This window comes from Plecotus auritus (assembly GCF_963455305.1).
Source record: "Plecotus auritus genome assembly, chromosome: 13".
NCBI classification, from domain to species: domain Eukaryota; kingdom Metazoa; phylum Chordata; class Mammalia; order Chiroptera; family Vespertilionidae; genus Plecotus; species Plecotus auritus.
In genome coordinates this window covers 27,807,586-27,858,572 of record NC_137779.1, presented here as the reverse complement: position 1 = coordinate 27,858,572, position 50,987 = coordinate 27,807,586, and the positions used below count along the sequence as shown (strand labels likewise).

The 50,987-nt window shown below is 57.2% G+C and overlaps 3 protein-coding genes across 4 annotated transcripts; 2 read left to right on the top strand and 1 right to left on the bottom strand.

Annotated features, from left to right (window-relative positions):
- The first annotated feature begins 9,478 nt into the window (after window positions 1–9,478).
- Window positions 9,479–15,906, top strand: RNF215 (ring finger protein 215). Of its 2 annotated transcripts, none has more exons than XM_080649683.1 (9): window positions 9,479–9,854; window positions 10,119–10,262; window positions 10,766–10,837; window positions 10,918–11,003; window positions 11,422–11,578; window positions 14,372–14,491; window positions 14,565–14,708; window positions 14,922–15,024; window positions 15,111–15,906. In XM_080649683.1, exons 1-9 carry the CDS (start codon window positions 9,567–9,569, stop codon window positions 15,131–15,133), a joined length of 1,137 nt encoding a protein of 378 aa, XP_080505809.1. In that variant the 5' UTR covers window positions 9,479–9,566; the 3' UTR covers window positions 15,134–15,906. The 2 variants fall into 2 exon arrangements, with proteins under 2 accessions (XP_080505809.1, XP_080505810.1); XM_080649684.1 differs by having other exon boundaries at window positions 14,922–15,006; window positions 15,111–15,881.
- A 1,415-nt stretch (window positions 15,907–17,321) lies between these two features.
- On the bottom strand, window positions 17,322–32,024 carry CCDC157 (coiled-coil domain containing 157). The gene is made up of 11 exons (XM_080649671.1): window positions 31,880–32,024; window positions 26,309–26,567; window positions 24,207–24,378; window positions 22,560–23,205; window positions 21,746–21,823; window positions 21,226–21,416; window positions 19,952–20,128; window positions 19,636–19,804; window positions 18,554–18,693; window positions 17,734–17,822; window positions 17,322–17,647 (listed from the first exon to the last, which is right to left on the bottom strand). Exons 1-11 carry the CDS (start codon window positions 31,923–31,925, stop codon window positions 17,398–17,400), a joined length of 2,217 nt encoding a protein of 738 aa, XP_080505797.1. The 5' UTR covers window positions 31,926–32,024; the 3' UTR covers window positions 17,322–17,397.
- Window positions 32,025–32,097: 73 nt separating this feature from the next.
- SF3A1 (splicing factor 3a subunit 1) lies at window positions 32,098–50,323 on the top strand. The gene is made up of 16 exons (XM_080649661.1): window positions 32,098–32,285; window positions 34,403–34,524; window positions 38,784–38,991; window positions 40,128–40,385; window positions 41,319–41,393; window positions 42,636–42,786; window positions 43,354–43,547; window positions 44,407–44,524; window positions 44,801–44,986; window positions 45,647–45,768; window positions 45,870–46,115; window positions 46,644–46,851; window positions 47,354–47,508; window positions 48,748–48,849; window positions 48,943–49,014; window positions 49,818–50,323. Exons 1-16 carry the CDS (start codon window positions 32,223–32,225, stop codon window positions 49,917–49,919), a joined length of 2,382 nt encoding a protein of 793 aa, XP_080505787.1. The 5' UTR covers window positions 32,098–32,222; the 3' UTR covers window positions 49,920–50,323.
- The last annotated feature ends 664 nt before the right edge of the window (window positions 50,324–50,987 follow it).

Sequence of the window (50,987 nt, the reverse complement as noted above, 5' to 3'; positions counted from 1 at the left end):
TGCTAGACCATCAGGTCCCGGGGCATCGGGCCCCGTTCTACTCACCTCTGAACCCCCACAAGCCTGCTACCCCCAGCCGAGTATCTAGCACACATCTAGGCTGTTAAATAAATGTATGCTGGCCCGACTGCAAGTCCAGATCATCTGCCTCCACTGAGTGAATGGACATCGGCCTATGAACCAGCAGGTCACGGTTCAATTCCCGGTCAAGGGCACATGCCCGGGTTGCAGGCTCGATCCCCAGTGTGGGGCGTGCAGGAGGCAGCTGATCAATGATTCTCTCTCATCATTGCTGTTTCTATTTCTCTCTCCCTCTCCCTTCCTCTCTGAAATCCATAACATATATATATATAAAGGAATCATCAGCTTCTGGCTTAGGGCAGGGCCTGGCTGCCTTCCTTGCTGGATATGTGGCCGGGACCTGTACCTAAGACCCTTTCAGTGTCCCGCCTACTCAAAGGGAAAGAGAATAATGACCCATATGTGGTTTCAGCACTTCACAGGCCTTTTCAGATCTAGCTTTTCATTGAACCTCCCAGTTAGGAAGGTCAGGTGATTTATTGAGGAACCAGAGGGTGAGAGTGCATGAAGAGTTGGGAATCCACGTTCCAGGTTTCTGGGCCATAGGTTGCCAGGTGCCCGTGGGCCAGGGGATGGACTCACCTGGGGGCTGCCTGCAGAGGCTGCCCCGGAAGGAACGGGCAGGGAAAACATTCCACCCCCCCCCCCCGGCGGGAATCAGCTCCAACCTCCCCCCTTCACGCCCCCCTCCCAGGAGTCTGGAGTGACCCGTGATAAAGGCCCAAGTTACCCTTCCTCCTGTCTTCCCCCCCAGGCCCTATGGCTCCCTTCTCCTTCCTCCTCTGAAATCTATCTATCGCCCGCCCACTAGGGAGCAGCCAGTTAATCTGATCAGATAAATCCTGGAATAATCACCTGGTAAACTCCTCCGGGCTGGTTACTAAGAGAGGGAGTCCCTCTCCTCCAGCCTCACCTTTTCTTCATATATATATATTGATTACAGAGAGGAAGGGAGAGGGAGAGAGAGAAAAACATCAATGATGAAAGAGAATCATTAATCGGCTGCCTCCTGCACACCCCCAACTGGGGATTGAGCCCGCAACCCAGGCATGTGCCCTTGACCGGAATCGAACCAGGGATCTTTCAGTCCACAGGCTGACACTCTATCCACTGAGCCAAACCAGCCAGGCAGCCTCACCTTTTCTTCATCCCCCAGCAACTCGGCCTCCCTGCTAGGTATCGTGCTCCCCTGTTCAAGACTCTGCAAAGGATCCCCAGTTCCTTGATTTGCATTCAAGACCTACCCCCATCCCTTCCCAGCATCCCTTGTGGCCTCGACTGCCACTCGTTTCCCTTCACACACATTCATTTCAGTGAGAGGCGCGTCCTGCGGGCCCTCACCTGCTTCCTCCTGCTAGAGCCTCTCTGGCCCGCAAAGCCCTGATCCAGCGCCGTTTCCAGGAACCTCTCCCCGATCTACCCAACCCGGCGTGACCTCTGCCACCCAGTGGCCTGTGTCTCCTGACCTTGACACTGACACTGTGGGTTACAGTGGTGTCTAGTCAAGCAACCGCCTGGCCCAACAGGAAGAGCTCAGCCTCAGGGGTCCCGTGGGCCCGGGATGAGATCCAGGCCCCGCCAGGTGGCAGCTCTGGGATGGTTATGCTGTTCCCAGTGTACCTGGCCGGGCAAGGGGGCGTGAGCAGCTGAAAGCGGCTGCTGGAGCCCAGGCATCTCGGAGGAACAGAGGCTGAGGGTTCTAGCGGTGGGAGTCAGCGCCCTGGGGTTGGGATTCATCCGGGAAGCAGCTCCAGACACAGACAGGAGCACTGGACGGGGAGTCCAGAGCCTGGGTGCTCGGCCGAGTTCTTGAACGAATGCACTTCAGCGACCAATCCGTGATGTGCACGTGGGGCCTCCTCAGGGCTGTTTGCCCTTGACCTCTAGGCCTCGGACGCCTCTCCTCTACAACAAGGGCGTTGACCCGGAGATCAAAGGCTGCCCGGGGGCCCTGGCCTCCCATTCTGCGGTGTCAGCAGGAAAGGGCTGGTGTGGAGATTGGCAGGGGGAATGGCCGGTTGGAGGGAGCAGACTTTTAAACCCCTCTGCAAATATTTGTGGAACACTCTACCGCCACGAGGCCAGGACAGCCCGTGGGCCGGCAGGCGGCCGTGCAGGAAAGCCCTGCCTTGAACCTCCTGGCCTCCCTGCCTCCTCCCCGCCCTGCCGTGTGGGGCTGCCGGTGCCTCCAGTCCTTTCCCCACCAAGTGGGGGAGGAAGGAAGAAATCAGGACTACCTGGAACTGCACGGCAGGGCCTGGGAAGTAGGATGAGGAAGCGACGGGCTCCCTCCTGCCCCTGTTCCCGCCCCCTCTCCCTCAGGTGGCCCAGGCTCTGGCTCCTGACCAGACCTGGGACACAGAGCAGCTTTCATTCTCCTGCTCCTGCTTGTACCGTTTTGGCACCAGGCATGGGGACGCCTCCGAGGATGAAGCCAATAGGCCCTGCCCTCAAGGAGTTCCTGCTTACAGGGACTACAGGCCGGCAGCTCCTACACCAGGGGTGGGCAAACTTTTTGACTCGAGGGCCACAATGGGTTCTTAAACTGGACCGGAGGGCCGGAACAAAAGCATGGATGGAGTGTTTGTGTGAACTAATATAAATTCAAAGTAAACATCATTACATAAAAGGGTATGGTCTTTTTTTAAATTTTTTATTTCAATAGTTTTATTCATTTCAAACCTTTTAACAAGAAGAATGTAAACACTAATTATTATAATTTGAAACTTCAAAAAATGGAGGAATCATAGCACAATAACATACCTTAGATTGAAGATGGCAAAGGCAAAATAAAATTGCCTAACAAAGGAAAGGTACAAAAGCCTTTCAAATTAAACTTAAATATAATAAAATAATTTAAAACTAAAACAAATAGAAAAGAACAAAATGTGTAAACAGTAAATTAAACATTTTCTTTAGTGCAACTTCCAAATTATGCCCGGGACGTAGATGTAGATGGCAATATAGACTGGGTTGAAAGGTTTTTGGTCTTTAAAACATCCACTTCAGTGGGAACAGTGTTGTTGGTCTCCTTTTTAGCTAATGCTCTGATACTGTGCTCTCCAGGGGCGTGTCTCCGTACATCACCACGGTAACGTGTCTACGCATTCCCAGGGTGATGTCGGGGGACGTGTCCGTGGGCATTACAAGGAGCCTCTGGAAGATTGAGAGGTTGTTCCTTCTACTGAATGGGGATATAAATCCGCCCACTCAGAAGGAGGAGCTGCGGCCGTGTTTCCCGACGTTGCCATGTTAACACTGCTGCTGGTGAAGGAGCGGAGGGGAGAGCAAGAGAACCCTTCACGCTTTCGGCTCCGCGGGCCGGATAGAACAGCCGAATGGGCCGTAGTTTGCCCACAGCTGTCCTATACCCTCCCCCGCTGCCTCCCCCCCCCCCCCACAGTACAATGCAGACGGGAGGGGCGCCACCCAGTTAGAGGGTGGGGGCACCCCAGGTTCCCCCGAGAACTGACGGCTGAGCAGGAGTCAGCCAGATTAGAGGGGGCAGGAGGCCTTTTCAATCGTTTATTCATCCACCCATTCATTCAGCACATGTTTACCCGAGCACTGTGCTGATCTCGGAGTAAAAGATCACAGAGCTGGGGCAGGGAGCTGGGACTTGGTAAAGTCTACCCACTCTGCTGTACACCTGAAACCAATGCAAAATAATATGGACTGTAAACTGTCATGTCGCCCTGGCCGGGGACCTCAGCTGGTTAGAGCTCAGTCCCCATACACCAAGGTTGCAGGTTCGATCCCCGGTCAGGGCGCATACAGGAAGCAACGAATGAAGGCATCAATAAGTGGAACAACACATCGAGGTTTTTCTCTCTCTCCCTCTCTCTCTAGTCTCTAAATAAAAAAAATTAAAATATAGAAATAAAATAAAACTGCTCCCGTGGAACTTAGAGTATTGGGGGTGGGGAGCATGCCCAGATTGAGATTGGGCTGTGGGGGCCAGCTAAAGAATCAGGAGGCATCTAGAAGGATCTTTGAGTGGAGGAGAGGGGCTATCCCGAGATCCCTGAGCTGGGGACGCTCCAGAACTGGGCGGGGAACAGGGATGGTGGCAGGTCTTCCGTTTGGGGCCTCCTATTGAACGAGGGAGTCATTTGGGGCGAGATGTAATCCCTGCCTCTCTCCCAAGGCCCCTGTGAGATCGTGGCTGGGAAAGTGATGGGCCCCACCCGTGAGGGATTGTTAACGCTACCAGGTGTTGTTTCTGAGGACACAACAGAACCGCTTCCTCCTCACTTCCGCAGTCCACCTGGCTTTGTGGGGACACAAATCCTCTCCCCGCCCCGCTTCCCACGCCCGAACCCCCCCTCATTCAGTCCCTTCCCTTCCCAGATATCCTCTTCTAATCCCTAAGCCCTTTCTCACCCCTAAGCCCTTTCTCACCGGTCTCCATTGTCTCCTGGGGTCAAATCCCTTTAGAATGAGGTGGCCCAGTTACCTGTGAGCACAGAGGCTGGGGGCAGGGAGCTGGGACTTGCAAACTCCCCCAGGGGACGGGGGTGCTGGGTGGAAACGGGCGAAGGGGCTGAGAAGTACAGATTGGTGATTGCAAAGTAGTCATGGCAGGAAAGGACAGCACAGGAAATACAGTGGACAGTGTTGTAAGGGTTATGCCGTGTCAGGTGGGCATTAGAAATGTCAGCAGGGGCGGGGCGCGGAACACTTTGGAAAGTCTGATCCCGCTGCTGTACACCAGAAACCAAGGCAAAATAATATTGACTGTAAACTGTCATAGAAACAAAAGAAATATAAAAGAACTCCCCCCGAGGGTAAGGGAAGGGAGGGGAGGGGGGAGGGGCTGGAGCCCTGCCCCAGCTCTGACACCAGGTGGCTCAAGCCCTCCCTCAGGAAGAGTGGGGTCCTTTCTACCCCAACTCCCTGCGTTCAAGATAGAATCCAGATTTCTTTTTTTAAAAATATATTTTTTTATTGATTTCAGAGAGAGGAAGGGAGAGGGAGAGAAAGATAGAAACATCCATGATGAGAGAAAATCATGGATCAGCTGCCTCCTGCACGCCCCCCACTGAGGATCAAGTCCGCAATCTGGGCATGCGCCCTGACGGGGAATCAAACCGTTTCCTCCTGGTTCATAGCTGGATGCTCAACCACTGAGCCATGCCGGCCGGGCTAAGATTTCTTGAAGACAATTTGTTATATGTCCGGGTGAAGGGGTCTCAGGAGCCCCCGAGGTTCTGTAATATACCCCCCTATTACTCGCTCACGTCTCTGTAAAAACAGCAGAAACCAACGCCAGGCCCCAGTGTGGCCCCTTCCCCGTGGACTAGCCTGCCACCTGGTGGCCACTTAACTGCATGGGCCCCTGGCATCTCAGGAGGCCAAGGTTCAAGCTGGCACCTGCTCTCGATTTCCCTGCCCTCATCCTCCTGCCAGCACCACCATCCGTGGGCTCACCGAATGCCTTGTCTGCTTAACACAGCCGGGTACCACGCGGAAGGGCCCATCTCATGCCCAGGGAATCCACGGTCCTCTCTCACACCCCCTATTCCTGGTATCGAGTCTAAAACATTTCATCGCCCCTACCCTGTTCCCATTTGGGGTGACACACCCCATGCCTCGCACTTCCGTTAACAGTTTCATTTCTTTCTAGGTCCTCCATCGGGAGAGAGGGGGGCAAACAGTTCCAAACAGTTCCCGGCCTGGCCCAGAGCCTGGACTCCAAGACACAAGCCACTCGGAGTCACAGCATGTCTACGGAAAGGGCCCCTCCCCTAAATCTTTGAGGCTCCCACTTCACAGGTGGACACAGGCCAGGTAAAGGGAACTGGCTGGCCTAGAGGTACATGGTGAGGGTGGCAGCCCTGCCCCCCTGCCAGCTCCCCGCCAGGCCTCAGAGGCGAAGCAAGCTGAGAGGGACCCGGGACTCTGGCTGAGCATTCTGTCTGTCCATCTGGGAACCTGGGGGTCAGCACCAGGCCCGGGGCCCCCCCTCTTCTCTAGCTGGGATCCCTTCCTTCCCCCTGGGGTCCTCTAGGCTCCGCAGCCTCAGATGCTCTGCTCCCAAGCACTCATCTCCCTGCAGCCAATCTCTGGTGCTTTGCTGCCCTGTTCCTGAGCCTACACTCCCTCCAGCGGCAACTTCGGGCTCCTCCGCCAGCCCCCCACCCACCCCACCCCACCCTACCCCAAGCAGAAGGCCTGGGCTGGGCTACACCCTCCCACGTGGAAACTACATTCTCAAGAACTGGTCTCTTTCAGGATAACCCAGGTTGCCCTGCAGGGGGTAACCACAGGGTAAGAGCTCTGGTTACTCCCCAAGTTCACAAGGGCTCCCAGCCGCCGCTGATGGGGGGCTCGGATGTGTATGTTTGTGGGGAAACAGAAGCACATTCTAGGCTCGTGGGAACAGATGTTGGCAAGGATCTTCGTCTGGCTGTGTGTGTGTGTGTGTGTGTGTGTGTGTGTGTGTGTGTGTGTGTGTTGCGGGGGCGGGCAGTGAGGACCCCCTGCCTGGGTGGGTGGGTGGGGAGGTAGGGGACAAGTAGTGGGAGTAGGCAGATGGGGAAGCCACAGACTGGCTAATTACAGGGTGTGTCCTGGCAGCCAGCCTGGTCCTTGGGGCTGGCAGATGGGCTGGGACATTCACAGAGTCGGAGAAGCAAGACTCTCCGTGGACACCCAGGGGCCTCCAACTCCTGAGGAGTGATTTCCTACATCCCCACGGATGTGAGGACCTCACACAAAGAATAAAGGGTGACACAGGGCCCTCGCCGGCTTGGCTCAGTGGATAGAGCGTCAGCCTGCGGACTGAAGGGTCCCAAGTTCGATTCCAGTCAAGGGCACGTGCCCAGCTTGCCGGCTCGGTCCAGGAGGCAGCTGATCAATGAGTCTCTCTCTTCACCGATGTTTCTCGCTCTCTCTCCCTTCCTCTCTGAAATCAATAAGAAAAAAATATTTTTAAAGAAAGGTCCTTAGGATTTTGACAGGAATTGTGCTGAATCTGTACATCGCTTGGATAGTACTGCCGTTTTAACAAAACTAAATCTATCAATTCATTAAGAGGGGTGTCTTTCCACTTATTTAGGTCTTCCTTTGCTTATTTCAGCAACGTTCTGTAGTTTCCAGGGCACAAGTCTTTCACCTCCTTGTCTCCATCTCTTCCCAGGTATTTCAGTCTCTGGGATATTCCTGTAAGTGGAATTGCTGTCTGAATTTCCTTTTGGGTTGTTTATTGCTGTTGTATACGACACAACTGACTTTCTGTGCGTTAGTCTTGTAAGTCGTGGTGGTTTTGAGCTTGCATAGTGTGTCTTATTTTGAAACTGGCTTTTTTTTTGTGTGCTCAGCATTGCTACAATATCCATGGTGAGAAAGACAGATGCCATCTGATTTCACTTACATGTGGAATCCAAAAAAATAAAACACACCAAAATAAATGAACAAACAAAACAGAAACAAGCTCAGAGATACAGAGAGCAAACTGATGTTTGCCAGATGGGAGGCAGGTGGGGGGATGGGTGGAAAAGTTGAAAGAGATGAAGAAGTACAAATTGCCAGTTCTAAAAACAGTCCCGGGCCCTGGCCGGGTGCCTCAGTTGATCGGAGCATCATCCCATGCACCAAAAGGTTGCGGGTTTTGACGGACAGTTTTTCATTTTATTGTTAATGATTTTTTTTCAGTCTTTTCCTTTACAATCTGCTTCTCTGGATTAAGAAATCTCTCTTGACCTTAAAGTAATCAAGATATTCTCCTATGTTTCTTTCTAAAAATGTTTAAGACTTTTCATATCTAGGTCTCTAATCCACCTGAACTTGGTATCTTGTGTGTGATATGCAATAGGGGTCCAATTTCATGTCTTCTCTTATGGTTAACCCATTTTCTTAGCGCAGTTTATCAAATAGTCCATCATATTTCCTTTTTTCCCCTCCTCCCAATGTGTTGCTGCCTCTGACATACCCATGTTTATGCGTGTGGGTCTGGTTCTGGCTTCTGTTTGATGCCCCATTTTGTCTATTTTTTAAAAAATATTTTTAAATTGATTTCAGAGAGGAAGAGAGAGCAAGCGGGAGATAAACATCAATGATGAGATTGGCTGTGTCCTGCACGCCCCACACTGGGGATCAAGCCCACAACTCGGGCATGTGCCCTGATCGGGAATCAAAACGTGACCTCCTGGTTCATAGGTCGACGCTCAACCACTGAGCCATGCCAGCTGGAATCTGTCTTGGAATCACAATATCAGTCTTTTGTTGTTGTTACTCCTCACCTGAAGATACTTTTTCCATTGATTTTTAGGCAGAGTGGGAGGGGGTGGGAGAGAGAGAAACATCGATGTAAAAGACACATTGATTGCTTGCCCCAGCGTCAGAGATCAAGCTTGCATTAGGATTCAAACCTGGGACCCTTCAGTCCACGGGCCAATGCTCCAACCACTGAGCCAAACCAGCCGGGGCAATAATATCAGGTTGTCTTCTTCTCTCCATCTGCTTCTTCTGGAGCATCTTGAGAATTCAGCATTGGTGGTTATACCAACGTTCACCATGCAATTCCTTCGCTCTTCCTGTATGTTTGATATTTTTCATGATGGAATGTTAGGGAAAAGAGCTCAGCTGGCCTTTGGCCTTCTATCACCGTTCACGTTTTCAGACTGAGCCAGTTCTCAGCGGCTGCAACCCGTGGGGAAAAGGACGAGTGTCAGGACAGTCGGTGGAACGTTCACATTCAGTAGGCATCAGGAGTCACTTGTTGGGGAGAGACAGTGCTGGTCTTATGTCGCACCCACCTCACAGCCCAGGAAAGAGACTTCCTTGGGGACCCAGCCTCTCCACCCCATGGAGGCGCCTCCATCTAGCCAAGCATCCCCAGCCCCTCTCTCTGCCACTCCAGGACCTCAGTTCCCCCCACCCCAGCCTCCCGTGTCTGCCTCCCATGTCAATCTGGGGTTTTCCACCTCCTGGAGTTTGGTCTGGGGGAGAGATAGAAGCCCAGGGAAGAGAGGGATCCCATTTGACCCAGGCCACACGGTGGGACCATCAGGCCACTCCAGCCTCCAGGACCTAGACATCCCTCCTTCCTACCCTTCTCCACCCCTGATCAGTCTCCCTCGACCCCCTCAACACACACAGGTCACCCCTTCCAACCATCTCTCTTGCTTTCCTCTGTCCTAGCTTGGCTTCTTGACAATCCGACAGGCTGTGAGCGCCTCCTCTCTGCCCGCTTCTGTCGCGGTGACCTGGGCTCCGCTCTGCTTGCCTCCCAGGCCACCTGCGCCAGAGTTCTCCGCGTGGCCACCAGGGGGAGCCCGAACCGCCGAGAGGCCACCCCTCTCCCTGCGCCCCGCCCCGTCCGGCCTCGACCACGCCCCCTTCCGACACCACGCCCCGTCCGGCCTCGACCACGCCCCCTCCCGGCGCTCGCCCCGCCCCGGCCGGCCACGGCCTCGTCGCTCTGCTGCCCCAGCGACCAGGGCCCCCGGTGACCCGGTCTCAGCTGTTTGCTGGGTCCCACCATGGGCCCTGCCGCCCGCCCCGCGCTGAGGCCGCCGCCGCCACCCCCTCCGCCGCCGCCGCCGTCGCCGCTGCTGCTGCTGCTGCCCCTGCTGCCGCTCTGGCTGGGCCTGGCCGGGCCGGGCGCCGCGGCTGATGGCAGCGAACCCGCGGCCCGGGCGGGGCGGGGAGGGGCCAGCGCCGTGCGGGTGGACGTGCGGCTGCCGCGGCAGGACGCCCTGGTCCTGGAGGGCGTCAGGATCGGCCCCGAGGCCGACCCGGCGCCCCCGCTGCGCGGCCGCCTGCTACTGGTGAGCGCCGCCCAGCCACCTGGCCGGGCCTCGCGACGCGGACCCCGCACCCAGATCCGGCCTTCATCCTGAACAGCCCAGCGCCCCCTGGCAGCCCGGCGCCGCCTCCCCAGCCCTCCCAGGCCCCCAGCATTCTTGCTTCTAAAACCTGAGATCCAGATGCCTTCCCTTCCAAACTCGTTCCCAAACCCCGGCCTGGCATCCTCTGTGTCTGACCCTCCTAACTTCCTCTCCTCCCTCTGCCCATGGCCCGTTGCTCCACAGATGGACAACGTGGATGCTGAGAAGGAGGTGCCAGGGGGAGGCTGGATCGCAGTGGCCTATGTGGGCAAGGAGCAGGCGGCCCAGTTCCAGCAGGAGAGTCAGAGCAGCGGCCCACGGGCCTATCCCAAGGCGCTGGTCCAGCAGGTGCAGGGGATGTATGTGGGGGAGGGGGTGGGAGGAAGGGCCTTCAAGGCACTTGCTAGAGAGCCAGACTGCCAAGAGGGACCCTAAGGAGCTTCCAGAAAACCCCTAGGCCTGGGTGGGGCCAGGGACCCCGGTTTGGAAAATGGAATCTGTATAAACAGGTGTGGGGGGGGTCAGAGTCAGAGAGAGTCAGGACGCCCCCAGGCTCTGAGAATATCCAATGGGGAGTTCCTGAGGCCGGTGGAGGAGGGCAGGCCTGCCCTGCTGGGACCAGGGAGGGCACAGCATTGTCTGGGTCCCACAGAGCATGTGGGGGAAAGGCAGGAAGGATAAGGGTTTCTGCCCTTGACCTCAAGGAGCGTATAGCTGGTCCGCCCAGTGGAAAGGATGCCTCCTCCGGGGCTAGGAGCTGAGAATACCTGGCGACGGGCGTGGGCAGGGCGTCGCTGGGGCGTGGGCAGGGCATTGCGGGGGCGTGGGCCAGCCTGGTCTCTGTCCTGCAGATGCGGAGGGCGCTCTTCCTGGGGGCCTCTGCCCTGCTCCTCCTCATCTTGAACCACAACGTGGTCCGAGAGGTAAGCCGGAGGAGGCTTTGGGGCTCTCGGGCTGGGGTTGTGGGCGACCAAGACCATCTGACCTCCCTGTGCCCCTACAGCTAGACATATCCCAGCTTCTGCTCAGGCCCGTCATCGTCCTCCATTATTCTTCCAACGTCACCAAACTGCTGGAGGCCCTGCTGCAGTGAGTCGGGGTTTGAGCTCCAAATTGGGAGGCTGGGTGTTGAGGATCCCGGCTTGGCCATGGGCTCAGGGCGGGGGGTGGGGGGTGTCTTGAAACAGGGCCTTTCCTATTATCCTACGGCTGAGCTGGAAAATGGGCGAGGAGACCTGAAGGAGGTGCCAGGGCCTGCAGCGAGGAGGCCGCTCTGTGGGTGGAGGGCACTGGCTCTCGCAAGGAGGAAGCCAGGGATCTGATTGACAGGCTCCTCCCTGGGCTGGTGGGCCTCCCTGGCCTGGCTGGTATGAGAACTGGGAAAACCTATGGCTGGGGAAGCCTGGGGGCCGAAGCAAAAGGGCTGCAGAATGATAACTGGAGGGCAATGGCGGGGGGTCACCTCCTCAGAGCCCTCTGTCTAGCTCCTCGGCGGCTTCCCTCCCAGGAGGACCCAGGCCACAGCTGAGATCACGAGTGGAGCGTCCCTGTCGGCCAACATCGAGTGGAAGCTGACCCTGTGGACCACCTGCGGCCTCTCCAAGGATGGCTACGGCGGATGGCAGGACCTGGTGTGCCTGGGAGGTAGCCGGGCCCAGGAGCAGGTGCGTGCTGGGGAGGGGAGGCTCGGGCAGGACCACACACGGGCTGTGTCTCCTGGAGGCCGGGCTACGTCTGATTTTCTCTGGATTTCCCGGTGCTCCGCGTCGAGAGGGTTCAGAGGGATTCTGCTCGCAAGCGTTTCTCCGGTCCCTGTCTGTGCGGGGCAGGCCCCAGCCTCCTGGGATGCAGCCTCCAGCAGGCGTCTGAGGACGTGGGCCGTGCGAGGCGGCTTCAGGTCAGGCAGATGTAGGTTCAGGTCCTGGCTCTGAAATCTTAGCTGAGTGGCCGCAGGCTGCGTGTCTAACCTCTCTGGTCTCGTGTTCCTCGTTTGTGAACCAGGACGGCACGGGGCCACAGACTTGGCAGGGCACTGCGTGCGTGAAGCTCATGGTGGGCGCTGAGCCAATGGGCTGCGGCTGCTACTTGGAATATCTTCATTGTTACAAGGGCTTGCGTAGAGTCACCACGTAGCTTTTGAGACCCTAGGGCACTCGGGGCTCTATGCAAAGGGGTGTGGTGGGCACAGAGGCTGTGATGCCTGGGCGCTGCCCTGTTAGGTCTCAAAGACAAGCGGAAAAGGGGACTCTCACCCAGAGGCGGCCTTGGCAGCCCAGGCTAATTCACGTTTGAGCAACACGAAGAAGCATACCTCTGCGGAGGAAGCAGGCCCTGATGCGGGGGGATGGAAGGGCTTTCTGGAAGAGGAGGGAGCCCCCTGGGTCTCCCCTGGAGGGCAGCCTACACGGATCTCGGGGTGGGGGGTGGGGGGAGGCAGGTATTGGGGGGAAGGGGTGTTAGTGAAAGGCGGGAAGAAGTTTGGGCACAAAGGCTAGAGCTCAGAGAGGGGCAGGCTGGGAGCGGGTCCGAGGGGCCTGGAGGTGGGATAACAGCCTGCAGTTGGGTCTGGCTGGTACAGTGGGCACAGCTGAGCGGCCATGCTGCTGGCCAGGGCGGGCCGTGGAGGAGCTGGATGGCCGTGGAGCTGAGATGCCTGCAGGGCTGCTGGGCCGGCTCTCAGCCCCACCCCAGGGCCAGGCGCCTCCCTCCGGCCCCTGGGAGTCAGAGCTGCAGCACCTGTGTGTCAGACACCCCGCCTTCCCTCTTCACCTGGAGGGTCCCAAGATGCACTGAGCCTGGGCAGGCTGGGTGGTGGGCCTACCGCAGAGCTCCGGGCCAGCCACGCCCTCGGCCCACGGGCCTCCAGGTTCTGCCCCGAGAGCTTACCCTTTAACGGCCACTCAGCGAGTCCTGCCATGTGCCAGCCTAGCTCAGCGTGGCATGGGCACGGCCGCAGGGCAGCGCCAGCCCGACTCCCGGGGCCCCATCCGGGGAGGAGAAGGGCCAGAGGCTGTCTCTGCGGGGTGAGTGCTGAGCTGCTGTGGGCACGGGCCCTCCGGGCACGGGGAGGGCACCGAACTTCGCTGAGGCGTGTGGGGAGCTCCTTGGAGCAGGTGCCACCACCCACCACGAATGAGGGGATGACGGGGACACAGAAACCACGAATGAGGGGATGATGGGGACACAGAAACCGGCTGGACAGCGGGGAACTGGGACTCACAGGTGCCCTCGCAACGGCACCCCCAGTGCCTCTGCCCTGAGCAAGAGCAACGTCTTATGATATTGGCAGCACCAGTCTGTCCAGAGCGTGGCCTCTTGTAACCACAAACAATTCCTCGGCCCCTCTCCCCCCGAGGATGGTCGTTGAACTTCAGCATTAGCTGGGGAAGAACATGGTGGCAGAGAGCTACTGAGAGTGCAGAGCTTCTCAGTGACCCTGTTTATTATTAGTCACACACCCACAGGCCGTGAGACGGTCCCCATGTGGGCGAGGTGTGCCCGCTGGGAGCAGGCTGGGTCTGGCGTGCGATGTCGCCTCATTTCCTGAGCCCGCTGCGTAGTAGTCCGCCTGGCTGCCACACTGCATATAGTGGGCGTTCAGGGCGTGAAGTTCCCCCAGGAGCTCTGAGCACCCCCACCCCGGGAGCCGCTCAGAGACTCAGTGAGGCGCGTCATAGGGTTTCCTCCCTCCAAGGGGCAGCAGCAAGGAAGCACAGGTGCAGAGTGGGTGTGTGGAGAGCTGGGCAGGCGAGGCGAGGGGGGGCACCGGCCCAGCCCGGTGGTCAGGCAGAGCTTCCAGAGCAAGGGGCGTCCAAAGACAGTAGCCCAGGGAAGGGGCAAGGAGGGAGGGGTTCCCCGAGGGGAGCAGTGTATGGAAGGCACAAGAGGAGGAAAGGAGTGGGGGACACTCCAGAGGGAGGGGCTGGAGAGTTGAGGGCCCTGAGGCAGGCCGAGGGGTTTGGGTTTCTCATGGGGGAAGGGTGTCTAGGAGGGGCGTGGGGTGACCAGGTCTGCAGCTGTGGCTGTGGTGGGAAACGGGTGGGGGAGGCTGGAGCAGTAGAGGGGTGGGCTGGAGAGGAGGGACATGGGAACCCAAGGAGAGTGAGGCAGCAGCCCCTGGGGAGCCCGGACAGAGGTGGGTGGGTGATGGCGGCTAGAAAGCAGAGCAGCAGCGCAGGTTGGGGGTGGGGTGGGGAGTCCTGGCCAGGTAGACACTTGCACGAGTTGCCACAGCAACGGGTTAGCTGCTCAGGAGGGGCCTGGGCTGGGGACAAGGAGGGTCCCTCATGTGTAGGACGGAGCAGTCAGCTGGCAGACCCTGGGACGGAGGCATCAGGAGAGGGAGCCAGGAGCCAGGAGCCGGTGCTGAGGGACCTCACCTGCCTGGTCCTTGGGGTGGATTTACTGGGGGGAGAGGGCAGGGGCCCCGTGTCCCTGACACCCTGCTCCCTCCCCAGAAGCCCCTGCAGCAGCTGTGGAACGCCATCCTGCTGGTGGCCATGCTCCTGTGCACAGGCCTCGTGGTCCAGGCCCAGAGGCAGGCGTCCCGGCACAGCCAGCAGGAGCCCGGAGGCCAGGTGGGAGCCAGCCCAGGGCGTCCCGGGCCCCCAGCCCTCGGCCCTGCCCAACGGTGCGCGTCCTCCCCCCCAGGTGGACCTGCTCAAGCGCCGCGTGGTGCGCAGGCTGGCATCCCTCAAGACGCGGCGCTGCAGGCTGGGCAAGGCGGCGCAGGGCCCCCCGGAGCCTGGCGCGGAGACCTGCGCCGTGTGCTTGGACTACTTCTGCAACAAGCAGGTGAGGGCCCCGGCAGAGGCCAGCCATCGGCTGACCTGTGACTCCCCCACTCTACCCGAGACCTCGGAACCACCCCCACCAGCACCGTGGAAAGCAGAATGGGGGGTGGCAGGCCACTGGGGTTTCAGTTCCCCGGCCTGGGTGAGGACACGGGGCCAGGCACCCCCTGGAGGCCTGCAGCTGTGGCCTGAGCCCTTCCTGCCCTCCCCACAGTGGCTCCGGGTGCTGCCCTGCAAGCATGAGTTTCACCGGGACTGCGTGGACCCCTGGCTGATGCTCCAGCAGACCTGCCCGCTATGCAAGTTCAACGTCCTGGGTGAGCACCGCGGGTGGGGCCCTTGGCCGGCTCCACCTGGTCCCACCTGACGCAGCCCTCCCTGCTCTCTCCCCTCCTCCCTGCAGGGAACCGCTACTCAGAGGATTAGCTGCCCCAGCTGGCGCTCTGCACGGGGAGATGGGACCCCCCCGCACCTGCACTCTGGCCCTCGGCCTGGGCTCTTGGAACAGGACGGCGGGATGGGCAGGACAGGAAACCCTGAGGGTGCGAGGAAAGATGGGGCCTTCCCTGTGGAGCAAGGCACCCCACCACGTCCACAGCCCCCAGGCCGACGGGTGCCAGGCCCAGACCTGCTGGGAAGTGAGGAAGAGAGGCCCCTTTGGGGTCTCTGTGTACAATCCTGGGTGTCTGCCTTCTCTGCCGGCAGCCCCAAGGACCCGGGGCAGGGGCCTGGGGAGAGGTGGGGGCGGGGGGAGCTCTCTGCCTGCCCGTCAGGACACCCCGGGGCCAAGGCCGCAGTGGTCACTTTTGTGCTTATTTATTGGGGGGTGGGGCGGGGGAGGCGCTGTCTGGCCTCGGGGGCACCCTGGCCAGACCATCTTTCGGGACACGTCTTGGTCAAGGCTGGGATGTGAAACCCAGAGGCCTCCTGCCCGCGGGCCTTGGGCTAGGAGCCACGGGCTCACGGCCGTCCAGCGGGCCCCCTCCTGCCCGGGGAGACCAGGGGCCGCAGCAGCCATCCAGGCCTGTGCGCTCCGTAGCGGCGGGTCACTGCCCAGGACACTTGAAGCCCCCGGATAAATGTGGTGCATCTTCCACGGGCATCCATTTTTTTAGAAGACTTGGGGCAGGGGAGGTGGTTTAATATTAAAATAAACACGGATATATTTTAACGTAAGAAATAAAATGTGTGTGGATGTTATAAGATGAAAAAAACAAACCTTGGGGTCTACTGCCTGAGGGAGGTGGGTTGTAAGACAGCCTCATGGACACGCCTGCACAGTCCTGGAACTATGACATGAATGGCTTTGACTCCCGTGATGAAGTGTCCCCGAGAGGGAGACATCCGAGTGGGCTTCACCCGACCACGTGAGGAATTCTTTGCTGCTGACCTGGAGATGGAGGGGCCACGTGGCAAGGAGGGCTGGCGCCTCTGAGCCTGCGCAACCCAGCTGACAGCCATCGGCGTGGAACCAGACCTTGGCCGCGCAGCTGCAGGGCCAGCATTCTGCCAGGACCAGAGGAGCCTGGATGCTTCCCCGGAGCCGTCAGACGTAACGCAACCTGGCAGGTACTTTGATTTCAGCTTCGAAGACCCCGCCACACCGGCTGGGACTTGTGAACCACAGAGCTGGGAGCGGAGGATGCAGAGGGGCTGGCGGTGACAGTCCTTCCCCTGCACCTGGGCCTAGGCCTCCTGCCGCAGGGAGCCCCCAGCCTCCCTCAGGGACCCCGGGCTGTGCGGCAGCAGCTGGACAGGCCCTGGCCGTGCCAGTTCAGCTACACACGTGGCCCCTGGGGACCCTTCTCTGTAAACTGGGTGCTCCGCCTGCGGGCCTCCTCACCAGGGGAAAATGTCAGGAAGCTGGGAGCGCCCACCCTAAGTCTTCAGCAAGGTCTCAGGGCCTGTCCCTCACAGTCGTGGCTCAGGGCAGGCTGGAGGCCCCTGAGGAAACGGGACTGCAATGGGCTGGCCTGGCTGGTGGCACCAGTGCCGGGCAGCGAGGGTTAGGCCTGGGAGAGCCAGGGCTGGCTGGGTGCCCCGATCTCTGGCTGGGTGGGGCCCTGCCCTGCTTTCAGTGGCCTCCTGGAGATCCAATCTCCCGGATCCAGAGAAACCTTTGTGGCTTACATTTCCTGAAGGGACTCCTCAAAGAAAGGAGTCTTTAATGTCCTCAGAGTCAGGCTGGGAGGCCCCAAGTTCAGACCTGGGGCGGGGAAGGTGTCATTGCCCCCAGAGCAGGGACCCCAGCCTCAGACTCCTTTCTTACCTCACGTACCCACATCAGACCCATCTCCAGCTGCTCTCCACCCCTGCACACCCTTCCACTGACCCCGCCCTTTGCTGGGGTGTCACTGAGTCCCCTTTGGCCCTTGCTATGGGGATCAAACGACTGCCTGTCACCTGGCCCAAGTGCTAAGCAGCTAGGAGCTTCTTTCTGCCCTGGGTGTGCCCTCTTCTCCCACTGCCCGTCAGGAGCCCCCATTTACTGAGGTCCCACGGTGCGCCAGGCCTCTGCAGGCGATGATCTCAATGGCTGGGCCTCGGTGGTCCCTGCCCAGGACGGGGAAGGCAGGCTCTGCCCCTGGCTCAGACAGTGCTGTGAGGCCAGGTCGCTGTGGGTGATGGCCAGGCTTTATTACGTTGGGTGGGTTGCCAGCTACCTGTCCTTTAGCCCCACCCACTGCAGGCTACATGGGCGGCTCCCGGAGCTGGGGTGCAGGGCTGGCCGGCCCCCGGCTTGGCGACAGTCTCCTCCTTAGCCTGGCCAAGACCTGGATGGGGTTCTGGGCACAGTTGGTCGAGTAGGTCACATCCTCCAGGGAGGACTTGCTGGATCGGCCACAGGACTGCGGAGGTGGCGATGCCCGGCGCTGGCCCGGCAGGATCTTGCCCGCACTAGCTGCCCTGCTGCCAGGTGAGTGCCACCTGCCCAGAGGCCTGAGGAGGACCAGATGGCATGAGTCCCTGTGAGCAAGAGGGACCAGCCCGCCCGTCAGCCCCACCTCTGGCGAAGCCTCACTCACCCTGGGGACACTCTCTGGGCTGGGACGGGGGGTGCTGCTCCCTGGATTCCCTGGCTGGGACGGGCCCAGAGCTGGTCCTGCGGGATCAGCTGCAAAGAGAGCCAAGCTCAGAGAGACCCAGGCCCCCTCCTGTTCAGAGGGCGGCACAGCCAGCGGGCGAGGGAGGGCCCGGCCTGTGTCCACAGCCCTTCCTCTGAGGGGCAGGGCTTGGGGAGCCTCCAAGACCGCCTCGGCGGCAGGAAGGGTGGGAAGGTTTGCTTTCCAACGAGGCTCCTGAGTGCACTTGGAATCCTATATAATAAAACCGTAATATGCAAACCGACCAAATGGCGGAACTACAGGTCGCTGTGACGTGCACTGACCACCAGAGGACAGATGCTCAGCGCAGGAGCTGCCCCCGGGTGGTCAGTGCGCTCCCACAGGGGATCGCCTCAGCCAGAAGCCGGGCTCACGGATGGCAAGCACAGCAGCGGTGGCGGTGGCGGGAGCCTCTCCCGCCTCCACTGCAGGCAGGCGGTAAGGAGCGAGGGGTCCTGGACTGCGAAAGGGTGCAGCCCAGGCTGAGGGACCCCCCTTGCCTCCCCCCGCAGTGCACGAATCTCATGCACCAGGCCTCTAGTAAGAGTATGAAGGGCCAGAGGGGAGGACTTGGAGCTAGAAGGCACTGTGACATCTCCCATCTTAACACATGCGGGATGTTTCCCAGCAGTGGCCTAAAGCCGCCTGCGGTGTGGGGGCGCTCGACAGGTTCCCAGCGTGGGGCCAGGGCCTCTCCAAGCCCGCAAGAGCCAGCTCTCAGGTGAGGGCCCAGGCTCCCCACCTTGAGGCCCCCCTGCTGGGCCACCTCCCGAATTTTGGACAGCATGGACTGGAACCGCCCGTTCTCCTCCTGCAGGACCCGGATGCGGATGTCGTTGGCTTGCACCTGCCTCTCCATGTCGTCCATGACGTTGCCGGAGCCTGTAGGGACAGGTTACCTAGGACCTCACCCGCCAGGTCTGCCTCTGGTGCCCAGCAGGACAGGGCCTCGGAGGGCAGGCATGGTCGGTGGCCCAGCAGGCACAGGGGAGCTGGGCAGGGTCGTGCACGGGCCTCCCATCATCCTCCCTCTTGCGAGGCCTGGCCTCCACCGCGCCCCCCCCCCCCCCCCCCGCTCCTCTAGGAGACTACATTATAGAATCTGAGAGCTGGGTGAAGACCTAGCACATAGACAAGCCTGTTTCTGGAAGGCCAGAGAGACAATAAATTGCCCAAAGCAGCTGCTCTTGGGCATGAGCCAGGAATTCAGCAAGGATGCGCTTTCCCACCACTCGGGGAGTCATGCTTCCTTGGGGCCGAAATAACCGGGGCGAGCCCCTGCCCTCTTTGGTTCTGGATTTGTAGTGGCCGCTCCCTGCCTGGCAGGGCAGTGGAGAGGGCAACAGGGGGTCCAGCATGTAGCGATAGGTCAGCGCTCGGGATGATGACTTGTCGTGGCCAGTTAAACTGCATGGATCTTCCTGGGGCTCTGTGAATGGATTCACCCCTGGGGCTTAGAGGGAGGGCTGCAGGGGCTGGACCAGGACCCAGGTCCTCTGCTGAAACGGGTCCCTAGCACTCCTGGGCCATGGCGTCCGGGACCCTGGACAGTGGGGGCTGTGCCCCTGGAGCAGGCTGCATGGTGTGGTTTGGGAGATGCTCGGACGGGCCCAGGGATGTCGAGCGAGGACTGGCACGTGACACGTGGTGATGGGCAGTCTACACAGGCAGCCAGACTTGTGTTTGGATGCGGCTGTGTGACCCCGGGCAGTTACCTCACCTCTGGGCTTCATGTCCCTGTCTACACAAGCTGGGGAGTTGCAGACCCCGGGTCCGGCCGCCCTGGGTCCCAGCGTGCCCCGTGCACCATCCCCGGGCCCTTACTTTGGATCTGGGTCTCGGCAGGCCTGTGCAGGTCCGGGAAGGCCACCAGCAGCCGCTCCCGCTCCCTCAGCGCCTCGAGCTCCCGTTCCAGCCCCGAGATGGTCAGCTGCAGATCTGTCACCGCCTGCTCCAGGCCTTGCTTCTCCCCGTGCAGGCTCTGCAGCAGCTCCTGGGACAGAGGGAGGCTCAGACCGGACCCGAGGAACACTTCCTGGCTCCCCTGGGGACACCCGCCCCTTCTACTCCCTCAACATGGGACAGGCCTGCAGGCACCCAGCTACCTGGGGGCTCCTCCCACTCCCCTGCCCGTGCCCACCTGCTGGGCCTGGAGCTGGCACTGCCCCTGCTCCCTCTCGCTCTGCACGCTCTGCAGCTGCTTCTCCATGTGGGCCCGCTGGGCCTCGGCCTCAGCCAGACTGCCCTGGAGCTCCTCGCGCTCCTGGTCCAGGCTGTCCAGCTGCTGCAGCAGGGCTCGCTGCTTGGCCTGCAGGGACTGAGCCGGGATGGGCAGGCGGGGAGGCCGTGAGGCCCATGGGGCTCGGCCAAGCCATGTGGGACTAAGGAGACTACAGTGTCTGTGACCTCTGCCCCCAACCCTCCCTTTTGAACCGAGTCAGTCTGTGTGTGTGTGTGGGGGGGGGGGGGCTGTGCACACACGTGAGAGGCAAGGGGCAGAGGGAAGAGGGCAAGGGGTGACACATCCGCCCGGTCAGAGCCAGACCCCCAGTTTGCAGACCTAGAAAGCAGTTGGCTGACTATCGGCCTCCCCCCAGGAATTTTAGAAAATGTTTTCTTCTTTTCCTTAGATCTTCAGCCCATGTCACTTGGAACCCACATTTCCTGACACCCACTGAGTGCAAAGCAAAAAGAACCAGCCCCGGTCATTTCTGAGTCCTGGGTCAAGCTCTGGCTAACTGTGTGGCCTTGGTCAATTTCCTTCCTCTCACCGTGTCTCAGTTTCTTCCCCCATAAAATGGGGATGACGAGCACCTGCCACCTACTGTCGTGATGAGGAGGAAGAACGAGGGGGCTGCAGAGGCGGGCCCAGCGCCTGGCTCACAGAAGCCACCTGATGCGTGGCGACCGTGACTGTTCTTGCAGCCACTGAGAAAGGCACCCCAGTGGGGGCTCCTGCCAGACCCCATTGCCCAGGGCACAGCTGTATCCTGTGCTCCGGTTCAGCCTCTGTCCTCCCTATCCTTCCTGTTGCTGATGAATTAACCACCAGCAACTGGAGTACAGTGCAAAGGCCACCTCCTCCCAGAAGCCATCCTGGATTAGCACAGATGTGACTACCCGTCCCTGGATCCCCGCGGCACTTTTCCTGCCCCTCTCGGCCACCTGGCAGGAGAGCTGTGGTGGCACATCTGCTTGGCCTCCTTTGGCCGTGTCTGTCTCTGGGTCACCTTTCCCCCGGTGCCTGGCTCAGGGGAGGCTCAGGTCCCCCATAGAGGTGAGTCAACCCCAAACCTGGGGATGTGTGGGGGGAGCAGGCACCTTGCACAGGTAACCCCCACCCCCACCAGTGGAGCCCTCTCCCTGAAGCCTACAATGCAGGCACCCAGGGCGCTGGCGAAGCCCCCGCCTCACCTCCTGGCGGCTGACCATGCTGCCGACGCGGGCCTTCTCCTTGTCCAGCTCGGTGCTGGCCCAGCGAATCTGCTGGCTGGCCCCGTCCAGCCTCCCGGCCAGCAGCTGCACCTGCTCCTCCAGCTGCTGCACCTGCCTCTCGGCCTCCGCCCTGCGCCCGGCCTCCTCCTGCAGCTGCTGGGCCTTGGCCTCTGCAGGATTGAGCGGGCGCAGGAAAGGACAGGGCAGGGGAGCCCTGGGTGCGGGTCCCTGCACGGCCTGGGACCCAGGCTAGGACCGGGGGTGAATGTGTCACCGCACGGCCCTGGGGCTGTGTAACTGGCCACAACATGGTGCTCGAACCCCACCTGAGGTGGGTTCTGAAAACGGAAGTGGCACCCCAGTTCGGGTCATTACCCAGCAGTGTGGTCGCTCAGGCCCGTGCTATTCCCTTCACCTTTGCCCCAGGAGCCCAGGGGACAGAGATGGAGGGCGCTCGTGCTGTACCACCGAGCACGGGGCACATGTCAGGGTTCCTCACCCACGGCCTGTGCGGACTCCTGCTGCTGCTTCAGCTCCCCCTCCAGGGCGGCCACCTTCCTCTTGAGCTCGCTTGTTTCTATGCAGCCAAGAGAGAGTCCCCTCAGAGGTCCCTTCAGGAGGCCTGGCTGGTGGCCTGCATGCCCAGTGTCCCCTAGAGAGTGGTGGCAGCCATCGCCCTGTGGAGGCGCCACCTGGGCTGGAGGGGGAGCTCCGGGAGGTCCAGGAAGCCTGGTCCCCGTCCGCCCTGCTTCCTGCTGGCTGGCTGCCACGTCTCTCTACCTCCCTGGGCCTGTGTCCTCCACGGAGGCAACGCGAGGCTCAGAGAGACCAGGGATTTGCCCAACTCCCTCCGGCCTCACATTAGCGGGCACTGGCCGACATGCAGTGTCAATGGCTGCGTCTCTTTGCCTAATGGCTTTTGCCAAAGCCAGAGGCCACCCTGCTGGCTAGAGGTGCCAGGGAAGCCAACTCCCCAGGAGTCACCTTCAGCGACCAGCAGGAGCGGGTGGGTGAGTGCCCCGCGCCCTCGCCCCTCGGAGGGGACAGCTCTGGGGCGCGTGCTCTGCCCCGGCCCCGGTGGTCCCAGTGGGCTTACGCTCCAGTTGCCTGGGTGGCACTGGCCTTTCCGGCTGCCTTCCTGCCCTGCTCTATGGCTCACTCCCCAGCCAGGGTTCCTTCCACCCCAACTACTTGTCCAGCAGCCCCGGTGCAGGGTCTGCGACGGGAAGAGCCCACACTAAGGCTGCAGCAGAGCCCTCAGGGAGGGCTCCCCGGAGGAAGTGGCACGAGGGCCCAGCCTCTGGGGCACAGACCTGCGAGCAGTTGCTGCTTGTCGCGCTCCCACTGGGCCAGCTGCTGCTGGGCCACGTCCTCCTGCCGCCGCCGCTGCCCCTGCTCCTGCTGCAGCGCCTGCTCCAGCTGGCCCACCTGCTCCCTCAGTCCGCCCTTCTGCTCCTCAGCCTCCTCCAGCTGGGCCCGGAGGGGCCCGACCAGCTGCGTGAGGGCTCCCACATGCTTGCTGAGGCGGGCCAGGTCTCGGCTCTGTTCTGCCGCCCAGTGGCCCACAGTGGCAGCCGGCAGGGGCTTGAGCCCCATGGTGTTCTGCACCAGCTGCTGAAAGTGGCCCAAGGACGAGGGCAGGTTCTGGCTCTGACACAGGCCGATGACCGCCTTGCCCACCTCCCGCAGGCTGCCCTGCACGCTGGCGCACGCGTCGCAGGGCACCAGGGCCGTCTCCACCGTCTGCGAGTGGACGCTCCGGGTGCTCTCCGTGGTCCTGGCTGGAGAGTGCAGGGAGACGCGCACGGAGAGGCTGCCGGGTTCTTGGCAGGTCGGGGGCAGGCCTGGAATTGGGGAGGGGGGCTTGATGAACTTGGCGGTCACAAACTCAGGGCTCCTGGCGGGCTCGCCCTTGGCTGTGGGCTTGGAGATGGGGGTCTCCCCTTGGGTTGCCCTTTTCTGTGTTCAGGAAAAGAAAGGGAAAGCAGGTAAGGGGGGGTGACAGGCCTGGGAGGGGACCGCTTCCCTGGGGGTTTCTTTTTTTTTTTTTTTTTTTTTTTTTTTTTTTTAAATATATTTTATTGATTTTTTACAGAGAGGAAGAGAGAGGGATAGAGAGTCAGAAACATCGATGAGAGAGAAACATCGATCAGCTGCCTCCTGCACACCTCCCACTGGGGATGTGCCCGCAACCAAGTCACGTGCCCTTGACCGGAATCGAACCCGGGACCCCTCAGTCCACAGGCTGACGCTCTATCCACTGAGCCAAACCGGTTTTGGCCCCTGGGGGTTTCTGTGACAGTGTCGCCCGAGGCTCAAACCCTCAGCTGTTGCTGAACACCAACGTGAACGAAAGAGAACCTTTTTCTGTCTTTCCACTGCCGCGGTCCCTAAGCCCAGGCCTCCTCTTTGCTGCTCCCCACCCCCACCCCCAGCTCGAGGCAGTTCCCTCCAGGACACTGGGAGAGTGACAGTGACAGGCACGGGGCCGGGTGCTGGCTCTTTCTAGTTGACGTGACTACTCTCGTGCCACCACGGCCCCTCGGTTTCATTCCTCTCCCATCAGGGCGACAGTGGTCCTTCCCACTGGGTGGCTGTGAGGATGATAACCCTCCCTTAACAATGGGCTCATAAGAACACTGTCACCCAACAATGCCCCGAGAGGTGGAGATCGTCGTTACTCCCATTGTACAGGTGAACAAACTGAGGCTCAGAGGAGGCAGCGTTTGTCCAAAGTCCCGCAGGGTCAAGAGCAGAGCCCGGTAGCCCAGACGTGTCCCCGAGGCCTGTGCTGTAACACAAGGTCTTGACTGGGCGGCTCTGGAGTTGACACTCTGCCTCGGCAGGGTGGAGCCAGGAGTGCGCACGGGGCATATACGGTGTGCCAGGCCAGGAAGCGGGGGCGGGGTGGGCTGGTGTGAGAGTGACCACAGTTGGGGAATGGGGGGTAGCTGACCCACCTGGGGGAGCATCTGCTGGTAGAGCGTGCCCAGCTTTAGCAGGCTGTTCCAGAAGCGCCGTACCGTGAGCCCCACGGACATGCAGGGCCCCACAGCCCTCGCAGGGGGCACTGTCTGCTCCGAACTGAGGGTCTCCAAGTAGCTGGCACAGCTCTGAAGCAGCAGCAGGAGCCTGTGGGCAGGGACAGCGGGGTCAGCGCCGGTGCCAGTGCGCCCTCCTGCCATACAGTCGGCAGCCTCTGGCTCCGGGAACTGGCCCAGGCATCAGGGCCGGGCGCGTCTCAGAACATGCTCTGCCAGGCCAGCTGCAAACCCAACTCAAGGGCCACCTCCTCCGGGAAGCCCTCCCTGAGGCCCAGCTTGGGGGCCTCCTTGGTGCAGCACTCTGCCCGCCCGGCAGTGTCCCAGCGTGTTGCTCTGGGAGGAAGCTCTGGGGGCTGGGCCTGGCCTCAGCGGCATCCTGAGGGCTCAGAGTGCTGGGCAAGTGGCTGCCTCACATCACAGGGCGCAGAGCTCGAGCCTTCACCTTTCAGGGGACAGAGCCGAGTCCTGAGCGGGAGGAGCTTGCCCACAGCCGCCGGGTGAGCATGCAGGGCCGGGTGCCCTGCAATTTCCTGGTTCTAGATGGGGAGTTTGGCGGGGGGGGGGGGGGGGGCTCTGAAGGGCAAGCTGCTCCTGAGACCATGAAGACTTGGAGTGAAGCGAGCTAGGTCTCTATCCTGACCTCTGAGGTCAAGATCAGAGTCACGGGCTTACTTTAAGGAAGATGGGTGTTGGGGGGATGTTTGTATTTGTCTGGGAACCAAGCTCTTTCACAAAACACACCAGGCAGGTAAGTGACCTTCTGTTACTGCAGGTGCAGGGGGTCACCCCAAACCCACTGGCCTTGGGCAGAGAGGGCCCAGGGGAGGAGGTGCCAACTGTCCCCAGGCCCTGCCTCTCTCGGGGCCGAGGTGTCCTCCTAGGAATGGGGTCAGGGTGCCCGCTGCACAGGTGAGCAGCGCTGGGGTGGGAACGCGCTCGGAAAGAGGGTGTGGCACGGCCTTGCAGAGCGATCTGTCTGCTCAGCCAGGGAGGAGACCCTCTCCGTGGGATACTGCGAACTGCATGACCTGCATCCGTACCCATCACCCCCTCGACATGAGCTGAGCACCTCCCCATGCTACACCCCGAGCCGGTGACAGGGCCCTTCCCCCAGGGCCCCGGGCTGCCCTGGCTCTCAGACCCTGCGGCCTCTGCAGGAGTTATGCACACGCGTGGAAGCTCAGGGGGGCTCTGACTAACTCGGCAGGGGGTGGGCAGAGGGAGGAGGGAAGGGGTGGGAAGACACGTCCGCCACAGCGTCGCAGTGGGGGACGCGGACACTGGACCTGGATGGACGAGGGGGCTGAGCCAGACCAGCGAGGAGTGGGCAGAGCAGTCCTGGAAGAGGGCACAGCATGTGCACCGCCGCGGCGGAAGGGCGGGGTGCTCTGTGCGTACACATTCAGTCCCTCACCGGCTCCAAATGGACACCAAGGGCTTCTCCAGGCCTCTGAGGAGCGGGTGCCCTGGCTTCTTGGTCCCGGGCCGGCCATCCCCCAGCTGCTGGGGTCCCTGCGTGACGGGCCCCCATGACTACATTCACGTGCAAGGTTTTGGAGCAGGGGGAACAGGAAGGGAAAGCTAAGGACCATGCTAATGTTAGTAAGAGCACAGAAGTGTCGGGGGTGGGGGTGTGTGTGGAGGGTCCACTGGCCTCTTCCCAGCAGGGCCAGGGTTTGGAAAACACATCCCATGTCTGGCCCCGCGACACAGCCCACAAGTGGGAAGGGCACAGCCCACAAGATGCTGGGACGGAAACTCTGAGCGGCAGCTGGAAGCAGCCAGAGGCCGTGGCCAGAGCTGGGGAGCCAGCAGCTCCCCGAGGGCGGGCGGGAGAGGACAGCACAGCACACGGCACAGGAGGGATCACCGTGAGGGCCCTGAGCTGACCTGGCCCCCAGCAGTACTCAGAGGTGATTGTTGCTACCAACGTTGCTACCAGGGGGGTCCCATGGCTGCTGCTGGCTTAAGGGGCGGTAGCAGCACCCCGAGAACGGCAGGTTGGTCAGGGCCCTCACCTGTCAATGACCAGCTCCAAGAGCACGGCGTGGGACAGCTGTGTGAACTCCGGGTCCCCCGGCACGTGGTCATAGTGCTCTAGCAGGGCCACCATGTCCAGGTCACAGGCCACATGGTCAGGAAACTTCCAGGAGGGGAAGCGCACGGGTCCCGCTCGGGAAAAGACGTCTACGATGGTGCCCTGCAGGTCGGTGAGGTCCTTGCGCAGGCTGTCCATGCAGGCCTGACTGCCCAGCAGGTGAGCCATCCTCAGGGCTCCTGGGATGGGCAGAGACGAGCCCCATTAGCCAGAGCCACATGGCTGTGGCTAGAGGAATCTTCCTCAGGCCCCAGTCTGCCCAGCGCTCCGGAGCCCAGGCCCTGGGGAGGAGCCTGCTCTCCAGCCCCAGGTCACCAGGCCCCCGGAGGCCTTTACAGGTGTACACAAGTAAAGCGCTTGGTTCAGTTAAGACACCAATAAAAGCTCCTCATCAACAGTAGTTAGGACTATGGTGATTACATTGTTAGCGCAACAACGGCACGGGCCATCCTTGTGTGGGGCAGCTGTCTGCCTGCTCCATCTCCCCTCTGCCCCTGCGGCCCACACAGAGCGCTTCTTGTCCATCTTCAGAGTCTGCGGACCTGTGATTTGGGTGAACTGTGTTCATGGCCCGCGACTCAGAAGGCGGGCAAGCGACACTGTTCTCGCCGCTCCCGTGGCTCCTCGCGTGCCCCCGGCAGGTGCTGTCAAAGCCAGAGCTCTGTTCAGAGCTGGGCAGCCCCATGGATGCTGAGCCCTGACCCTTCCCCACCCTGGAAGGGGTGTGGGGGAGAGAAGGCTTATCTTTTGTGGATTTCTCAGCAGCAGAAAGTTCAGAACTAGCTGGGAAACTTGTCTTCCTCTGACCTACCAGGTGCACCGGTTAATAATGCAGACTTTTTCAATAGATGGAGTTACACGTATGTTGATATGTATGCGATTTGATATGTAGGCTATTTTGTTGTATTGACAACAAGCTTCAAAACTTCGTATGTCAAATTTTCTGAAGGTGTTAACATCATAGATATTTTTGCGCTTAAAAATGTCGAATTTTGGCTGAAACCGGTTTGGCTCAGTGGATAGAGCGTCGGCCTGCGGACTGAAGGGTCCCAGGTTCGATTCCGGTCAAGGGCACATACCTTGGTTGCGGGCACATCCCCAGTGGGGGGTGTGCAGGAGGCAGCTGATCGATGTTTCTCTCTCATCCATGTTTCTAACTCTCTATCCCTCTTCCTTCCTCTCTGTAAAAAATCAATAAAATATATTTTTAAAAAATCAATAAAATATATAAAAAAATAAAAATGTTGAATTTTGTGCCAAAAAAAGAGCATTTGGGGGAAGTTTTAATTCATTACTTTATTTTGAAGAAAAGTGAGCTGAAAGTTATCGGGAAGCTTATGGTGAACATGCTCCATCTCAAGATACTTGTGAACGCTGGTTTAAACGCTTTAAAAGGGATGATTTCGATGTGAAAGACAAAGAATGTCCAGGTCAACTGAAAAAGTTTGAAGACCAGCAATCACAAGCATTATTGGATGAAGATGCGTGTCAAACTCAAAAACAACTTGTGGAAAGATTAAACGTTGCTCAGCAAACAATTTCTGATCGTTTACAAGCAATGGGAAAGATTTTAAAGGAAGGAAAATGGATGCCACATCAACTGAATGAAAGACAAACCGAAAAGTCATCAGTAAAATGTTGCTTCAACAGCACGAAAGAAAATCTTTTTTGCATCGAATTGTGACTGGCGATGAAAAGTGGGTTTATTTTGAGAATCCCAAACGCACAAAATCATGGGTTGATCCAGGTCAACCATCAACATCGACTGCAAGGCCAAATCGCTTCGGAAAGCAGACAATGCTCTGCGTTTGGTGGGATCAGGAAGGTGTGGTGTATCATGAGCTTCTAAATGAGGTGAAACCATTAATACTGATCGCTACCGACAACAAATAATCAATTCGAACCATGCTTTGATCGTAAAACGACCAGGATGGGCCAGAAGACAGGGCCAAGTAATTTTGCTTCATGATGACACACCATCACTTCAAAACCAGTTAAAGACACGTTAAAAGATCTTGCCTGGGAAGTATGAACCCACCCGCCGTATTCACCAGCCCTTGCTCCTTCAGATGACCACTTGTTCCGATCGATGGCACACGCACTTTCTGAGCAGCCCTTCAAAACGTATGCAGAAGTGGAAAATGGGGTCTCTGAATGGTCTGCCTCAAAACAAGAAAAGTTCTATTGGGACGGTACCCACCAATGACCTGAAAGATGGGGGAAATGTGTAGCTAGCGATGGACATTATTCTGAATAAAGCACTTTTGATGTTTCTCTTGAAAGTATCGTGTTTTGATTACAAAATCCGAATTTTTAATCGGTCAACAGCTAATCCCCACTTTTAACCGGTATCCACACTTTCAACCGGTACACCTAGTATTTCCACCTCCCTCATCTCAGAACATGGCACCCCTGATGAGTGCCCCTGGGCCCTTCCTCCAGACCCCTTCCTTTAACCCCACATCCAGACCACACTGAGAACCCCTCACTTCTGTCCATCACCACCGCTCCACACTCCATCTCCTTTCCTCTGCCCAGCACCGCCTTGCTCCCTGGGGATATGGCAGCCAAAGTGATCATTTAAAAAGGCAACCCGCCCCCTTCACTCCCTCAAACCTCTCCCTCCCCTCCTTGAGTGGCTTTCTACAGCATAAAGGCCAGAACACTGCCCCAGGCTCCAACCCGTGTGACCTGCCCTGACCTCAGCATCTCACTACCCATGTGCCCTTTCCCCCCACTTCCTCGAGATAAGACATCTCCCTCAGGTCCCAGGCCAGGTGAGGTCCCCCGTATCCGAGCATCCTGTTCTTTCCCATCTCGGCACACATCACGCTGGCACTGAATCCCTATCTGAGTAATTGTTTGTGGTGGCAGTCTCTCTACCTGGGAGCGCAGGGACTGTCCTTTGAGTTCCCTGGGATATGACTTAGCCACCTGGGCGGAGGGGCCTGAAGGCCCCCCTGTGCCCACAGGTGCTGGGAAGTGCAGAGGCACCACGGGGTGGGGGCGTTTGAGGGCTGAGCCTCCAGCCTCACAGGGGAGTATGCCCTGTTCTCACCTCGGTGCGGGTGCCTGCCCCTGTCTCAGACTAGCCTGTAGGCTCTGGGGCTCAGGGTCAGAGGCTCATCCGGGTGCCTGATTTCCTGTCCCCAGCGCAGGACTGGCCCCACGCAGCTCTTCAGTCCTGGGAATGAATGAAGGCCAGAGTGCGTGGGTGGGCACTCGGGGAGAGCTTTCTGGGGGGCCTGGAGGAAGCTGTCCCAGGAGAAGAGGAGGGTGTTCCAGGCTGGAGGAATCAAGTGGGGAAAGGGCAGGTGGGGTTGCCTGGCTTGGGCCTGAGCACAGGCAGCACGCTGCAACAGTGCCAGCTCCGACCACAGGACCTACTGTGCGCCACTTTCCAGATCTGCAGCCGTGCACGGGTGACAAAACGCAGGCTCTGGAAGGTGAGGGGTTAACCCAGGGTCACGCAGGGAGCTGGGACTCTGGAGTCCAACATCTCTGGCCAGGCTGCTTCTGGAGCAGCTCTGTGCAGAGGAAATAGGATGCAAGTCATATATAGGATTTTCCATTTCCTACTGGCCACACGAAAAAGAGTAAAGTGAAACAGGTAAATTAAACTTAACAATATACTTAACCCAATATGCCCAAAATAGTATCACTCTAACATGAAATATAAAATTAAGGTGTTTTTGTGTGAGTGTGTGTGTGTTTTTGCATCAAGTCTCAAAATCCAATATCCATTTGACACTTAAAAGTACATATCCAATTGGACCAACCCCTGTTTCCAAATGCACCCCCACATGGGCTGGCGACTACCGTCTTGGACAGGGTAGGTGTGGAGGGCCAGATCCTGTGTGTTTATTCAGCACAAGATGACTGAGTGCCTACTATGTGCTGGGCACGGGGTACAGGGAGGAACCACGATCTATGTCAAGAGGGTCTCTGCAGGGGGCAAGTCCTGGGTGTGTCAGCTGTGTCAGTCCCACCCACAGGGCACAGAGTACGCACACAAACACACACAGGCCCTCAGGCCTCACACGTATGTTGCTTCAGTGATTGCCTCTCATGAGATATTGCCGCTCATGAGATTTTATGTCCCCAAAGAACGAGGCAGAAACCAACAAGAGGAAAACAGACACACATCCTGGTTCTCCTTCCCGAAAAGGGAGGACAGACAGTGAGCCAGCGACGCCACCCCTGGGAGGAGGCTCTGGAATTCAGGAGCTTGCCGAGATCCCAACTCGTGTTAGATTCCAGTTCTGATAGCAGCGCAAATGTCAAAGAACAAGGAAGAACAGCTCCGTGTACCTGTGTCGACTGCTAGGAACATGGGAGATGTGCAGATATGAGCGCGGTTTGAAAACCACCCAGGTATGTGTCAGGGGAAGGAGCGTTGGACACAGGCTCTCGAATTTCTGAAGCTGCCAGCCCGCCCAGCCTCCGACGGGTGCGCCCACCGAGATTCGAGGTCACCCCGGTAAACACGCACTTTCGAAACCCTCAAACCACATCTGTGGCGGCTGTTAGTCTCTGACTCAGGATTGCTAATTGCCTGGATCCCTGGGGACAGTGAAGACATGGAGTGACGACCAAGGAATAAGTTAACTGCTCGGAGTAGAGGGCCGAGAGTGGCCTGGATTGGGGTTCCCACTCCCCCCCCCCGTAAGTTGCTATAAGAAATAAATGACGAAACGCCTGTGATGTTTGGCACAGAGTCTGGCTCGTGGTCATGTTCAAGAAGTCCCAGCTATCGTTATTATTCTACATGCATGACACTGACATGAACTACTTATGGGGTGTGTGTAAAGGAAGACTCGAGAAGGCACCCCTTCCTATCACGGCCCCATTTCACAGATGAGGAAGCCAAAGTCCAGGCAAGCGCTCAGGGCCTGCCCGCATTCAGGGGTTGGGAAGGAGAGGACAGAGGACAGGGACGGGAGGATCGCAGGGGTCGAAGCAAAAAGATGGGATTCCCCCGGGATCTGGGAAGCAAGAGAGTGGCCTGCAGGGAGGCACCTGTGAGAGTGAGGGGTGGAGCCCAAAGAAGCAGCCCCATGGTGAGGAGCGGGGACAAAGGGGACATCTGTAATACTTTCAACAATAAAGATAAATTAAAAAAAATAAAGGAAGCAGCCTCTACTGGAGACGGCCCCGTGGGGCTTGCAGGAGGGACTACGGGAGGCAGGGGGTGGAACCTAGATAAGGCAGGCCCACCGGAAAAGGGCCCAGCGGTCATTAGAGCTTGGGACTCGGGAAGGGGGTGTGGAGGAGGTGGGTCTGAAGCGAAAGAGGGGGCAAGGTTGGGGGGCTTTGAGGAGGCAGGCCCCGAGAGGAGGGGCTCTCCAAAGCGAGAGGCCGATGGGAGGGAGCTGGGGACTAGGAAGGCGGGGTTAGAGCTGCGAGGGACCGGCTTGGAGTAGAGGAGAGGGGGACTAGGGCCGTGGGGTGCGTGCGGGGGGCGTCCGGCGGGTGATGTACAACTTCTTACCAGTCTCCGGTGTCGCAGCTTCGGCCCCTGCTTTGGGTCGGCTCATGGAACTGCCCCCGGCGCGCCCGCAGCTCCAGAGAACCCCAGCAAACCCTAACCCGGCGCCCCGACCGCTGCCATGGCAACGGCGTCGGGCACCCGCCACTCCGGTGGGGGCGGAGCGGAAATTACGTCTGCGCAAAGGGGGCGGGACCGGAAGCGCATCAGCCTCGCCTCCCGGGTGACGGCTCACTCGGCTGCCGCCATCTTGCGGACTTGTTGTAGCGCCGCCGCGGGGAAACCGCTCTGAGGCCTCACCGCTCACCCACACCGAGGCGGACTGGCAGCCCTGAGCGTCGCAGTCATGCCGGCGGGACCCGTGCAGGCGGTGCCTCCGCCGCCTCCCGTGGCCACCGAGCCCAAACAGGTATCGTGCCCCCCCTCACCGGGACCGGCAGCCCGGGCCTAGGCCTCGGCGCGCCTCACTTTTGCTGGAAGTAGCGGCCGCTTTGGAGGCCTTGGAGGAACTACAAGTCCCAGGAGGCAGCGCGCTGGAACCGTGGTTCTCAAAAGTGTGGCCTGCGGACCAGCAGCTTCAGCATCTGCTGGGCGTTTGTTAGAAATGCGGAGTCTCTGTAAAGCACAGCATAGGAAATATAGTCAGTGATATTGTATTAACTATGTATGGTGCCAGGTGGAAATATGGGGGGGGACACTTTGTAAAGTATATATGAGTATCTAGCCGCTATGCTATCCACCTGAAACTAGTGCAAAATAATATTGAATGCAGGCTGTAATTGAAACATTAAATTAAAATGTAAAAAAAAAAAAATAGAAATACACCCCAGCTCCTCCAATAGAAATCTGTATTTTAACAAGATCCCAAGGCGACTCATTAAAGTTTGGGAAAAACACAGATCCCGTGCATCTACTGTGGCAACTGGGCCCACTGGCCCCCAGTAATTTCTAATTTCAGGGTTACAGCTTTGAATGTTAATGCTCCTGCATCTCCTCAGTACTTAGTCTAAGCCAGACACGGAGCCTGGGTCCCAGGTTACTGGGATGAATGGGGCACAGCTGCTGCCGTGGAGAGCTGGCTTATAAACTAGCAAGGGGCCAGGTACCCGTGAACATTCCACAAGTGTGTATTGCTCGATGGGCCAGTTACGCTCTCGAGTCCTCAGTTTTATCATCTGTGAAATGGGGGTAATTAAGTTACTTACCTCATAGGGCTCTCGTAAGGGTGATACAAGGTAATATATGTAAAGTGCTTAGAAAAGTGTATGCCACCTACTCTGCTGTCACTGAATTTGGAGGCTGCGGGAGGAGAAGGAGGAGGACCACGTTTCTGGCCTGGTTGACCAGGTGCCTGTTTGGCCATTCACGGGGAAAGCGGTTAGAGAGAGAGAAGTGCCTGGGAAGCAATTGATCTGAAGCTCCGGGGTGCAGAGTGGTCTGGGGCATCCATGTGGGTGGGATTGTTTAGGCTGGAGGTGGTAGAGGAAGCGGAGGAGGTGGCTGTGCGTGCCTGAGGACCGTGTGAAGAGAACCAAGAACAGGATTCTGGGGGTGCCTGACATTACAGAGCAGGAGGTGAAGCAGAAACCTGGGAGGTTTCTCAGGGGGCATGGTGAGCAAGAAGGAAAGACGGGTGAGAATGGGGCCTGGGAGTTGGGCGGAAAGTTTTGTGAAGGGGGGGGGCATTGGTCACACAGCCAGGTGACTGCTGTACTTGGCCGTAGGCAGCTGTTTTTGATGTTGGCAAGGGCACTTGAAATGGACGGGGACCAAGTGGGGGATGAGGAAGTGGGGACGCAAGGCTGAGAGAAGTCAGGATGTTTAGCGGAGGAAGAGGGGCGGAGGGAGAAGGCAGTAGGAGAAAGGAACATGAGGGCAGGGGAGAAACTTTGTTTTTCTGAGATGAGAGACCTGACCCTTCGTTTACTGAAGAGAGACCAGCGAGGAAAGACGATTAGAACCTACGGGGAGTTAATGTTGAGTGTCCAGTGCAGTTTCACAACACATTTGAGCATTGACTGGTAGTGAAGACTGTGGAGTGGATGCAGAGAGAAAAGGCATTTAAGGCAAAAGGCGCTGCCCCGAAGGAGTTCCTTTTTTTTAATTTATTCAGCAAACAATCATTAAATACCCCATGCCAGGCACGTCGCTTGCTCTGGAACATGGATCCATGTTCTGGATTCTGGAACGTGGCTTCTCCGAGACCTGCTTCTGAATCACCTGGGCACTTAGTAGAAATGCAGATCCCTGGTGTCCTGGACACAGTCTAGCTCAGAGGTCGCCAACCGGTGGTCCGTGGGGTCCGAAAGGTTGGCGACCGCTGGTCTAGCTGGTGGAGCCAGAAAAGCTGCTGCTGCTTTTACTGATTCCCCAGGAGGGTCCCTCGCAAGCACAGTGCAGGTAGAGGAACCCCTCTTCTGGAGCAGAGGGTTCTGACCCGAAGGAAGTCCGCGGAAGAGTCTGATGCTCTCAGGTATGTCCAGCCCCAACCCAGGCACTTCAAGACTTTATTTTCTTTTTTCCCAGCCCACAGAAGAGGAAGCTTCTTCAAAGGAGGATTCTACCCCTTCCAAGCCCGTGGTGGGGATCATTTACCCCCCTCCAGAGGTCAGGAATATCGTGGACAAGACTGCCAGCTTTGTGGCCAGGTAACCTAGCTGCTTCTGCTCGTGTGGCTTAAAGTGGCTTTTTAGCGCCAAGAGCTCCTGAATCCGCCCAGGTTAACGCTGGGTTTTAGAGGTGCTGTCGGGTGGGACTCCACTGACATGAACGGTCAATGCACCTCTGAAAGCACCGGTCATCTGAGCAGTTAGTTCACCTGCCAGGGACACTGAGGCCACAGGCTTGATCCCTACAGAGAGGCGCGCTCAGTGCAGGCCCATTGGCTCATCCAAAGCCACAGCGTGGCGGTGAGGTAGGTAGTGGTCAGGACTGGCATCCGACACAGCATGGCAGTGGCAGAGTGTGAGTCACACAAACCCCAGAGTCACCAGGAACCTGTGTTTCCAAAACGGGCCTGAGGAAATGTCTGGAAAGCGCTTGGTCACGGGTGTACGTGTGTCTGTCTAAGCCGCTGGTCTGAGGAAGACAAAAAGGGGTTGATTATTCTCACTGCGAGGACCGCATTCCTCAGAGCCTCCGATGACCCTTCTGCAAAAGGGAGTGAGACGCCACCTCAGGGTGGTTGTGGGGCAGGCGTGAGAGAGGGGGACGGAACCGTTCGGGTACCTCATGCAGGTGTCAGCTGTCTTCTCAGGTGGCATGGAAGGCAGTCCGAGTTCCTCGTGTCCCTCCCCATCATACACACACTCACATATCCTCACATGGAATCCTCTTGATGGCCACGTGACCCCAGAGATCAACACGTCCCCTAGTTTCGGGTCTTTTAAGTATTCCTTCAGCAGCCAGCAGGCCCCATCCAGCCTACAGATCTTTTGTCTTTGCAATTTTTTTTTGTACTCAAATTACTTAAAAATGAGGAGATTGCACAGTAAATCTGGACAACTCCTTGCATGGAAGCAGCAGCTGGTCCTGAGCAGACTGCTGCCCTCAGTCGGGGCATTTGCTCCCCAGGGGGCCACACAGCATCCCCATTGCAATCTCTCTTTCATAGATGTAACCCTTTCCCATCCTCCTAGTGAAATGAAACGGAAGGGAGTCTTTCTATATGGGAGGTGCCATGCAGATGGGTCTCATCACGTTTCAGGGGCTTTGATTCACCTGGGTATTGGGTTAAGACTGTTCTGTGCTGGATTGAACATTACCAGCCCATGTCAGATTTAGGGCAGCAGGCGGTGGATCTGTAATAAATGTTTATAATGTCTCATGGCAACACTTCCCTTCTCCCCTCATATTTTAAAAACCAACGGGAAAGGGGTGTTGGAGGAAGAATCGACACGATCTCACTACCGGAATAGTTTCTGCCAGCTGTTTTCACCTTTTCCTGTTTCCTTGTGGCCCTCGGCGTCCTTTTTTAGACCCTTGTAATACCAGCAGAGGCACTTTCACATCCTGCTTTTCCCTTCGTGCTTGTTAGAAGCATTTTCCCACGTTGCTTCGTGGTCTGGTGCTGCGTGGGCCGCTCTGGAGACGCTGCACCGAGTTGAGGCAATGGGCCTTCTGTGACTCGCTGTCTCTCTCTTTTCCTTCGAAGTTGTTTCCAACATTTCAGTTTGGCAAGCGAAGCTGCGGGGAAGTCTCTGAGCATTTTCTTTCCCGTTTAGATAGTTTCTTTAGAGGAAATAGTGTACGTTACTGGCTGAAGGAGGATTTTTAAAGATTTTTTAAACATTTTGCCAAGTAGCTTTCCAATAATTTTGTGTCACCCCCTTCTGCCACAGAAATCAGAGTGTATCCAAGTTCCCTTAAAAATAATAAACCTATACACCCACATCTCTAGATCTATTGCTGGCTACGATGATTGCCTTGCAGGCATTTCTAAAACTGCACATGCTTTTGTAGACATTGCAGTGAAGGGACGGACTAGCATTTCAACCTGGAATACGGCAAACACGAGGACCCTTCCTTTCACACATGTGATTGATGAGGCGGAGCATACCATAAAAATCACTAACCAGTGTGGTTTTCCAGAAGAAGCTGTGTGTGTGTGTGTGTGTGTGTGTGTGTGTGTGTGTGTGTTTGTAGGTTAGGTCTTCCCTTCTCTGCATTTTCCTTTCAAGGAACTGAAGTGGAAATTACCCTTAAAAGTCCCGCCAGCTGGGTTGAGTCAGAATCCTGTCTTTTTCTGTTGAAATCTTTTTTGTGAGAGAATACAATTTTAACATTAAACTAACTTAAAGCAACAGAAGAGCTGCCTTTTCCTTGTTTCAATCTGTCAGATTGTTCCCAGATGTGGTGAGGTTATGGCTTCAGAGGCCGCGATAGAGGAGACAATCAGAGCCCCTCTTTCCAGCAGCCCTTTATCTGCCCCAGCCGTTAGCTGGGTGTGGTGGCCAAGTTTTGGCAGTGTGTACATTCCCTCTCCTCCTCATGTGTGGCTGGCCTTATGTAAGGAGGGGGACAAAAGCTTCCTCAAGCATGAGGTTCTAGTTGTACTAATTCACTGTCAGATTGAGGCCTACCCCATGGTGTCAGTCACGCTGCAGAGTGTGCCCAGAACGTGCGGAGGAGCTGGCCTGGGTGTAGCCCCCCACCCCCCGCCCCGGCACAGATTATGGTGGCTCATCTGGAGCACAGCATCGCCCGCTCCCTGTCTGCCCCCCTAGCTTCAACTGACAGGGCCAGGGTGTGAAAGTCTGAAGTGGAGCAGCCTGGCTGCCCCCCAGCCCCTGGAGCTGCCCGTGGTGTGTCGGGGGCATCTGTGAGAGCTGGGCCCTGGCTGGAGGAGTGATGGAGGACGTCCCAGTCATCTCCTGATGCCCAGGGCATCTCTGCTGTTTAAGGAGCAGCTCTTCCAATTTTATAGAAGTGACAGCACTCGAATTTGCAGGCCACTCTGCTTCAAGAAGACTTGGGCATCTCATTGATAAATTTGATCTTAATAGTCCAAGATAGAGAAGGTAGCGTTAGCGACATTTCACACATGGGCCATCGAGTCCAAGAGAAGTGGTAGCTTGGTGAGTCAGTAGTGAACCCAAAAGTTGAGCATGTCCATATCTTGTGTCTTTAAGGTTAGTGCATTTCTGACTGACAGGGTGGGGCAAAAGTAGGTTTATAATGGTTCATACGGAAGATAATACAGTAATTACTAAATAATAATACAAAAATAAACTGCTTTGCATACTCACAACTGTAAACCTACTTTTGCCCCGCCATGTATATATGACACCTTGAAATATTACTATTGGGACTTTAAAACATCAGCGTTCCCTAAGCATTCTGAGAGACTTTTTTCATTATTTTGAGGTTTTTAAAGGCATGCAAATTGGGGACATGAGTTAGGGAGAGGAAACTGTCCAGGTGCAGAGAGATGGGAGGCCTCCGGCCGTCCTCACTGCTTCCCTGTCTGAGTGCACCTTCCCCAGCAGCACAGGTTCGCCCCGTGGAGAGTGTTTGCTGACGGTCTCTCCCACCCAGTAGGAAGTGAGGTGATTTTAGGCAGTACTTGGGCAGGGCATAAGTCTAATGGTCTACATTTTCGTGGCTTTTTTAATCCTTCTCGTTACCCAAAGGACAAAGTCTCAGTTTGGTGCTAGGATAACTCACACCTTTCCAGCATTCTGTAATCCACTTTTTAACTAAGGAAACTGGCCTCTGGCACAGCAAACTTGGAGCTAAACTTTAACAATACTAATACTTGGTTTTCCTTGTGTTTAATTTTAAGCCTGCCTTTTATTAGTAAAGTCATATTGATTTTTACTTGAAGTAGTAATATATGCCTTCCTTTGTAAGTACATTTTTAAAAAATATATATATTTTATTGATTTTTTACAGAGAGGAAGGGGGAGAGATAGAGAGTTAGAAACATCGATGAGAGAGAAACATCGATCAGCTGCCTCCTGCACACCTCCCGCTGGGGATGTGCCTGCAATCATGGTACATGCCCTTGACCAGAATCGAACCTGGGACCTTTCAGTCCGCAGGCCGACACTCTATCCACTGAGCCAAACTGGTTAGGGCTGTAAGTACATTTTTTAAAAGTAAATAACTCTTACAAAAAAAAAAAAAAAAAGGCAACAGTCCACATGGTTTTTGGAAATGGCGAGACTGACAGAGGAGCTGCTGGAGTGATGAGCTCGGAGACCCTGTGGTAGAGGAAGCCAGCATCAGGCCAGAGGAGGCAGATGGCCCTGGTGCTGATGGCAGGGGTCTCGAGGAAGACCTCTGCGGTGCTGAGAGATGGACCAGTTTGAGTGATGGGTGGGCAAGAAGGTGGCTTGAACGGGCAGTGTTCTGGGTCTCAGCAGTTGCAGTGGTCGTGGTATTAATTCTTTTTCCCTCCTTCTAGAAACGGACCTGAATTTGAAGCTAGGATACGACAGAACGAGATCAACAATCCCAAGTTCAACTTTCTGAACCCCAATGACCCTTACCATGCTTACTACCGCCACAAGGTCAGCGAGTTCAAGGAGGGGAAGGCTCAGGAGCCCTCAGCCGCCATCCCCAAGGTCATGCAGCAGCAGCAGCAAGCCACCCAACAGCAGCTGCCCCAGAAGGTTGGAGCCAACCCCTCCCCTCACTTCCCCAGGCTTGAGAGGGAGGCTAGGATCGGGAGGGAGAGGAGAGTAATGAACTCTGCTATCCAAACCGCACGGCCACCAGGGAGAGACGTGAGGGTCCTCCCCCATCTCACAGAGGCAGACACAGGCTCAGAGAGCGAGCCCTGCTGACAGCTGGCATTTCTTTAGCACTGCTCGTCAGCTCTGTGCTCAGTGCTTTAGGGGTCTTGTCTCACTGGCACCTCACAGGGGCTGCATGAGGAGGCGGGCAAAGTGATCATTTCACAGATGAGAGATCTGAGGCTCAGGGAAGTGTGATTTACTCAAGGCCAGGGTCAGGGCTTAAAGGGCATGTTCAGCCTCTTCTCTCTGCCTTGTCCAAGGCTGTGGGCCCTTTCTTACGCCATCATTCTGTCTCACTTTCCCAGTCGCGCACCCCATCCCCCTGAAATCTGGCCTGCCCTGATACCCTCAGCACCAGGCCCAGAACTAGGGGTGATTAGGGTTGTCAATGGGGACAGGAAGGGCTGGCACGTTTTGCTTCCTTTGTAGGCCTAGACTGGCCCCTTCCTTTCTCTGCTGCTTTGCTCTGGCAAAGGTGCCTTGTTTTACACCTCCTGCTGGGGAGGGAAAGGCTGGCATAGGCGCTGAGGCCTTGCCTTGCAATTTACACCACTAGGGCCTCAGGCTACTATCTCAGGTCCTTCCTCTATAAAGAGGATTCACGGTACCCGTTCTCTCCACCCGTGGTTCCTGTGGAGACCGGATGAGGAGACAAATGTGGAAGTCCTTCCTCCAGTGGGGTCCTTTGCACACACACAGGGCCTCCTGTATCCTCTCTCGCCCTCGGTTGGAATTTATGAGCCCTGTTCTATCAGGTCTCCTGCTCCCCAGTTTTAGTCTTCGATTTCAGGGCAGCAGCAGAGATAAAGAGGGGCAGGATCTCACTGGAAGCCTTTCAGGTTGTTGAGGCCACAGTTGGCCAAGAAATTGCTGTTCTTGTGAGTCAGGACTCCTCACACCAGGTGTCAGAGCTGTGCACACCATGACCAGAAGCTTAGCGCCCCCCCCCCACCCCCCCCCGGAGCCAGTCCACTCCTGTGCCTCTTGCTCACACGTCTTCTGCATCCTAGGTCCAAGCCCAGGTGATCCAGGAGACCATCGTGCCCAAAGAGCCCCCTCCTGAGTTCGAGTTCATCGCAGACCCCCCCTCCATCTCAGCCTTTGACCTGGACGTGGTGAAGCTGACGGCTCAGTTTGTGGCCAGGAACGGGCGCCAGTTTCTGACCCAGCTGATGCAGAAAGAGCAGCGCAACTACCAATTTGACTTCCTCCGCCCACAGCACAGCCTCTTCAACTACTTCACGAAGCTGGTGGAACAGTATACCAAGGTGCCTGGTCAGGGCGCGGCCGGGGGGCGGGGCCCCAAAGCATGCTATCCACTCACTGTCTACAAGGACAGGCTTCCTCTGTGGGGCCCCTGGGTGGATGCTAACATTTTATTTCCGTGTGAAATCTTGATTTATATTCGGTTTTCCCTTTTAAATGCAACATTGACTGCTGTTTCTAAAGAAAATTGAAATGCGTGATTGATAACTGCATTAGGTGAGTGCCTGCTATGTGACGAGGCCAAGTGGTGTTAGCTAGCTGCTTTTTTAAAAAATATATATATATATTCTTACTGATTTCAGATCGGCTGCCTCCTGCACGCCCCCTACTGGGGATGGAGCCTATAACCCAGGCATGTGCCCTGACTGGGAATTGAACCGTGACCACCTGGTTCATAAGTCAATGCTCAACCACTGAGCCACGCCTGCCGGGCATGCTAGCTGCTTTTAAGTACATTTACGTTTTTAGGTGCCTAGCATAGAGCCTGAGAAGGAAGCAAGCCCGTAATAATTGTCTCCTCTTACCTAATTTAATTCTCACAAGAACCCGTGAGGTAAAAGTGTTTTCTCCCTTTTTTTAAAAGCAGGAACAGGCTCAAAGAGGTGAAGTCACTTACTGATGGTCTGCCAGCTGATAAGGAGCTGTACAGACTGACCGTGTGCTGGGTGATGTGCCATGGTTTTGCATACTTTCCTGCTGATTCTTACAGCAGCCTTTTCAGTTGATCATGCCAACTTTGGTGGTGGTGCCACCATTTTGTAGAAGGAAACCAAGCTACGGAAGTTACATAACTTGCCCCAAATCACAGCCAAGTGGAGCTGGGATAGGGATCCAGAATCCCATGCTCTCCCTTCCGCACCTTTCCCCAGCCCAGGAGCCCCTCTTGGTCCGGTTGTGCTGTGCTGACGGCTGCTTTAATAATTTCTGTGTTTCAGATCTTGATTCCGCCCAAAGGCTTATTTACAAAGCTCAAGAAAGAGGCCGAGAACCCCCGAGAAGTTTTGGACCAGGTAAACTCATTTAAAAAATATATATATTTTTAAAATTTATTTCAGAGAGGAAGGAAGAGGGAAAGAGAGATAGAAACATCGATGATGATAAAAAAAAAAATCATTGGTTGGCTGCCTCCTGCACGCCCCCACTGGGGATCTGGGGATTGAGCGTGCAACCCAGGCATGTGCCCTTGATCGGAATTGAACCTGGGACCCTTCAGTCCGCAGGCTGACACTCTGTCCACTGAGCCAATGGGAAGCCAGCTGGGGCTAAACTCCTTTTTTATAACCAGTTACTGATGTGGAAGTTACATGTGGGTTGTTTCCTGTTTGTGAATGATCTCCGGGGCAGTGCCTTGTTATGTTCCGGGCACAGGAGTGGTGGAGAGGGAGGCCTTCCGCTACCAGGGCCAAAGGAACCTGGGTCTCTGTCCCAAGTGTCTGCTCTCAGCATCCCTCTTTCCTGCCCTCACGAGAAGCCAGCTCCCGAGCAGGTGCCTGTTGTAGCCCAGGTTTTCAGAATTGAGGACAGAAGGCATCTCTTCGAGACACTGCCTTTTGTGGCCAGGTCTTCTTATGTGTAGACCAGTAGCTTAATCGTTTCGTAGACGAACATGTATTCTGTGGGTAGCAGTGGTCATTTCTCCATTTGATATGATTATGTACTGTAGTGCTTGGTGCCTACACGTTGCAAGACACCGTCATGTAAGTATCTTCAGCTTCATGTCACCAAGCACCTGAATAGGTTCCCCGAGTCAGAATGACATGGATCGAGGAGACTTCTGACATTGGCCATCTCCTGCTGCTGCTGTTCATGAGAGGAGATAGTAAACATTTGTTTAATTTTTAGAGAAGTGTTGTACATATTTCAACAAATGTGGCTGTTTTGGATGGCCGCGTGAAGTCTTGTTTCTCAGGCTCTCAGGCCGCTTGTCTTTTGAGCACTCGGTTGTCGTGCAAGACTTCCCCTGACCCAGCTCCTCGCTAACTCGGGCAAAAAACTCTGAGGTTATGACAAATGGCTGGCCTTGGGGCCTCGGCAGACGGTTTCTGTGGCATTTAGAGTTGTCATCCTGTCCGAACTCTGGGCCTGGCTGGAACTAGACACAAATGCCATAGTTTGCTCCCCAAAGTCCCCTTTGTAGGCACGGCAGCCTCCTCCGTTCTGCAGGAGGTGCTGGCTTGTTAAAGGCCCCCGGGTGACACCTCCATCAGGGGCAGATCCTGATTCCGCTCAGCTCCTGTGTCCTGGCTCTTTAGGTGTGTTACCGCGTGGAGTGGGCCAAGTTCCAGGAGCGTGAGCGGAAGAAGGAAGAGGAGGAGAAGGAGAAGGAGCGGGTGGCCTACGCGCAGATCGACTGGCATGACTTCGTGGTGGTGGAAACGGTGGACTTCCAGCCCAACGAGCAGGGTAGGTCTGTGCGGAGGTAGGTCTGTGCAAGGGTAGGTCTGTGAGGAGGTAGGTCTGGGCGGGGGTAGGTCTGTGAGGGGGTAGGTCTGGGCGGGGGTAGGTCTGGGCGGGGGTAGGTCTGGGCGGGGGTAGGTCTGTGAGGGGGTAGGTCTGCGAGGGGGTAGGTCTGTGAGGGGGTAGGTCTGGGCGGAGGTAGGTCTGTGAGAGGGTAGGTCTGTGCGGAGGTAGGTCTGGGCGGGGGTAGGTCTGAGGCCAGTGGGAAGCCAGGCGTTCGGAGCCGTCCTGGGAGAGCTTGTGTGGCTGTTCCCCGGAACAGCAGACTTCCTCGGAGGGCTGTGTCCGTGTCCCTTCCCCTCTGCTCCCGGAGCACTTCAGTTCTACCGCACTGTGCCAGCTAGACTTAATTCAGCAAATACTCACTGGGTCAGACTCCGGGTGGGTCTCTGGAGATGGGGGAGAAATCAGCCCCAGCCCTCGGAGAGCTCACAGCGTGCAGAGAGGATAGATGGGCCTTTATAGGGAACATCTGTGGAGGCCTCCCTTTGACTCCGTCTCCCCCTCCCCCAGGGAACTTCCCTCCCCCTACGACCCCGGAGGAGCTGGGGGCACGGATCCTCATTCAGGAGCGCTATGAGAAGTTTGGGGAGAGCGAGGAGGTGGAGATGGAGGTTGAGTCTGATGAAGAGGACGAGAAGCAGGAGAAGGCAGAAGAGCCTCCTTCCCAGCTGGACCAGGACACCCAAGTGCAAGACATGGACGAGGTGTGCCCCTGGGCCCTGGGCAAGCCTGAGGCTGACCTTTCTCTGGAGCCCAAGGAGACGGGGGTGCTCTCCACTAGAGTCCGAGATCCAGCCCCTTGTGAGGCTCGAAGGAGGCGTGGGTCCTGAATAAGGCAGCTGCCCGAACCCCGCAGCACAGAGCCCTTCCAGCCTGGGCAACAAAGAGGCATTCACAAGCAAGGACTGAGTGCTGTGCCGGCCCTGGCCTGCGACCTTCCCCCTTGCCCAGAGGCCCTGTTCCTCACCACCCCCAGGCCAGCTCTGTCAGGGAACCCGCCACACCTCAGCTTTGATGCATTCGAGCTTCGGCCCAAATGATCAGCAGCCCCAGAGCTTTCCTAAGTGCAGCCTGTGCCTCCTTTCGGCCACCTCCACCCTCTTGGAGCCAGGCCCTCCAAGCAGGCCTAGAGGCTCCAGGCCAAGGCGCGCTCCTTCGCTCAGAAAGAATCTGCGTGCAGCCTGAGAAGAAAGCCCCTGTGTCTGTGGGAATTGACGTTCTCTCGCCCTCCCAGCATTACTCTGAGCAGCAACCCTCGAGCGCTGACTCGCTCCCCGCACCCCTCCCTGGCATGTTAAGTGCCCTTGGTCTCCTGGGACTGCCTGGTGCCAGCTGCTGGAAATGCCTGGGCGGAACGTTAGCACCACGGCCCCCAGCATTCCCATTCATGCTTCGACGAAGCAGCTCGGCTGGCTGCTGGCTGGCCTCGCTGCCCGGGAAGCTTAGCACATGGCCACTGGCTGCAGGCCTAGGCACCTTGCCATCCTGAGAGCCTCAGGGTTCGGCTGTAGAGCGGCAGCTTCTCAGCCCCTCTTGAAATCCCGCCACTGCTTTGCTTTTCAGGGTTCAGATGATGAAGAAGAAGGGCAGAAAGTGCCCCCACCCCCAGAGACACCCATGCCGCCGCCTCTGCCCCCGACTCCAGACCAGGTCATTGTCAGGAAGGACTACGACCCCAAAGGTAGAACCTGCTCTCCTTCCCTCACGTTCCTCAGCCCTGCCCGGTTCTAGAATGGCTCGAGGTGGCTTGTTAAAGGCATCAATAGCCCCTCCAGCCCAGGCCTCACCGTGGGTCACAGGGAGTAGCCATCTCTGGGGCCCTGACAATTCCCCCAGCGCTAGGTGCCGTGTGGCACTGAATGGCTGTGTCATGGATGAGTGATGCACGAATGAAATAACACCCTCTTCCGCCAGGCTGCCACCCAGGGTTCTCACTCAAGCATCTCTTCCCTTTTAGCTTCCAAGCCCCTGCCTCCAGCCCCTGCTCCGGATGAGTACCTTGTGTCCCCCATCACGGGGGAGAAGATCCCTGCCAGCAAAATGCAGGAACACATGCGCATCGGGCTGCTCGACCCCCGCTGGCTGGAGCAGCGAGATCGCTCCATCCGCGAGAAGCAGAGCGATGACGAGGTGTACGCTCCAGGTGAGGTGGGGGTGCCCCCACCCAGTCCACACCCCTTCTCTGACTCAGCCCTGACTCACTTTGACCCATGGGAATCTCTGAACTACAGTTAACTTGCTTTAAGCAAACATAGAAAGCAGCAGTTGAGCTCCACAAAAGCTTTCAAGGTTATGTACAGCCTGTGATGCTACAAAAGAACCCCCCATTTTGCAGAATGACTAGCGATAGGACTCCTCCAGAGACAGGCACCTGACAGGGATGGCATGCGCCCACTGACATCCCAGAGCCAGATCTGAGCAGCTGGGAGGGACGCTCATTCTGCAGACCGTCTTAGAATGGGACTCGACACGGCTCTCCTGTGACTGCTGTGCGAGAAGCGGCAACGGGGCACTGTCCCAGAGGGAGGAGACCAAGCTTTCCTTCTGGACTCTGCTGCTTGCTCCTCACGTGGCCCTGTACTCTCAGTTGCCTTTCATTCGTCAAGGAGTTGGACAAGCTCTGGTTGATAGGCTTCTTTAGAGCTGATTGGGCAGCCTTCCCCGGCTCAGAGGACAGGCATGCTGGGGTGGGACGCAGTCAGCCTTGTCCCATGGGCCCAGCCTCCACCCTGCACCAGGAGAGCTGCTGCCTTGTCAGAAGGGCACGTGGTTTAGAGTCCCTTTCTGTCCCGTCTCTGTCCAGGTCTGGATATCGAGAGCAGCTTGAAACAGTTGGCTGAGCGACGTACCGACATCTTCGGTGTAGAGGAAACAGCCATTGGTAAGAAGATCGGTGAGGAGGAGATCCAGAAGCCAGAGGAAAAGGTGCAGTGTGGATTCTCCTAGAGCCTTCCCTGCCCTCAGACTCCCACACTGGCCTCAGTTCTAGGTGTCCTGACAAGCTGTGGTGTTGCTTTCCCTTGCAGGTGACCTGGGATGGCCACTCAGGCAGCATGGCCCGAACCCAGCAGGCTGCGCAGGCCAACATCACCCTCCAGGAGCAGATCGAGGCCATCCACAAGGCTAAGGGCCTGGTGCCGGAAGATGATACCAAAGAGAAGATCGGCCCCAGCAAGCCCAACGAAATCCCTCAGCAGCCACCTCCTCCGTCCTCAGCCACCAATATACCCAGCTCAGCCCCGCCCATCACCTCCGTGCCCCGGCCACCGGCAGTAAGCCAGCAGCCACCTTGTCCCTGGCCTTGTAGAGTGTGGTTCTTGGGGTTGGATACTACTGGCTAAGGGCAGCTGCCTGATTGCAGGGCCTGAGTGCTGAGTGGGTCAGATACAGGGAACCCTTTAACTGGAAGTGAGAGCCTCTAGCCTGACCTTCGATCTGTGTGGGAGGATTGGAACAGGGAGGGAGGCAAGTGGCAGATGCAGAGCAGGCGTGGGGCAGAGGGGCTGCAGGGCTTAATGGGCCTTTGAGGAGCGCTGGCTCGTCTCCAGGAGGCTCCATCAAGGTCAGCCTCTTGGGCTCTCTCAGTGTTGCCGTGAGTGGCCAGTTGAGTCCCAAGTGCAAAGAGTGCTGCCCCTGGGCCTCTGTCGGCGAAGTTCCTGTCAGAGCCTGGGGTGAGGCTGCGACCTCTCGGCCCCAGGGGCCTGAGTTGGAGCCCCACCCTTAAAGGCTGCAGGTGACCAGTTGCCAGCTGTGCATCCCGCCTGGGCTTTCTGTGACCTTGGGATCCCTTCTCCCCACAGATGCCGCCTCCTGTCCGCACCACAGTTGTGTCCGCAGTGCCCGTGATGCCCCGGCCCCCGATGGCTTCAGTGGTCCGACTGCCCCCAGGCTCGGTGATCGCTCCCATGCCGCCTATTATCCACGCGCCCAGGATCAACGTGGTGCCAATGCCTCCCTCAGCCCCTCCGATCATGGCACCCCGCCCACCTCCTATGATTGTGCCAACAGGTCAGTGTCTCACGTTGCTTTCTAGGCCATTTGGTCAGGACTACAGGCCAAACACTGTGAGCAGAGCAGTGGCTGGTGGTGTGCTAGCTGGTCGGGCCCGGGGTCTAGCCTAGAAGAAAGCCATGGCTTCCCCGTGTGAGTTCCCTGAGCTGGGAGCCACGACTCTTGGGGGAGATGGTCTGATGTGACAGAGCTGGGGTTTGTGCAGCCCAGGAGTCAGGCCCTAGGCAGGCGCAAAGGCCTCACGGTGATTACTGCTGGCAGGCACCCCCTCCATCCATCAGTCCTGCCCCTGTTCCAGTGCTAGGCTGCCCAATCTGGGCGGCGTCCCCAGTCCCCTGGCCAGGAAACCGGCTGGCTGCCAGACTCGGCAAGGAGCGGCCCTTCACACCTCTCACTGGGAGAAACAGGAAACCTTTGCAATCTCCCCTCTAAGGTCTCACCAGCCCTGATTCCTGGGCTCCTCCCCCACTCACACAGCTGCTTATTCCTGTCCTTCCAGCCTTTGTGCCCGCTCCGCCTGTGGCCCCTGTCCCAGCTCCAGCCCCAATGCCCCCTGTCCACCCTCCGCCGCCCATGGAGGATGAACCCGCCTCCAAGAAACTGAAGACAGAGGACAGCCTCATGCCCGAGGAGGAGTTCCTTCGCAGAAACAAGGTATGTGACCCCAGAGCGCTGCCCGTGGCCGCGAGCGTCCAGCTGGGCGTCCCGTCCTGCCCCAGTCCAGCACTGCCTGGCCACCCTGTTCTGCTCCCGTGGTTTTGGCTTCCAGGGCCTGGGTCGGCCCGTGTGGCCGGGAGGGCTTCTGAGCACGTGCTTGATGTGGGTCAGCAGTTGGAGGAGCAGACAGCATTGGTGCCCCGGTGTGGACTGTTGCAGAGGCCGGAGGGAGACCAGCTGCACAGGCAGCAGGACTTGTGTGTGGAAGGGACCCTCAGCCCCAGAGCAGCGATTTTCAACCTTTCCCGTCTCATGGCACACACACAATTACTGACGTTCTGCTGCACACCAAAAATGTGTATTTTTTGCCAACCCGACCAAAAAAATAGGTATAATTTTGATTCATTCACAACAGACGGCTGTTGTTGTGTTGGTGGTGTCATTTTTTTATTGGACAATCTAAGGGAAAGATGTCAGGATTTGCATGTTTTAAAAATGCTAGCGGCACACCAGTTGAACATCGCTGGCCTATAGGAAATCCTGGGTGCAGTTCTTAATTTCTGTGTGGCCTTCTCCTCCAGTTTCAGCCCTTAGGAGGTCTGCCTGTTGTGGGGATCCTGTTGGGGTGCTAGAGATAAGGGGAGGTGGGAACCTTGGCACTTCGGTCCCTAGGAAAGTTGTTAGGCTCGCTCCACGAGGAGGCAGGAACAGTCCCAGCCCCATTCCCCCAGTGCCTTTGACAAATCTTTTTCTCTTTCATTTTTTCCCAATAGTGTTTCCCATCTCTTGAGGGCTCAAGTGCCAGGGTAAAGCGACGTACTGTACGCGCACTTGTCCATTTAGTGCTCACAACAGTACCGTGTAGTGGTTGTGATTAGCTGCCTAATAGACATGGCATTGAAGTTCAGAGACCTAGTTACTAGGTAGCGGGGAGGCTGAGTTGAAACCCAGGTTTTCTGATTTCACAGTTGATATTCTTCCCCCCATGGTAATTCTTGGGGTTTGCAGAGCATGTTCATATCACTTCTTCAGCTCCAGACTCACCAGGAGGCAGGGTAGAGATCATTTTAAAGAAGAGAAACCAAATCTTGTGCCATGTCACCAGTGGCATCAGGGACCAGTGTCCAGGAGCCCAGATGGAGAGGGGACACTGTCCAGACTGGCCTAGGAATAGGAGAGCATAGTTCCTGATCGGCTCAGGGGTCCCCGGCATAATGGCCCCCTCCTGTTTCGCAGGGTCCAGTGTCCATCAAGGTTCAAGTGCCCAACATGCAGGATAAGACGGAATGGAAACTGAACGGACAGGTGCTGGTCTTCACCCTCCCGCTCACTGACCAGGTATGAGTTGCTGCAGGGGAGCCAAGGGGTCAAGGGGCAGCTTCCTTCAGCCGACCTTAGCAAAGGGGTAAATGTCCTCTCCTTGTCCCACAGGTCTCTGTTATCAAGGTGAAAATTCACGAAGCCACGGGCATGCCTGCAGGGAAACAGAAGCTGCAGTATGAGGTGAGTCGAGTGTCTGGTCCTGCCCCTTGGGTCACAGTGCTTCTGTCATCCCAGAAGCTCAGTCCCCTGTGGAACCAAAGGAGTGGGGAGATGCCTGGATGTGGCCATCTGAGTCCATCCTAGAAGTAGTGATGCTGGCTGGGAGGGAGTGCAGGGGCAGGTTAGCCTGACAAGGTGAGGCTTTAGTGGGTCACAGTATAATCTTGTGTGGGGTCCAAAAACCCTCTGCCTCAGGGACAAGGGTGGACATCTGGGGACAGTTCTTCGGGGTGCTCTAGTGGGGTTCTGGTCCAGGGGTGGAGCCACCCAGTCAGAGTGGTTTCAAGTAGCCTGGCTTTGTGCATGGACAGAGGTGATAGTCCAGCTAGGCCTGGTGCCCACCAGGCCTCACAGGGCTGCTGTGTTGTCCCACTTTGGACTTGGACAAATCTCCACTCTGGGCCTCAGTTTCCTGCTCTGCATACGTGGCTGTTGGACTAGTTGATCTCTAAAGGTCTTGTGATTTAAAATTCTGTGGGGTTGGTCAGGGCCACCTTCTTGGAGAGTTGACAAAAGGGAAGAACATGGCTTGGGAGGGAGGGAGGGAGGGAGGGAGGGAGGGAGGGAGGGGGGGGAGGGAGGGAAAGCAAAGCATTCTGGGAGGAACCAGAGACCTGCCCTGTGCCTGCATCCCCCCTTGCCCCCGGCCTTCCTTCAGGCTCCTGTGTTCACTGAGTTCAGAATGTGAACAGACGTAGGGAGTGAGGCTGCGCAGTGTGCTCAAGGCCATATTGCCCATGCTAAGCACACCGTCTGTTTTCCAGGGCATCTTCATCAAGGACTCCAACTCACTGGCTTACTACAACATGGCCAATGGCGCCGTCATCCACCTGGCCCTCAAGGAGAGAGGCGGGAGAAAGAAGTAGAGGAGAGGAACCTGTCAGGTCCCAGCCACAGCTGTTTTGCCTCTCCTGTCCCTCACCCCCTGCCCCAGATCCCGAGACCCTGCCTTGTACATTGGTTTCCCTCTTAGTTTGGAAATTTAAGTTGTCCTGCGGTTTCCTCCCCTACCCCCTTCCCACATTGGTAAGAGGGCTTCCTACGCCGCTCCCCTCCCCAGTGGTCTCTGGAATTCCTTTGTGTTCAAGTCTTGATTTGAAGGGATTCATTCCTTCTGGCAGCCCGTTCGGAAATGTGAACCCAGGAATGTTCTGGGGATGGTGTCATAGTGCCGATTGGCGCTTGGCTGATAGAATATGCTTGTTAACGTCATTAATCATTTTGTGTTTTGCCACAGGCTATCTAATAAACCTCTTGGACCCTTCTTGTGAAATCAGTGTCATAAGACTTGTCTCTTGGCCTCCTGCACCCTGTCCAGACCCAAGGCAGCGGGGAGAGGGGAGGAGGGGGGAGCACTGGGTTTTTAACTAACTTACTGACACCATCAAGGCTTTCATGACTCATGGGGAGATATATTTTTATTATCCTTTTAAAGCATTCGGACTCTCTAAAGGCACAGCCCTGTGATTTAACAGACTAATACAGATGTCTTCAACAGCCACGAGCACAGGAGAACAAGGACGGGTGAGATGCAGTTCCTGGGTCGGGACAGCAGTGAGACACATGCAGATGAGACTCGAGGGTAGCGGTTTCCTGCAGGCATGGAATCACCCCTCACCTCATTGGCTCTTGACCTTGGGCCGGTGGCTTATGTTGAGTGAGCACAGGGACATGAGGTGTTTTAAAAAAAATGTATTTAATTGTGCTGAGGCCATGAACTATTCCAAGGACTATAAAGTTGAACCAATTTACCCCCATTGTCCTAAACACTTTATCAATTTTAACTCATGTAATACTGATGTGAGTATTCCTGTGTGTGTGTGTGTGTGTGTGTGTGTTTTTAAACAGCACTTGCCTATTAGCTCACAGTCTGTAAGTCACAAGTCCAGGCTGAGATCAAGATATTGGCTGGGCTGCATTCCCTCTGGAGGCTC

What these genes read in the sequence shown, in the direction of transcription:
- RNF215 (XM_080649683.1), top strand. Translation starts at nt 9,567, where the DNA reads ATGGGCCCTGCCGCCCGCCCCGCGCTGAGGCCGCCGCCGCCACCCCCT. An exon ending in CCAAGGCGCTGGTCCAGCAG is followed by an intron (nt 10,263 to 10,765) that starts GTGCAGGGGATG and finishes TCTGTCCTGCAG; the next exon opens with ATGCGGAGGGCGCTCTTCCT. An exon ending in ACCACAACGTGGTCCGAGAG is followed by an intron (nt 10,838 to 10,917) that starts GTAAGCCGGAGG and finishes GTGCCCCTACAG; the next exon opens with CTAGACATATCCCAGCTTCT.
- CCDC157 (XM_080649671.1), bottom strand. Translation starts at nt 31,925, where the DNA reads ATGAGCCGACCCAAAGCAGGGGCCGAAGCTGCGACACCGGAGACTG. An exon ending in CAAGCAGCAACTGCTCGCAG is followed by an intron (nt 21,824 to 22,559) that starts GTCTGTGCCCCA and finishes TTGGCTGCATAG; the next exon opens with AAACAAGCGAGCTCAAGAGG. An exon ending in GCCCAGAGAGTGTCCCCAGG is followed by an intron (nt 17,648 to 17,733) that starts GTGAGTGAGGCT and finishes GGTCCTCCTCAG; the next exon opens with GCCTCTGGGCAGGTGGCACT.
- SF3A1 (XM_080649661.1), top strand. Translation starts at nt 32,223, where the DNA reads ATGCCGGCGGGACCCGTGCAGGCGGTGCCTCCGCCGCCTCCCGTGGCC. An exon ending in CTTCCAGCCCAACGAGCAGG is followed by an intron (nt 42,787 to 43,353) that starts GTAGGTCTGTGC and finishes CCCCTCCCCCAG; the next exon opens with GGAACTTCCCTCCCCCTACG. An exon ending in TGACGAGGTGTACGCTCCAG is followed by an intron (nt 44,987 to 45,646) that starts GTGAGGTGGGGG and finishes GTCTCTGTCCAG; the next exon opens with GTCTGGATATCGAGAGCAGC.